Source organism: Gossypium hirsutum, chromosome D08 (assembly GCF_007990345.1).
Source record: "Gossypium hirsutum isolate 1008001.06 chromosome D08, Gossypium_hirsutum_v2.1, whole genome shotgun sequence".
NCBI classification, from domain to species: domain Eukaryota; kingdom Viridiplantae; phylum Streptophyta; class Magnoliopsida; order Malvales; family Malvaceae; genus Gossypium; species Gossypium hirsutum.
In genome coordinates, this window is record NC_053444.1 from 55,362,688 (window position 1) to 55,434,776 (window position 72,089).

General features: G+C 32.0%; 6 protein-coding genes and 1 long non-coding RNA gene across 14 annotated transcripts in view; 2 read left to right on the forward strand and 5 right to left on the reverse strand.

The window, feature by feature from the left end:
• The first annotated feature begins 1,938 nt into the window (after window positions 1-1,938).
• On the forward strand, window positions 1,939-3,560 carry LOC121219867 (uncharacterized). The gene is made up of 3 exons (XR_005916875.1): window positions 1,939-2,805; window positions 2,885-2,965; window positions 3,053-3,560. It is a non-coding gene; the product is annotated as an uncharacterized lncRNA (long non-coding RNA).
• Window positions 3,561-14,265: 10,705 nt separating this feature from the next.
• LOC107900659 (isoflavone reductase homolog) lies at window positions 14,266-15,959 on the forward strand. The gene is made up of 4 exons (XM_016826330.2): window positions 14,266-14,713; window positions 15,136-15,376; window positions 15,449-15,652; window positions 15,721-15,959. The coding sequence occupies exons 1-4, from the start codon at window positions 14,384-14,386 to the stop codon at window positions 15,882-15,884; spliced, it is 939 nt and encodes a 312-aa protein (XP_016681819.1). The 5' UTR covers window positions 14,266-14,383; the 3' UTR covers window positions 15,885-15,959.
• Window positions 15,960-17,501: 1,542 nt separating this feature from the next.
• Window positions 17,502-22,585, reverse strand: LOC107900658 (myb family transcription factor PHL11). 2 transcript variants are annotated; one of them, XM_041098443.1, is made up of 9 exons: window positions 22,566-22,585; window positions 21,518-21,642; window positions 21,060-21,386; window positions 19,413-20,932; window positions 19,002-19,078; window positions 18,849-18,909; window positions 18,678-18,753; window positions 18,143-18,212; window positions 17,502-18,059 (listed from the first exon to the last, which is right to left on the reverse strand). In XM_041098443.1, exons 4-9 carry the CDS (start codon window positions 19,558-19,560, stop codon window positions 17,655-17,657), a joined length of 837 nt encoding a protein of 278 aa, XP_040954377.1. In that variant the 5' UTR covers window positions 19,561-20,932; window positions 21,060-21,386; window positions 21,518-21,642; window positions 22,566-22,585; the 3' UTR covers window positions 17,502-17,654. The 2 variants fall into 2 exon arrangements, with proteins under 2 accessions (XP_040954377.1, XP_040954376.1); XM_041098442.1 differs by having other exon boundaries at window positions 18,846-18,909.
• LOC107900657 (COBW domain-containing protein 1) lies at window positions 22,418-25,740 on the reverse strand. Of its 4 annotated transcripts, none has more exons than XM_016826323.2 (10): window positions 25,468-25,740; window positions 25,311-25,376; window positions 24,995-25,178; window positions 24,607-24,818; window positions 24,398-24,448; window positions 24,092-24,183; window positions 23,878-23,942; window positions 23,526-23,617; window positions 22,847-22,951; window positions 22,418-22,747 (listed from the first exon to the last, which is right to left on the reverse strand). In XM_016826323.2, the coding sequence occupies exons 1-10, from the start codon at window positions 25,663-25,665 to the stop codon at window positions 22,610-22,612; spliced, it is 1,203 nt and encodes a 400-aa protein (XP_016681812.1). In that variant the 5' UTR covers window positions 25,666-25,740; the 3' UTR covers window positions 22,418-22,609. The 4 variants fall into 4 exon arrangements, with proteins under 4 accessions (XP_016681812.1, XP_016681816.1, XP_016681815.1 ...); XM_016826327.2 differs by having other exon boundaries at window positions 23,881-23,942; window positions 24,607-24,803; window positions 25,468-25,739; XM_016826326.2 differs by having other exon boundaries at window positions 24,607-24,803; window positions 25,468-25,739.
• A 24,042-nt stretch (window positions 25,741-49,782) lies between these two features.
• On the reverse strand, window positions 49,783-57,603 carry LOC121203351 (DNA (cytosine-5)-methyltransferase CMT2-like). Its single transcript, XM_041098444.1, is given in 20 exon segments — window positions 49,783-49,964; window positions 49,966-50,080; window positions 50,322-50,425; window positions 50,510-50,579; window positions 50,719-50,762; window positions 51,134-51,238; window positions 51,313-51,431; window positions 52,802-52,889; window positions 52,978-53,064; window positions 53,137-53,205; window positions 53,396-53,725; window positions 53,833-53,899; window positions 53,967-54,025; window positions 54,202-54,447; window positions 54,535-54,590; window positions 54,672-55,450; window positions 55,538-55,642; window positions 55,839-55,947; window positions 56,056-56,090; window positions 56,279-57,603. Coding segments are annotated over 16 exon segments (1,701 nt in total). The 5' UTR covers window positions 54,745-55,450; window positions 55,538-55,642; window positions 55,839-55,947; window positions 56,056-56,090; window positions 56,279-57,603; the 3' UTR covers window positions 49,783-49,895.
• Window positions 57,604-60,316: 2,713 nt separating this feature from the next.
• Window positions 60,317-61,496, reverse strand: LOC121219868 (uncharacterized). Its single transcript, XM_041098445.1, has 2 exons — window positions 61,129-61,496; window positions 60,317-61,019 (listed from the first exon to the last, which is right to left on the reverse strand). Exons 1-2 carry the CDS (start codon window positions 61,334-61,336, stop codon window positions 60,868-60,870), a joined length of 360 nt encoding a protein of 119 aa, XP_040954379.1. The 5' UTR covers window positions 61,337-61,496; the 3' UTR covers window positions 60,317-60,867.
• A 4,378-nt stretch (window positions 61,497-65,874) lies between these two features.
• LOC107900654 (DNA (cytosine-5)-methyltransferase CMT2) overlaps window positions 65,875-72,089 on the reverse strand; it is a 9,974-nt gene continuing 3,759 nt past the window's right edge. For 2 of the 4 annotated variants that reach the window (XM_041098447.1, XM_041098446.1), the window contains 16 exons: window positions 72,061-72,089; window positions 71,682-71,878; window positions 71,525-71,590; window positions 71,187-71,435; window positions 70,956-71,014; window positions 70,818-70,884; window positions 70,383-70,712; window positions 70,127-70,195; window positions 69,955-70,041; window positions 69,780-69,867; window positions 68,139-68,257; window positions 67,933-68,037; window positions 66,704-66,747; window positions 66,534-66,603; window positions 66,348-66,451; window positions 65,875-66,233 (listed from right to left, as the gene is read on the reverse strand). The exon at window positions 72,061-72,089 is cut by the window's right edge and continues 65 nt beyond it. In XM_041098447.1, the coding sequence (XP_040954381.1) occupies window positions 66,056-66,233; window positions 66,348-66,451; window positions 66,534-66,603; window positions 66,704-66,747; window positions 67,933-68,037; window positions 68,139-68,257; window positions 69,780-69,867; window positions 69,955-70,041; window positions 70,127-70,195; window positions 70,383-70,712; window positions 70,818-70,884; window positions 70,956-71,014; window positions 71,187-71,435; window positions 71,525-71,590; window positions 71,682-71,878; window positions 72,061-72,089 (1,861 nt within the window). In that variant the 3' untranslated portion in view covers window positions 65,875-66,055. The other 2 variants (XM_041098449.1, XM_041098448.1) reach the window with 2 other exon arrangements.

Here is a 72,089-nt window from a genome sequence, read left to right on the forward strand (position 1 = left end):
CAACAAGATTGAGAACTCAAACCCAACTCAGGTAAGAAATCTCCCTTTCCCTTTAATTTTGCAATGATTAGTCTGCTTGAAAAACTGAAACTTTTTGTTTCTTATTCTTCGTCATCTACTTTTAACTTTAACATTTCCTTTCTTCTCTTGCAGTTTAAGTATGTTCTTATTCATTCTGTTTTCTGTTTCATTGTTCATAATTTTAGATGGATCTTGCAAATATATTTTCATTGGTTTTGATCATTTCGATGATTCTTTTTTCCTTTGCCTTTGGATTTTATGCCATTGTACCGCAACTTGGGTGGTGCCATATGACCTGGTTGTCAAGTTATGCAAGTTCTAATTGCATTTTCATTTTCATTTCCCAACATGTAATGTTGATCATATTAAATTTAGCATCTTCAGTTCACTTCCATTTTCATTCAATGAACACTAATTTGCGGCTGTAATTAAGATAGTCTTACTGACCAATTGCAGACAATTGAACACAAAACAATTTGGCAATCAGTTCATTTCCAGTTTATAACATTGACAATAATTGATCACAAAAAAATTTGACATAAATATGAGGCATACTCAACATCGTGGACATAGGCGGGTGTCTGATATTACTACAGTCCTGGGCGCTTTACAAGATGTCATTCTTGGCACCAATTACTCAACACACATATGTCTTTTCACTCGTGAATAGGAAATAAAATTTAACCATTACAATAAGAATTTTTTTTATGAAAATTTATTCTACCAAGTTTACTTTTTTCGTAGATGGAGTTCTTCTTTGAGTATTGGGAAGTCATATACGCTTTTGATTTACCGCCAAATGATTGAGACACATGTCAAGAGGGTAATTTTTACTAATATTCATTCCATGGAATTGCTTTATTTATGTTATTTGACTCGTGCTACTATAACGATGTTATTAATTGTGCAGTTCATCTACAAGTCATATTCCATCCTGGACATTACATCTATTATTCCCCAGTCTGCTTACATCAACACAAACTTATGGTGCACCTTTCTAAACAATTAATAGGATGGTCATAGGGGGTGTAAATATTTTGGTTGGGTGAAGGATTCAACTGACGATAATAACTTCCGTTGTGAATATGCTAATGTTAACTCAAGCAATGTTAGGTCTCTTAAAACAAATAGTCAGAATTGTGAAGATTTTCAAACCCTTATTGATGAAATTTTGGCCCTGAGAGATCAAAATAATCGTGTGGGAAAAAGAATTAAGAAGGCACGAGTTGAATTAGAAAAATTGAAAATAAGAAATTAGTTTCATACGCAAGATGTTACAAATTTGGCTTAATATTATCTTGGGTGGTTTTTGTTTTTATTTTCTTTTGTTCTATGGATGAGAAAAATATGAGAAACATGTTAGCCCTACCATAGATGTAATATATTATTTAACAATGAATGGAGATTCAATGTTCACATTTGCATTTGGGTAATTTGAATACAAAATTTTGTAAGTGGTTCCGTTTGTAATTAATTGATAATTTTGGATCAATTTTTTTTAAAAAAAAGTAAAAAAAAAAAAAGAAAGATAAGAAGTGCATTAAATGTGATGGCAGGACGTATTTTTCAAGCAACCCATCAGCAGCAGAATAAATATGCGAATTAATTGTTGATTTGAGGGAAAGTATAAAATAAAATTATGTAATACATCCACATGTATCGACCCTCCAAATTTCCCCATCCTAATCCCTGTCGCCTCACATATACTCCTCTATCGTTTTAAGACTGAGAACCCGAGGAGTTTTCCTTTCCCTATCATTTTCATTCATTTTTACGTGTTTAGTTGCTAAGAAAATTTGAACAAATCCATTGCCGAAAAAAATGAATTTGATTCATCTCTTTCAACACCTGTCGTTTGCTTCCACTATTGCGGCAAGATTGGGAACCCAAACCCAACTCAGGTAAGAAATCTCCCTTTCCCTCTCATTTTGCAATGATTAGTCTGCTTGAAAAAATTGAAACTTTTTGTTTCTTCTTCTTCGTCATCTACTTCTAGCTCTAACATTTCCTTTCTTCTCTTGCAGTTTAAGTATGTTCTTATTCATTCTCTTTTTTGTTTCATTGTTCATAGTTTCAGATGGATCATGTAAATCTATTTTCGTTGGTTTTCATCATTTTAATGTTTCTTTTCTCCTTTGCCTTGGCATTTTATGCCATTGTGATGTAACTAAGAAATGATGAATTTGTCAATCCAGTGAAGCTAATCAATTTTGACAATTTGATCTTGAGTCCCAAACTCATCCGAGAGTTATAACCCCTCTGCAACCAAAGGATATACCTAGAGTGTTTAATAAATTTTCCTTCGATTCAGAAGGCATAATGTGTGTCTATAGATGATGTGGCCCTTTGCTTTTAGGTTTATTTTGGTATTTAATATGATCTATAGTAAACTTGGGTGGCGCCATATGATCTGATTGTCAAGTTATGCAAGTTCGAATTGGATTTTCATTTTCATTTCCCAACATGTAATGTTGATTATATTAAATTTAATATCTTCAGTTCACCTCCACTTTCATTCAATGAACACCAATTTGTAGTTGTAATTAAGCTAGTCTTATTAACCAGTTGCAGACAATTGAGCACAAAATAATTTGGCAATCAGTTCATTTCTAGCTTATAACAATGACAACAATTAAACACAAAATAAATTTGACTGAAATATGAGATATACTCAACATCGCGGAATAGGTGAGTGCCGGTATTGCTGCCGTCCTGGGCACTTTACAGGATGTCATTCTTGGCACCAGTTACTCAACGAACATATGTCTTTCCACTCGTGAATAGGTGATAAAATTTAACCATTACAACAAGAATTTTGTTTTTTTTATGAAAATTTGTTCTAACAAGTTTACTTTTTTTGTAGATGGAGTTCTTCTCCGGGTATCGAGAGGTTATATACAATTTTGATTTATCGCAAGATGATTGAGACACACGCCGAGAAAGGGTAATTTTTACTAATATTCATTACATGCAATTACTTTATTTGTCTTATTTGACTCGTGCTACTATAACGATGTTATTAATTGTGCAGTTCATCTAGATGTCATATTTCTTCCCGGACATTACGACTGTTATACCCTAGTCTACTTACATCCACTCACACTTGTGATGCACCTTTCAAAACAATTAATAGGATGATCGTAAGGGGTGTAAATATTTTGACTGGGTGAAGGATTCAACTGACGATAATAGCTTCCTTTGTGAAGATGCTAATGTTAACTCGAGCAATGTTAGGTCCCTTAAAACAGATAGTCAGAGCTGTGAAGATTTTCAAACCCTTAGTGATGAAATTGTGGCCCTGAGAGATGAAAATGATTGTGTGGGAAAAATATTGAAGAAGGCATGAGCTGAATTAGAAAAATTGAAAACTGAAAAAAAGAAATTAGTTTCACAAGCAAGATGTTACAAATTTGGCTTAATATTATTTTAGACAGTTTTTTTTATTTTCTATTGTTCTATGGATGAGGAAAAATTGAGAAATATGTTAGTCCTACCATAAACATAATATATTGTTTCACAATGAATGAAGATTCAATGTTCATATTTGCATTTGGGTAATTTGAATCCAAACTTTTGTAAGTAGGTCCTTTTGTAATTAATTAATAACTTTGGATCAATTTCTAAAAACAACAAAAATAAAAAAAATAGGGTGGACCTTAAATACGACGGCAAGACGTATTTTTCAAGCAACCCATACTGCAACAGAACAAGTATGTGAGTTGATTGTTGATTTAAGGGAAAAAATAAAATAAAATTATATAATGCATCTGCATGTATAGTCCATCCAAATTTCGTTATCCTAATCCATGTCACTTCACCTTCTTCCTCTATCGCTTCAAGATTCAGAACCCGATGAGTCTCCCTTTCCCTCTCATTTTCATTCATTTTTACATGCTTGGTTGTTGAGAAAATTTGAACAAATCCATTGCCGAAAATAATCATTATGCTTCATCTCTTTCAATACTTGTCATCTGCTTCCACTGTTGTAGCAAGATTGAGAACCCAAACCTAACTCAGGTAAGAAATCTCACTTTCTCTCTCATTTTGCAATGGTTAGTTTGCTTGAAAAACTGAATTCTTCTTCTTCTTATTCTTCTTCTTCTTCTTCTTCTACTTCTTCTTCTTCTTATTCGTCTACATCTAGCTCTATCCTTTCCTTTCTCTTATGGAAGTTTAAGTATGTTCTTATTTGTTCTATTTTTTTATTTCTTTGTTCATAATTTCAGATGGATCTTGCAAATATGTTTTCGTTGGTTATCATCATTTTTATGTTTCTTTTTTCTTTTCCTTGGCATTTTATGCCATGGTGCTGCAACTAAGAAATGATGAATTTGTCAATTTGGTGAAGCCAATCAATTTTGACAGTTTGATCTTGAGTCTCAAACACATCCGAGAGTTATAGCCCCTCTGCAACCAAAAGATATACCTAGAGTGTTTCATAAATTTTCCTCCGATTCAGAAGGCATAATTTATGTTTATAAATGATGTGGCTTTTTTGCTTTTAGGTTTATTTTTGGTATTTAATATGATCTACAGTAAACTTGGGTGGTGCTATATGATATGATTGTCAAGTTATGCAAGTTCTAATTGCATTTTCATTTTCATTTCCCAACATGTAATGTTGATTATATTAAATTTAGTATCTTCAGTTCACTTCCATTTTCATTCAATGAACACCAATTTGCAGTTGTAATTAAGTTAGTCTTATTGACCAGTTGCAGAAAATTGAACACAAAACAATTTTGCAATTAGTTCATTTCTAGTTTATAACAATTACAACAATTGAACACAAAATAAATTTGACTGAAATAGGAGGCATACTCAACATCGTGGACATAGACGAGTGCCTAGTATTGCTGCAGCCCTGGACGCTTTACAAGAAGCCATTCTTGGCACCAATTACTCAACGAACATATGTCTTTCCACTTGTGAATAGGTGATAAAATTTAACCATTACAACAAGAATTTTGTTTTTTTATGAAAATTTGTTCTAACAAGTTTACTTTTTTTGTAGATGGAGCTATTTTCCGGGTATCGGGAAGTTATATACAATTTCGATTTACTGCCAAATGATTGAGACACACGCCGAGAAGGGGCTAATTTTTACTAATATTCATTACATGCCATTACTTTATTTATGTTATTTGACTTATGCTACTGATAACTCTTGAAAAGAGTTATATTTTATGCCTTTAGACCTAGTTAATTACTTGTACTTAAGTACATTTTGTTGCATTTTAGGACATTTTAGTTAGCATTTTTTAATATTGCATTAGGACTTGGTCTGTGTTGAAATTATGTGTTTTTAATCACTTGAGGTGGAGTTTTTTTTCATTTGGCAAAAATAGGTTTTGGAATGGGAAAATAAATGAGGGAAGTTTTGACAGGGGAAAGTGCAGATAATTTGCCAGCACGAATGTCGGAAAGACCAAGTCAACATTTTTCGCGCAGCACTCCTAGTTCAAATTCAAACTTGTACCAGATAAATCCCTCTAAAAGAGGAGAAGATAATCACGAGCTATTAGCCAACCCTAGCCTAATCTATCTATAAAATCGATGAAGAGGACCTCACAAACGGTGTAAAAAAAAGTGAGAGAGATCCTTAGGCGTGAATAAGGGTTCAGTTGTGCAAAGGAAAAGAAGTCAAAGACAGTTCTTCTTAGCCATCACAGGAAGTTGTGCTGCCAAAGTGTGGACTGGGAAAATGAAAGTTGTTTCCCGAAGTTCTTCTGTTATTTCCATTAGTATTCATTCAAAAGATTTTATTTAAGTAGTTAAACACAATATCAGATAATATTTTGGTTTGGAATTTTATTTCTGAGCCCATGAGCTAAATCTCATAGGGTTGGGATTACTTTTGATGAAACCTTAACTGTTTTTATGGATGTAGTATATATCTAATTTACTTTATTGTTTCATTTTATTTTTCTTATTTCTTAATTAAAATGCAAACAATCTTTAGACATAGAAGATTGTTCGTATACTTATAAACTAATTTTAATTTCGAAGGGGTTGGATTGGTTGGATTAAAATTAAATGGAATAAGCAAGTATTCAATAGACACTTGTAGTCGACTCTAGACATAGAGTTACGATCATAAAGAAAGAACCTAAGCAAGATTTCTAAAAAGCCTATAGACATGGGCAAGGTAAAACTTAAGGTTTTGCTCTCACGAGAGGTAGGCCATTTTAAAACTCGTCTATGCAGTAAAGTGTATACAATTTTGCCAAGGCATTATTAACAGTAATGGTTGATTTTGGGTAATCCTGACCTTCCGAATCAACATCACTTTATCCTTATTCTTTGTCGTAGAATCTTTGCCACAACATATTTAATTGTTTATTTCTTTATTTACATTTTATTCGGATAAACACTATTGTTATTGTCATTACATTTCTGCTTTCACTTTTACCATAGAATTTCCAATTATTCATCAATTCCATCTATCACATACATCATCATTCCTTTGAATTATCGCTACCTACTTACCTTAGTTTACCATAGCATCTTATTTGTTGGTCTTGCCATAACCATGTTACAATAACTTGACCACTTTTGTGCCTCAATATGATCCTCGTAAGAACGATACTCACTCATCACTTTATTACTTGAACCAACATCTGTACTTGTACAAAATTGCACATCATTTTACATACAACAGCTACAGTAACAATGTTATTAATTGTGTAGATCATCTAGATGTCATAATCCTTCTCGAACATTGTGTCTATTATTCCCCAATCTGCTTATATGTGATAGCTACTGTAACGATAATAGCTCCAGTTGTGAAGATGCTAATGTTAACTCGAGCAATGTTAGGTCCCTTAAAACAGATAGTCAGAGCTATCAAGATTTTCAAACCCTTAGTGATGAAATTGTGGCCCTTAGAAATCAAAATGATCGTGTAGGATAAAGATTGAAGAAGGCACGAGCTAAATTAGAAAAATTGAAAACTGAAAATAAGAAATTAAATTCACAGGCAAGATGTTACAAATTTGGCTTAATATTATCTTTGACAGTTTTTGTTTTTATTTTCTTTTGTTTTATGGATTAGGAAAATATGAGAAATATGTTAGCCTTACCATAAACATAAAATATTGTTGCACAATAAATGAAAATTCAATGTTCATATTTGCATTTAGGTAATTTGGATACAAAATTTTGTAAGTGGATCATTTTGTAATTAATTAATAATTTTGGATCAATTTTTTTTAAAAAAAGCAAAAAAAAAAGAAGAGAAATGAAGTGTATTAAATGTGAAGGCAAGACATATTTTTTCAAGCAACCCATACTACAGCAGAAAAAGTACGTGAGGTGATTGTTGATTTGAGGGAAAATATAAAATAAAATTATACAATACATCCACATGTACCGACCCTCTAAATTTCTTCATCCTAATCCTTGTCACTTAACATATCCTCCTCTATCGCTTCAAGACTAAGAACCTGAGGAGTCTCCATTTCCCTCTCATTTTTATTCATTTTTACATGTTTGGTTACTGAGAAATTTTGAACAAATCCATTGCCAAAAACAATCATTATGCTTCATCTCTTTCAACACTTGTCATCTGCTTCCATTGTTGCAGCAAGATTAAAAACCCAACCCCAGCTCAAGTAAGAAATCTCCCTTTCCCTCTCATTTTGCAATGGTAAGTCTGCTTGAAAAACTGAATTTTTTTTGTTTTTTTTGCTTCGTCGTTTACTTCTAGCTCTAACACTTCTTTTCTTCTTTTGCAGTTTTAGGTTTGTTCTTATTAATTCTATTTTCTATTTCTTTGTTCATAATTTCAAATGGATCTTGCAAATTTATTTTTGTTGGTTTTCATCATTTTGATGTTTCTTTTTTTTTTCTTTGCCTTGGCATTTTATGTCATTGTGCCAAACTAAGAAATGAAGAATTTGTCAATTCGGTGCATCCAATCAACTTTGAACAATTTGATCTTGAGTCTCAAACACAGTCGCGAGTTATAGCTCCTTTGCAACTAAAGGATGTACCTATAGTGTTTCATAAATTTGCCTTCGATTTAGAAGGCATAGTGTGTCTCTATAGATGATGTGGCTTTTGGGTTTATTTTGATATTTACTATGATCTACAGTAAACTTGGGTGGTGTCATATGGTCTGATTGTCAAGTTATGCAAGTTCGAATTGCATTTTCATTTTCATTTCCCAACATGTAATGTTGATCATATTAAATTTAACATCTTCAATTCACTTCCATTTTCATTCAATGAACACAAATTTGTAGTTACAATTAAGCTAGTCTTACAGACCAATTGCAGACAATTGAACACAAAACAATTTGGCAGTCAATTCATTTCCAATTTATAACATTGACAACAATTGAACACAGAACAAATTTGACATAAATATAAGGCATACTCAACACCGTGGACATAGGCAGGTGCCTGGTATTGCTGCAGTCCTGGGTGCTTTACAGGATGCCATTCTTGGCATCAATTACTCGCCAAACATATGTCTTTCCACTCGTGAATAGGTGATAAAATTTAACCATTACAACAAGAATTTTGTTTTTTTAATGAAATTTTGTTCTAACAAGTTTACTTTTTTCGTAGATGGAGTTCTTCTCCAGGTATTGAGAGGTTATATACGCTTTCAATTTATCGCCTGATGATTGAGACATGCCGAGAAGGGGTAATTTTTACTAATATTCATTACATGCAATTACTTTATTTATATTATTTGACTCATGCTACTATAACGATGCTATTAATTGTGCAGTTCATCTATAAGTCATATTCCTTCCCAAACATTGCGGCTATTATTCCCCAATCTCCTTACATCCACTCACACTTGTGGTGCACCTTTATAAACAATTAATAGGATAATTGTAGGAGGTGTAAATATTTTGAATGGGTGAAGGATTCAACTGACGATAATAGCTTCAGTTGTGAAGATGCTAATGTTAACTTGAGCAATGTTAGCTCCCTTAAAATAGGTAGTCAGAGCTGTGACTTTTTTCAAACATTTAGTGATGAAATTGTGGCCCTGAGAGATGAAAATGATCATGTGGGAAAAAGATTAAAGAAGGCATAAGCTGAATTGGAAAAATTAAAAGTTGAAAATAAGAAATTAGTTTCACAAGCAAGATGTTACAAATTTGGCTTAATAAGAAATTAGTTGTTTTTATTTTCTTCTTTTCTATGGATGAGGAAAATATGATAAATATGTAAGTTGTTCCATAAATGTAATATATTATTTCACAATGACTGGAAATTAATGTTCATATTTGCATTTTGGTAATTTGAATACAAAAATTTGTAAGTGTGTCATTTTTATTTAATTAATAATTTTGGATCAATTTTTTTAAAGAAAGAAAAAAAACAATGAGGAAGTGCATTAAATGTGACGGCATGACGTATTTTTCAAGCAACCCATACTGTAGTAGAACAAGTATGCGAGTTGATTGGTTATTTGAGGGAAAATATAAAATAAAATTATATAATACATCAACATGTACTGACCCTCCAAATTTTCTCATCCTAATCCTTGTCGCTTCACCTTCTTCCTCTATCGCTTCAAGACTGAGAACTCGAGGAGTTTCCCTTTTCCTCTTATTTTGATTCATTTTTACATGTTTGATTGCTGAGAAAATTTGAACAACTCATTTTCCGAAAACAATCATTATACTTCATCTCTTTCAACACCTGTCACATTTTTCCACTATTGTAACAAAATTAAGAACCCAAACCCAACTTATGTAAGAAATCTCCCATTCCCTTTCATTTTTCAATGGTTAGTCTACTTGAAAAATTAAAATTTATTATTTATTCTTTGTCGTCGTCTACTTCTAACTCTAACCTTTCCTTTATTCTCTTACAGTTTAAGTATGATCTTGTTTATTTTATTTTATGTTTCTTTATTCATAATTTCATATGGATCTTGCAAATCTATTTTCGTTTGTTTTCATCATTTTAATGTTTATTTTTTTCTTTGCCTTGCCATTTTATGCCACTGTGCCTTTATCAATCTGGTGCAGCCAATTAAATTTGAAAATTTTAATTTTTAGTCTCAAAGACAGCCGAGAGTTATAGCTCATCTGCAACCAAAAGATGTATCTAGAGTGTTTCATAAATTTGCCTTTGATTCAGAAGGCATAGTGTGTGTTTATAGATGATATGGCTTTTGCCTTTTAGGTTTATTTTAATATTTAATATGATCCACAATAAACTTGGGTGGTGCCATATGATCTGATTTTCAAGTTATGCAAGTTCCAATTGCATTTCATTTTTATTTCCCAAAATGTAATATTGGTCATATTAAATTTAGTATCTTCATTTCACTTCTATTTTCACATATTTATACATTCATCGACCTCGATCTCCGACGGTTCACATCCATTACCTTCCTAACCTCTTCGACAAATATGTGTTTCACCTCCATCTAGTTAACTTGTTTCAACCCCATTCATGGTGTCAAGGTTGCCAACCTGTAGAACGTAGTTGAGAAAATAGATGAAATTGGAAGATGTCGTGTTCGCCTTAACACGAAGTTAACTACCTCTACTAGGTTGGTGGTCATATAACCATATCGAGCCCCGTCACCAAAACTTTGAGCTTGTTGTCATAGCTCCATCGTACCCAACCACTCTCGGAAAGAAGTATTCATTTCACCTTGGATGTTACCCTCAAGTCTGGTCATCATTTGCCTGAAATGGTATGGCTCTAGCTCATACGCTATGTATGTATTAAGAAAAGACAAGTTATAGTCTCAAATTAATTTGTTGAAGTATTAAGAACATCTAAAACATATGTTGAAACTAAATTATACCCATTTTCACAACTTGTTTCCGCCAGTTTACATTATTGTAGTCTCGATGAAAGTTAGTCGCGATGTGTCGAATGCAGTAAACAGATTTCCACGGAACACTGGAACGCCTAATTGCGATAATTATTCCCTTCAATCTATTGAATATGATGCAAATATTGTTGTCCCTAATAATATACGTCTGCAAGTTCTGGTTCCCGTCTTGCGCAACCACAATAAGTAAGATCTGTGTATATTTTTCATATAGCTAAGTCTCATCAACCTGTATAAACGACTTACAGTGGGGAAAGGCCCGCACGCATAGATTCAATGTCTAGAACATCTATAAGAAAATTATTCATCCCGGTTGTAGTTTATCATCTGGGTTGTAATAAGTTCGCATCTGTAACTCAATGACAATCCCTAACACGTACTCCCTCATAACAACTATCCACCCCTGTAACTCATTGTACGACCCATCTCAATCTCCGTACAATGCTTTATGGCCATCTGTTTAGCTATCTATGTTTTTCGGTATGACACACTGGAACCGTTCTTGCATTTCGACAATCAGTATCGAAACAGGAACGATGGGCATGTCCTTCACCATTGACATGATGCAGTTGTAGATAGTTTTGGCATCAAGTTTGCGGTGATCTCGCGTTATACGTGTTGAAGTGCATGTGTGAAGCCTAACAAATTTTCGGAGCTCCCACATTTGCAACCTCTGGATAAATGCAGCTCGTACCCGCCAATTGCAGCATCCTATTGACCTCTAACACTCCCCAATATATAATGTTGATTTAGATACGATGACTTTGTAGTCAACCGACATATTCATGCTTTACCGTTTAATGGAAAATACGCAGTCTTCCTTGGTTTCAAATTTTTGTCCCACAAACAACTCCTTACATTTAGGATCTATGACCAACCAGTAAGTAGGTAGTATATTGGGGTACTTCGAGAACTCGAATGCATGCGTCACATCAGAATCTATAATGACTTGTGTGCCCTAGGATCATTATGTATCACAACACCTCAACTCAGGTTCCCTACTGAAGACGCGTTAACATTTAACATTTCTATCGTCATTCACGCCTTCGTCATCGATATCATTCGGGACCTCGTTTAGATCGGGATCACTATAATCTTTAACCACGTGATCAGAAAGACCATTATTATCATATCCATTATCACCATCCACATCGGTCTCAATTACCACTAAATATATTTGTAAACTGGAACTCATGTTAAGGTTCTCAGATGCAGGTGGAGCATTAAAATCGACATCAATATCGCGTACATTCGATCGCCTATTAACGTACTTTCTCGGAACCACCGAACATGGATCTTAAACTCCATGTTTTTCACCTATTGGAATGAAATCTTCAGTTGGCTCCAAATCAGCTAACTCAGCAAACAACTGAATTGGATCAGTTTGGCAACTTAGGTTCTGGCAATAAAGTGCAATCTTGTCTCCACGTCTTCATCGTCTACAAGTTCCATCTCGGTGAATTTGATGGGATTTGTCGAAACTGGAAATTTGTAGAATAGTCTCAAGATCCTCCTCCCACAACATCTAAGAATTTTTGTATTGATCTTTTCTTTCATATCATTAACCAAGACATTTCTATTAAATCTTATTGCTACTTGTTGGCGACATTCAAATATACATCCAACTGTTGTCAAAATTACTCCATCAAAATAAACACATACGAAAAATTGATTATTCATCTTCAATACTAGATCTATAAAAATAATTAAATTTCTTAATATTTTATTTCAAAAAAATATACTGAAAATTTTTTTTATATATACCAACCTTAAGAATTCTTCTATGTTTTCTCTTATTCTGCAACCAATTTTTTTCCTTTTCTCGTCTTCAAAATTGCTCAAGAAAACACAGCTTAAATAGGGGTTCAGCATTGGGTGTCGCCTGTCAGGTACCCTCCATTGGGTGCTGCCTGTTAGGAACCTTCCACTGGTGCCGCCTCTCAATCATCCTCCACCTCTTTAACTCGTATTTTTACCCGATTTTACCAGTGTATAGGCACAAAATAAAGGTGCCACCTCTCTTACTCCCTCCATCCTTAAAATATATATATTTAATACATATCATTTAATGATGATGGTTCCATGACTAAATCAGAAAAAATAAATAAAAAAAAGTAGTGCCGCCTCCTCTATGCCCTCCAACCCCAACTCTGTTGCAAATATACTATTTTGCTAAATAATAGTATTGCATACCATTTAAATATTTATTTTGTATTATCTATATAAAAGGCCTAATTTTTTTTATATTATTTTAATAAAAAAAGCCCAAATATGTGGTTATAAAAAAAAGTGTTTGTAAATTTGCGGTCCTCCTCTCATCTAATACTCAAGCACAAACTATATATAATTGATACGGTATGCTTAGAGTCAAAGATAAGACTTTTCCATTATTTGAGGCAAAATGAGAAAATATTATTATCTATGTGACGCAATGTTCCATGATACCAAAGACTTTTTATCAATCCTCCACCGCCTTTCAAATAAATTCTGATTTACATGGGATGAGTTCTCAAAGTAGGCTTCAAGACTTCTCACCAACCTATTATTGCTTTAATTATTAATAAATTTCCTTTTTTTTTTAAATCCAATGTTTTATGGTATCAAATTGAAATTATTATTTGGGTACATATTTAAGATTAGAATTTTTACTATCAAATAAATAATTTAAGATAATTAAATATAAGACGTAATAGTAAAATATATTATACTTTTAAAGAGATAATACAGTTTAAACTTTAGAGACGATATTATTAAAAAAAATAATTATAAATCTCAAACATAAATCACAAAATAAAAATAAATAATTTATCTAAATTTTATTGGATGTGCTGTTAGAGGTAAAGATGAATATTAGTTATAATATAAAATGAGAAGTTGTAACTTAAAAGTATGATTGATAGATATTTTAAAAAATTGTAAAACAAAATGAAGCAGCGCGGCTAAGGTTGAAAGGGATTTGGTGGTTGACTAAATGTTTTTCAAAGCATGTGTTGATTGCTTTGAAAGGATTAATGAGTGAAAACTTAAACCCTAATTAAGGGTGAATTAAGATCTCAACAGAAATTGCAATCCAAGTGGTCAGCACTCAGCACCTAACACACCAACCCACTGTTGTCTATCCAAGATTTTAAAAATAAAACTCACCCTCAACATTAATAAACAAAAACATAATTAAATCTAAATTATAGTTTAGTGGTAAAAGCAACTTTTGATATAAATTAAGATATGTGATATTTTTTTATATAAGAAAAATTAAGATATATAATATGTGGAAGGAATATGCTTAAAACATTTGCTGTCGCAATCAATCATTGGTAAAACTTTGATAAGAGTCCATAGGGTGTGATATATCACAAGCCAAATCAAACTTCAGACGTAAGGCATGGATAATAAATCCATGAAGCTGACCTCATTTTTCCCATATTTGTTTTATAGAAGTGAGAAACAAGAATGAAAGGAGGGTAGACTCCCAATTCATTATATATAAAACAGCCCTTTGCAGAAAGCAAGAGAAACAAAAGAGTGAGCATATATAAATACAAAATGGGGAAGAGCAAGGTTCTAGTGGTGGGGGGAACAGGGTATATTGGGCGGAGGATCGTGAAGGCAAGCTTGGCAGAGGGGCATGAAACCTATGTCCTTCAACGCCCAGAGATTGGACTGGACATTGATAAGCTGCAGATCTTACTCTCCTTCAAGAAACAAGGGGCTCACCTAATCGAGGGCTCTTTTAATGATCATAAAAGCTTGGTCGACGCTGTTAAGCAAGTTGATGTTGTTATTTGCACCATGTCTGGTGTGCATTTTCGCAGCCACAATATTTTGTTGCAACTCAAGCTTGTGGAAGCCATCAAAGAAGCTGGGAATGTTAAGGTATTTAATTTTCTCGCTACCTGCACTAATGAAAAGATCTCGTTTCACTTTTTTTTACAGTTTAGCTTTTTTCATGAAATAGCTTTAAATGTCACGAACTTGTGAATCAAAAATTTTAATAAATTTCTTCTTCGACATGCGACATTGATTGTTAGATCGACTTGGATCAAATGTATATTCTTCTATTTGTCGATGAGTATTGATTTACCACACTAATCATCGAATCACGACTTGAAGCTTAATAATTCAAAGACTTAAATAAAAAATTTTAAATAGTTATTTTATTTGAATAATTTAATGATTATTTTATAATTTTTTAAAATTAAGTAATCAAAACATAAATTTACTGACAGTTTAGCAACATTAAGAATAATTTATTTAATAAAATAGTAAATTAATTAGAATATAATACGTAAATGCAGCGATTTTTGCCATCGGAGTTTGGTATGGATCCAGCACGGATGGGACATGCACTTGAACCAGGAAGAGTAACATTTGATGAAAAAATGGTAGTGAGAAAAGCAATTGAAGAGGCCAACATCCCCTTCACCTACGTTATCGCCAACTGCTTTGCCGGTTACTTTGTGGGCAACCTTTCTCAGCTTGGAAGGCTCACTCCTCCTAAAGACAAGGTTTATCTTTACGGTGACGGAAATGTTAAAGGTACTTTTATTTATTTATTGAATGCAACAAACACTTGCATTAATTAATCAATCAATCAACATATAAATACAGTGGCTTTTACGGACGAAGAGGATGTTGCCACATACACGATAAAAGCAATAGATGATCCCACAACATTGAACAAAACATTGTACATAAGGCCCCCACATAACATCCTCACACAATCCGAGCTAATCCAGAAATGGGAGACCCTCACTGGGAACAAACTAGACAAAATCAGCATTACTGCAGATGATTTCTTAGCCTCCATGAAAGGTACGGAATGAATGTGTGTATGCATGTATGAGATAATAGTACTGACATGATGTGTGTAATGAATGCAGGGTTTGACTTGGCAGGGCAGGTAGGAGTAGGGCATTTCTACCACATATTCTACGAAGGCTGCTTAACCAACTTTGAAATAGGAGAAGGAAGTGAAGAAGCTTCAAAGCTTTATCCCCAAGTGGAGTACACTCGCATGGATGATTACATGAAAATTTATGTTTAAATCAAATTAATGTAAGAATCGGTGACTTTCACCTCAACCAAACAAAATAAGGGATATCTACCCAAATCTTTCTCACGTCTTCCCTCGTCTAGGAATTCATGACTTGAGTCATGTATTCCTTTTTTCTCCTTTTTGATATACTCTCGTATCCATTTTCTTAAAAGTAAAACTAGGACCTTAAAATTCTTTATTAAATTATTTAAGACATAGTAATAAATTTAGCCATTCACGTTTATCTATTATGCTACTTTGATCCCTTCTTTTTGGATCATTTTGGCTCTTAATTTTAAAATTTTAGTCAAATTATTTTTTTTAAAAAATTGATTAAACTATTAGAATTTTAATGGAATTGATGTGATCAATCTTGTGATAATCCATGTATAATTTATAAAAATTTTAAAAAGTAATTAAAGAAATTAAAATTTAAAAAGTTCATAAAAGCTTTTATGAAAATTGTCCATGCTAAAATTAAAGTATACCTAAATTGCTTTCATGTCTATTATATTAAAATTTTAATAATTCATTCTATATATATATATAAAGCAATTTTAGTTACCACAGATATCTATTTTTTTTATTACACCATAAATATAATATGTATATATATATCACTCTTAAAATTTTGTATTAAACAATTTTCTATTTAATTTAAGAGAGAGGAATTTATTTACAATGGTGTAAAACTAAAGTGATTTTACATCCTTCCTTAATCTTTTATACGATTAATATTTCAACGAACTAACCGTTATATTTTATGATTTATGTAAAAAGCTTTTAATCATTCAATAAATATTAATATATAATATTTTATATTAATATGATAGAGATATTAAATCGGTTTGAAAATTAACGTGCATGACAAAATAAATTCAATGGTTGAATTATGAAGGTGAAATTAATAGATGGTAATTTGGATGTTTGTTTCCACTAGAAACCTTTAGGTAGACGTATGCATGATTATAAATAATCCAATAATACCCCTATTTTATTTTAAGGAAAAAAATAGGATGTAGTTTCAAGCATAGATTCTCAACTAACCTAGGAAGAAAATAAGTGTTGAAAGTAATCCTCTTCTTTGACAACGATGGGTTGTTTTTTCCCCTTAGAAATAGAATATAATCAATTTCCTTAAGAAAATATGGTTGAAATTTCAATGTTGTTGAATGACGGGGTAAGTAATTACCTAAAATCTAGGTTCAACACCCTATTTAAGTAAATATTTTTTTGCCCCAATTATATTCTTAATTTTGATATTTGAATTATTATTTTTATCTTAATTTTATTCAAAAATTACCCATAAAAACATGACATCTAGCGTATTCTTATTGAATATTAAAAATATTTTTCTAGAGATTATCGAATCTTAGCTTAATTAGCATCGACATTATTACTAATATAAGAGCTCGTGAGTTTAAGAACATTAAAATGTGTTTTTCCTCTTTTTTAAGGATTGAAAGAGATTATAAATTATTCTTTTCATTGTATCAAAATATTTAGGCATATTTGGCCCAAAAATAAAATTTAAGTACCAATGAGAATATATAGTCCAAAAGCTTTATACCTTTTTTTGGTTTAAACCCAAAGGGCAAAGGCTAAACTTAAGAGTGAAACGAAAGAGAATTTAACGACTTAAAATATATTTGCTCAACAAATGGATGCCCCTATTTTGTCTCTGTTTGAGTTGTAGATAACAACAATAGATAAAAATGAATTCAAGGAAATGTTGAAATAAAATTCATAAACTACAATGGGTTTTTGAAATTTCATCTCTTATGAAAAAACAAAGTGTGATTGAAGCTGGTTTCCATTTACAGCACCATACTCATTGCTATCTTTGGTGTTTAGGTCAAAATTAATGGAATCTCCCTCAACTTTACGCTTAACATGTTTGTTTTCTTCTCTATCTCCCACTCCATGACCATGGAAACTAGCAGAAAAGTTGGCCTTGGTGGGAATTACGTCATTCATTTGTGCCATGTTTGATTTCCTGTCAGCTTCATTTGTACTGTCCATGAGACTGGACAGAGGCAAGTTGAAATTTGTTAGTTGTGCTCTTTTTTCTTCTACGTTCTCTTCGCTGTGGATATCAAATGAGAGGCTCTTTTGGGCTTTTTCTAATATTGCCTGCAAGTACTTCCCTTGAGCCTCTATCCTCATCTGCAATTTCTTCTGTACCTGCAAAGTTAAATCGAAATTACAAGCCAAATCGCAACGACTATTAATGTAAATCGATATGTACTTAAAAGGTATAAATTAACCTCAAGTTGCTCTTGTAAGGTCTTTTGTACTTCCATCTGAGACTTGAGTACCTCTGTCATTTGGATTTGTCTGTTTCATTGTACATCCATTTATCACTTCTGCATTAGGATGGACAAAACAGAAATTGCAAATTGTGCTAAGATATAATTTGGTAAAAGTACTATAGAAGCCCTTATACTAGGAGTCAGATTGCATTTTACCTCCTCTATTAAAAAACTGGACAAATTAGTCCCTATACGTTAGAGTAAAGAGCAAACTAGTCATTTTGTTATAAATTTAATCCATTTTTACTGTTACATCAGCATGAAATACACGTGATACATCACGTGTAACTGTTTAATTATTCTGTTAGCTACACCAATTGTTACCAATAGAAGTCAATGAATTTTTTAACAGAAATGACCAATTTGGTATTTAATCTAACATATAGGGACTAATTTGCCTAGTTTTTAAGTAAAGGGGGCAAAATATAATCTGACTCCTAGTATAGGGGCTCCATGATACTTCCACAGATATAATTTGCATTTTATTTACCTTTTATCATCGTCAGCCCTTGGTGAATTGGTGACTGTCCCTGAAGAATGATTGCTAAATTGTACATACGAACTCCCTAGATAAAGATCAAGGAATGGCATTGATTTTAATCAAATGTATGCAAAAATGATTGTGAATTGTAAGTACTGTAATGATCAACAAACTTACGACCATTCTCTTTGTTCTGGTCTGCAGCATTTTGCTTCCTGGATTGCTGTCCTAATCTGTATTTCTACAGAAGAACAAAATAATTAATGAAAAGCAAACTGAAAGACGAACCCTTAAAAGCATTAAGCCATTAGTGTCCATGTCTTATATATATACCTGTAAATGGCTCTTCAAATGGTATAGTGTCAAGCCTTTCAACCCCATCAGTCTTAGGACAGACTTTGGAGTTGCTTCTGCAAGCAGAATTTTCTCATTGATATTAGGCTTATACTGTTGCAATATGTTTCTAGCATTACAATAAGAATGTAGTAAAAAAAACATAAATTACTAATACAATTCCACAATCATTTAAAAACAAAAAATTCAGAGAATTAGCCTTGAACTTGTTGATGTGCATACAGAAACCAATTGCAGACATAAAAAGCTGCACCAATGTACTAAAATTATGTTGGTAATTAAATTTAATTCATATCACATCGTTACAACCTGTTCTTGCTATAACCTCAATATTAATTTATCGTAAAAAAAAAAGAGTAGGAAAAGAAGAAACAGGAGAGAAAGACTAACTGTTAGGGCCACCGAGTTTAGTTACGGCGTCAACGAATCGGTCGTGAAGATCAGCCGTCCATCTCAGCCTGGGTTTGGGGTCTCTGGTCATCACCACCCCATTTTCGTAACCATAGTTCCCATTCCCTCCATAGCTTAATCTCTCCATCTTAACACACTTCAATTCTATCTTTAAACTGAATAATATCCAGTTCCTCCTTAAATCCAAAAAAATGTCAAACAGAATTGGATAGAATTATAAGAACATGAACACCAAAAAATGTCAACCTCTTTTTGTTGTTTTAACTTCATATATAAAATATTTTATTAAGTGAGAAGTGGGCGGTGATTTTTTTTTATATATATATTTAAAGGAAGAACATGCAGAGGAAAGCTCGGCGACGAATCTTAAAGCAAACAAACATGATTGCAATCAAAACCAAACAAAACACAACCCCATAGTTTTATACTGCTCCAGTGTACGTCCTCATCCTGCATCAGGGGTCCAACCGTTTAGATTTTTTGATACGATGATGATCTAACGGTGATTTGAGAGAAGTAAGGAGGTGCAGAAAGGGATGACACGTAAGTGCCAGCATGGAATATTCGGGGAAAGGGGCCAACGAGGAGAGGAAGTAAGTGTCATTTAAGGTGGTCGGCCCCACATGAGTGGGCCCGGCAGGATGGGACACGTGTTGAGATTTTCGTAAGGAACGGGGAGCTGGAGATGACTGTAGAATATTCGCTTCATCCCGTGAAATAAGCTGTCCAATGAATCTATCCCCTTTTGGCCGTTTCCTTTTTTTACCTTTTCTTTTCCATCCTTTCTTAATTCTATCTACAGAATTAAAATAATAAAATTGTCGGTTTTTCTCTTTAAAAAAATATTATAACAAGTAGAATATAATTACTTGCAGAAGATATGGAAACTCAGTCTGCATTAATACTTAAAATTGAGTTGTAATTCGAACTTAAGTCATACTTAATCATCAAACAAACACAGAATTTTATTTCTCAAAATTTGTAATAAATGAGGCAGAAATTATAACCTTACAAGTTCCAATAATTATACAAACTTAAAATAAATTATTTAGTTGATTATTCAATTTGTTAGGCATCAATCTAAATAAAAATATTTGTAATTTGATCACCATCATGAGAGGAATTTTTCATTTTAGTCAGTCTTAAGTTAAATCCCTAATTATAGCCGATTGTAAACAGCATTTTTTTTCCATTTTTTTACCCTCACTACTGTTCATCATCTTCTTTCCCTCCATCCCACCCCCTGCGTCCACCATTCTTCTTCTTCCTGTGCTCCCTGCTTCCAGCCACCGCGCCATTCTGCTTCCATCAACTCTCCTCCTTAGAATTTGATTGAAATGCTCTGCTACTACAGAAATCCATTGTAGCGTTTCAATCAAACCAGTAAACCAGAATTACTGCTTTTACCTTGGCTACCTTGCTCATGAGAAGGGAGACACGAACTGCCTTCAGAAATCTAGCTAAAAAGTTGGGTCCCGGCGTAATTGCTTCATCAAGTTCTTTATTTGAGATAAAGACCCAGTTTCCCAGGAAAAAATGAAATCGATATAATTAAGCAAACATTAACATGGTCCTTGACTTGAGAAGCAGAAATTTTTATGATACTAGAAGGTTAATAATACCTACCTCATCAGAATACAAGGAATCTTTACTCTGAAGATGATTGTTAGTATCATGGATGGATTGATGTGAGTCACTGAAATTGCACAAGCAAGCTCATCATCTTCTGGCTGAAGTTGCCTTTGTTGAAGCCCCATGCTAGATGAAGCCCGCATTAAAAACACATTGTTAGACCAACTGAGTGAAGTTGTTGTAAAACCCCCTCCATTATATGATGGCTATCCTGGCGAATCCATAGTGGCAGGTCTCACCCCTGAATGCAGAGGAGACTCATTTCCACTGTTAGAGCCTACAAAACTATACTGAGAAGAAGAAGCAGTTGTCGAATCCATACTGAACATAAAAAGAAAGACCAAACAAAACAAACAAATGGATGTAAATAAATGTAGTTTAGGAGGGAACAAACAAATGCCCCTTAAATTAATTGCAAATGAAAATAATACGAAAGGAGGGTAATGCCATACATGTTCACTTCCAATTCCAAAAGCTGTGCAAGGTGATTGAAATTAAAATCAACAAGCTCGTTTAGCAAATTACTCCTGTACTCTAAGTCAAGAAATAATGAAGGGCCAAATCTTCGCAATTTCACCTGTTTGAAATCCACTTAACATTAAAAAAACACACAAAGAAAGAAATACATCTTAAAATCCTTCATTTATAAAATTAATTACAAATGTAATTAATTAAAATAACAATACGAATAGAGTGCCGTACATGATTATTTCCTAATGACTGAAATTGGGAAAACAAATCTGGTTTAATAAATTCATCCTATACTCGGGGTCAAATAATAATGAAGTCACAAATCTGATTTAGTAAATTCATCCTATACTCGAGGTGAGAAATCCATTGTAGCAGATCAATAAAATTTTTATGGAGGAGATTTGATGGAAGCAGGGAGCAAAGGAAGAAAAAGAAGAATGGTGGAAGCAAGGGGTGGCATGAAGGGGAAGAAGGTGATGAACAGTAGTGAGGGTTAAAGAAATGGTCAAAAATACTAGTTCCATCATTAAGGATTTAATGTTTGGATCACCAAAATAAAAATTTTCTGACCAAATTGCAAATACTTTTATTTGAATAAGCACCCAAAAAATTGTGACGAATTAGGTAATTTACCTTAGAAATAATTAGATAAAATGAAATAATTTTTTTAATTAATACAATTGAGTAAAAATAAAATAAATAAATATATATACAATTGAATGAAAATTAAAATTTTATTTACCTAACAAAATTCAAACATTATATCAAATTTTCTTATATTCCCACCGCATATTAAAATAGAATTTATGTTTAATTTTAATTTTGAAAAATTCAATCTTATTTTACAGATTCTGCACTTGGAAAATAAAGAAAATCAGAAGTTTTACAAAGACGAAATCAACAAACTCTCCAATCAAAAAGCTTATTGATTCCGTGTTTTTGTAAGAGCGATGCATCCTTAAAAGGTAGAAAAAGGAGATTAATTAATTACAATTTTAAACGAAACAAAACTAATACTAGGGGACCTACCAGGGTTTGTAGTTGATTTTGTCCCCCAATTTTTGGTTTATATATCAAATTAGACAACCTTTGAAACCTTTTCTAAGTGCAGTTTCATCCAAATTTCTTCCAATGAAAACCAGCTTGTTTGTTCTCTTCTCATCAGGTTCCCATGTTTTCCCCGGGCAGCCATCTAATGTGGAATGCACTCCCTGCCATCGTGCTCACAATTTTAGAGGACAATAAAGTTACTTCATTGGTTGACCCCCCAAAAAAAAAGGTAATTGGAAACGTGGGGTGAATAACAGGACCTGAAAAACATAACGCTGATCAGAGCCATTCACAGACAACACTCCTTTCATTCTATATAGGTCCACCCCTTTCTCTTCCATCAATCTTTCAAGCCAATCATCAACCTGCTTCATCCACAACCATGTAACAACTACACCAATTAACGATATGAAATATATAACTGAAAGAATGTTGGTTATGAAGGAACAAAATTAATTGATTGATAAGAGGTTTAATTTTTCAGCACAAAATTGATGGTTATATTTTTGTTTGTATTTTCTCATATTTTCAACTTTTCAGCCACAAAATCGACAAGCACAGACCACCTAATGCTTCTTTGACATTGAACCATTTCCATGCCAAACCTTACACTCAGGGGGAAGCTAGAAAACTTTAACTAGGGGCTGAGATTAAATTATAATGTTTTTTGAGGGAGGGACTGCAGTTTTACTATTTTATTAACTGATAACTTTACAATTTTGGGGGATCAAATAACAATTTTACCAAACCAGGTGGGCAAGGCCCCTGCCTCCCCCTGCTTACACTTAACCAATCAGACCCTAAATTTACAAATCCAATTTTATCAAGCATGTCGTTTCCTCCCTCCAAATCCTAATTCACTTATAAAGTGTATGGCATTATATGTAGTTTCACCCATTCTTGCCGGGAAAAGCTACACTTTTATAAAGTATTTCTTACCTCATCAAGATCAAGGGTTCCCTCAGAAACAATACTAACACTAGATACAGCAGAATCATGCAAGTGGTCATGATGATGATCCTTGTGGTGTCCTATAATGTCCAAAAGTAAAATAAGATAAAATACATTAAAATAAAGATAAGAAGAATGAATTTTAAGCTACAATAGGTACAACTTCCTATGGAAGAAGAGCCAATAATTTGACAGTGGACAAAGCTATCCACAAAAATGCAATTCCACAATATCATCTATGTTCCTGTCCATTGTTCTTAAAATTATCATTTATTATAGACAAAAAAAGGTTTAAAACACAAGAACTAACAAAGGAAAGAAATACGAAAAGATAACATACTACCATGTGTGTCATGGTGATGGTTTCCACCGTGAGAATCATCTACTTTAACTGCAGAATCAATTCTGCAAAACAAATGAGTTAGAACTTTTAAAAAAGATATCAGATACACAAGTGAAGTGAACAGATAATTCAGATGCTTTTGAATAATCCTGGAAAAGTAATTGCAAAAAACAGTTGTTTTCAAATAGTCAACTAGTGAAGCATAACTGACCTGTCAAGATCATATCCTCCAACTCCCAAAACAAAGTCCATGTCAACGACTCCAAATTTCGCTCTCTTGATTTGAGCAATGCTATTAATATGCTGGAAAGCACCAAACCAGAAGTTGTTACTTAAAGCTACTTCTACGGATACAATTGACATTAGACCTCGATTTTTAGAATAGTGTTCATGAAATAGAAAACTCAGAGAGACAACAAAAAAATGGTTCTAATCGTTTCCTTATTTTATTGTTTCTCTTCATTAAATTTACAAACCTAAAATAGAATTCAGGGTACTGGAAATTGGAAATGTGTACCTTGATTTTATCAGTCAGTTTCTCCAAGTCACCCTCAGTGACCAAATCTATCTGCACAACAATTGAAACAAGCAAACAACATTGCAAATAGTAGATCTACAAGCATTTTAAATGTTTTATCCTGTACTTTCAATATGACCACTGTAGAAAACGATCAAGATGCACATATAAGGCCATATAAATTGAAAAAAATAGAAATAAAAGTTCACCTTGTTCATGATTATACGGTCAGCATAAGCAACCTGTTCAACTGCCTCATTCACAACAAATCTTGGTTTAACTTCATTCAAATGCTTCATAGCATGCTTCGAGTCAACTAAAGTTACAACTCCATCCAGTTTCACATACCGTGAAACCAGTTCATCAGAACAAAAGGTTTCTATAACAGGAGCTGGCTTAGCAAGGCCTGCAAAAACAGTTTCTCAAAAAAAAAAGTGGGGAAGCTTTGAGCAAGTTATTGGATGCATGTAACCAGGTAACTCAGGCAGACCACTTAGGCAGACAGCATTTATCTACAACAAAACTTAGTAATTTGCACCATATATCATAAACTAAGTAACTCAACTCTCCAAAACCCAAGTAAAAACCAGGTTTTACCTGTGGTTTCTATAACAATATGGTCAAATTTGTCTTTTTTCTTCTTAACCAGGTCCAACAGCATTTTAACTAGATCTCCTCGCACGGTACAACAAAGGCAACCATTGTTGACCATGACAATGTCTTCTTCAGATGCAGATGAATGACTAGCAACCAATGATCCATCAATATCAACCTCACCAAACTGCGTCCCAATTAACCAAAGTCATAATTGAAATTACCTTCCAAAAATCAGCAACAATGATTTCTATTACATTCATCCACAAAATGAAAGCCTAACCTAGCAGCATTCAAAATCTAAAATAATTGCGTGTACCTCGTTTTCGATAACAGCAATCCGTTTGCCATGTTGAGCAGTTAAGATATGATTTAAGAGAGTAGTCTGCAATTAAAAACAAAAATCAACATTGAATATATATTAAACTGGAGATGAAACTAAGCTAAGCAAACAATTCGTCAAACTGGTTAGAGACCTTTCCAGAACCGAGAAAACCAGTGATGACGGTGGCCGGAACACGGTTATCGGAGGCAAAGCCGGGAGGCTCAGAGGAAAAGCCTCTTGAGTTTCGGGGAAGAGTGGTAGCGAGGTAGTGAGATTGGTGGAGACATGGTAGAAGAAGTTGACTGAGGGTTTTGGATGAACTTCTTGAAATGAAGAATCTAGCTGCCATTGTTTGAATCTCGAAAGCTCCAGACAAAATGGGAACTAAAGTTAACAGTTAAAACCCTAGCAAGGATTTTGTGTTTTGAATTCGAGGGGTTTATATATCATTGGTTTGCATGGAAACTAATTACCCGTATAAAGAAAGAAATTTTATCAAATAAATTCAATTTTTAAAATTATTTAATTTCACAAAGTTAAATTATTTAAAAATTACCATTTAAGCTATTGAATTGTTAAATTATTAATAGATAAAACTATATCCAACATCGCTCAAATATTAATAAAATTACACTTTGATCACTCAATTTCAACTCATTAAACTATTCAAAAGCTTCTTTACCATCCAACCTCTTCCCCCGACAAAAAAACACATCAAACAAAAGTTTTTTCCCTCTTCTGTTAACTTTGTGATTTAATTTCCCTTAAAATTGTCTAAAATTTCAAATTTTTAAACTTAAAACCCTAATAGAGAAACGATTTAATCTACGTGTAAATGATCACATCACTTCAATGGTTTTTTTTCTTACAAATAAAAAAAAACATTAGATATTCTAAATAAAATTTAGCTGATGTTAGTATACTAAACGAAATGTTCGAAAAATAAAATAAAATGGATGATAGATAGAAATGGTTGTAAGACAATCAATTTAATCTATTCAACCAAGTTCTAATTAGTTTAGCGATTTAACTATATATAAAAAAAGGAAAAGATTAAGTCATAGGCTTCGTTTGATGTGATGCAAAGGAAAGAATGTGATGCATTCATTTATATTTCTCTAATTATACCCTTTCTAAATAAAATTAAAATTTTTAGGTACCATGAATAAATTGAAAATTAAAGAAAACTTTTTAGTTAAAAATATTTTTTACTATTAATTCATAAATTTCAGAAATAATAAGTATTTTTATTTTCCTATAGTTTACGTGTTTACTCATTTTCTTCATTTAGAAAATTATTTGTAAATTCAAAATAAAAAATTAAATAATTTGTATAAATTTTGAAAAATGATATATATTGGTTTATTAATAAATAAAATATTTTTACTTATTTTTATAAATTTAAAAGCAAATTTGAGAATTAAGTTAAATATTAAAATAAGTCTTTAAAAATATCTATGATATTTATATATATATATAAGCACAAAAGAAAAAATTTTAAATCAATGAGAACAGAGACAAATTTAGGGAGTTGGCAGGCCCCGGCTCCTCTAAAATGGAACATTACTATTTAGGCCTTTTAGAAATTTTTAAAATTTTAAAATAGTAAAAATAAAATTATACTTTGACCCCTCTAAAATTAAAAAAGTTATAAAGATATAGACTATAAAAAATTAAAATTTCATTTCGACCTCCCTAAAAAAAAATTTCTGGCTTCACCCTGAATGAGAATATTGTTTTTCTTAAAATAATTAATTAAGATTTAAATATTCTCCCTTTCACGTTAATCATAATTTTATTAAAATATAATTATAATTTCTTTTTTTTATTATAGATAATTATGTTAATCTAATTTAAATAATAATTTAGTAAAAACAAAATTTATGTCTCTTTGTAATTAATATACGTAATTACGTGAATCGTGATTTTTTTAATAATATAATATATTTATAATATTTAAATTTCTTTATTTTCTTATTATAGAGAGTCACTTTAACCTAATTTAAATAATAATTTTAGTAAAAACAAAATTTATGTTTCTTTATTAATTTATATACGCAATTCATATTTTTTATAATAATATAATATTTCAAGTTCTCGATAAAGGAAAAACAAATATAATATTGTTTTTATATCAAACAAAACTTCACCTTTTGATTTGAGTTTTAATTTAAATTGAAGTTAAAGCATAATATTGAAGAAAATGTTAGAGTTATATATCAATTAAAATTTAAGTTTAGTTTATTTGGAGAGTTCTGGTATAATGCTTCAAAGGAAAATACATTACGGGAAGTAAACTAGAGGGCTTCGGTGATGGTTACAAATGCAAAGAAGAGGAAATGTGTCTAGAAACACAAAAGGGTTAGTGGTTTAGTTTTTAGGTTTCTTTAATTTTCTTAGGAATTAAGACTATTTCATTTTGTCTTTTTTAGGAAAGCTCAAGGCACCGCCTCAGTTACCAATGAGTTTGTGACAGTTGTTAGGACAGTTGCTGCTAACCGTTCATTTTGTGTGTATCACGTTTCCTCTTTTAATGCATATTGGTTTTGTTTCAAAAAAAGTTTTAAGTTTAGCTCTATAAATAACATCTAATAGTTAGGTATATTATCAAGTTGCATCTTAAAAATTGTTAGTAATATTATTGGAGATTGTTAGCATTAATAAGTTAAAATTATCTTAAAAAAGAATGGAGCATTTGTAACACCCCAAACCCATATCCATCACCGGATTAGGGTTACAAGGCATTACCGGACATAGCACAGATCAGGACAGACATTTACTACATTTCTTGTTTTGTAATTCAATCACATCAATACACATGCATTTTATATGTAATAGCAATATAAAACAACATATAAATCAAAACACATTCAAATAAATTGTTATACATATAATTCACTTAAACAACTAAAACCAAATCATGCTTTACTACTTAAAGTATATAAACAAGTCATGCTTTAAAAATTTAACTATATCAATAATAATTTAATCACTTATTCAACCCAACTAATTTACATCAGATCATAATACAAATACCATATAATTTCAATAGCCGAACCATATGACCAAAGTTCATGGAATTCAGACTTCTACTTAATCATCAAACCTATTTTATTTCACATATATTGGATACATATATCCATCTGTTTATAAACGTCCATTTCATTAGTAATTACCAAACATAACAATCTATATACTTTTGTAAATTCACTCATTAAAGGTGGGTTTGGATGGGCGATTGGGTGCGGTGCGATGCGATGCGTTTAGCTTACTTTTTGTCTCACGCTACAGTATCACTACAGTATCTAATCTCACCGCCACAGCTGTTTTTACACTAACCGCAGGTAAACACACCGCCCATCCAAACTCACCCTAAGTCAAAACAAAACGTATCATTTATCCTATTTAAAAACCATGCATGCAACATTAGCAAACATTACAAATAGTTGAATAGTATCTAGTTCCTTACCAATTCATATGCATTTTTTAATAATAAAATTAATCATATTCGATCATAAATAGGCAAATAATATTACACTCAACTCACATGCTTATCAAAATGAACTATTTACTAAGGCTTAATTTTACTACCATATTTTTATCACATTTCAAGTCTATCCATAAATCAAATTATACATTATAAATGAATCCATAAATAACCATAATCGAATCATATTCATTACATATATCTTCTTACTGAAATACATCATACTTATATAAATACATACTAGTACTTCCAGAATGAACTTAAACCATATTCAATTTCAATAATTAACCGGACATATCAATTTACTCCACGTATATGCTATAACCGAACCTATATATGTACATATGTATATATCAAAACATTTACCACATTATTAACTAAACATAGCAACCATACTTCACATACAATTGAGCCATAGCCGAATTGCTAAAACCAACACATCAAGCATTAAATCAAAAACACATAAAACCGAACTTAAACAACTTAGTATTATAGTCGAATATATATAATGTGCTTATCATTACCCCTTTATCGAATCATATATATATATCAAACATCACAAACATTTATATATTTGGTATTAAGCTTGCTAATTTAAACTATAAGCATATACTAAGCACACCACACATATATGACATACATAATACTTAATTCAATCGATCATTAACAAAACATATTAAACAAGTCACACATAATCATACCATGATCGAATCTAAATAACTCAAGCATCAAATAAATCAATTATATTCAAAGGTATAGATACTAAGCTTAACCAAAAGAAATAAGCCATTTTCGCATGGCTCAATATTACATAACCCAAAATCAAGCATTTCAGCTATGCTATACATGCTATAAAATTGAATTCAATTTCAACAAAATATCGAAAGGAGTTGATAGTGTGATAGCATTCTCTAACGATCCCCGATCTCATAACCAACTTCCAAAATCTATAAAACGAAGAGTAAACATACACACAATAAGCTTTCGCAGCTTAGTAAGTCATAAGCAAACATTAATCATGTGAACATTAACACTAAATCAAATAGCCAAGTCAATCCAAACCTTAATTAAATATACATATACCACACTCACAAGTTTATATGTTACCAAAAATAAATTAACATTTATAATCATATAGCTAAATGCACAAATAGTCATAAACATATATAATTATCACTTTTAAGTATTACAACTATATCATTATGTCGAATCACTTATAATATTACAAATACACCAATAGGCTGAAACACTTATATGTTCAATCGTGCTAACACATAATTTATATCTCACATAGCTTTAAATCATCAATTCAAGTGTACAACTTACCTTAATTTCATAACATAGTATGAATACATACCTGAACCTTTTAATTTGATTTCAAATTCTGTCTTTACTTCACATTTCCCCTTGAACCGTTCGAAATTATAAAGGATACTAGGATAGTCGGAAGGCTCGTACAATGCCAATGCCCAAAACGTGGTCTTACATGTAATCACATATCGATGCCACTGTCCCAGACAGGGTCTTACACGTAAACACAAGTCGATGCCAACATCCCAAACGTGGTCTTACACGAAAACACATATCGGAATCCTATGTCATGACATATATATATCCTAATTATTCCTAAGGTTCATACGAGGTTTCGAACATTGAATCTCGGTCGAATCAAACACGAAATAAAGTTTCCTGGCATAATATACATTCGGCCAATACACATATAATCCACAAAATTTAATTCAACAAATAACATTTATATATTTGCAAATTTAACATTATTTATATGCTTATAGGCTTACCTCGGATGTTGTCGGATGATATAATTGACTATTTGATAACTTTCAATTTCCCTGATCTAATTCCATTTTCTTTCGTTCTTGATCTAAATAAATTCAAATTTAATTACTTTGATCACACATTCATTCAATTTAATCCAAAAACACATAAATGAGAAAATTACCATTTTGCCCCTGACATTTTACACTTTTTACAATTTAGTATTCCAATACAAAACATATTAATCTAAAACATATCTTTCATTATTCATCATCAAACATCACAAAACACAATTATTCATCAATGGCATAACTCAAAATATTCATCAAAATCAAAAATTCAAGCATGGGTCAGATAGTATTCAAAGCAATGATTACAAAAACGTAAAAATTATCATAAACCGAACAAAAACTAACCTAGAATCAAGCTTCAAAGATGGTCGAACCTAGCTTAGGTTTCTTTCTTTTTCTTTTCTTTAGTTTCGGTCAAAGAAGATGAGAACATGGCTTTTTAAATTTTGTGATATATATTAAACATATATTAACCTTTACTAATATATATATATATATAAAACATATATTATAAGGTTACTTTAGTTCATTTCCGTCCACTACCTTTATTAATGGCTAAATTACAACATAAAGCCTTCATATTAAAAGAACAACCACTATTCGGCCCTTTTAAAAATAACCACTAAATTTTCATTTTACGCGATTAAGCCATTTTATTTTATCGGACACTTAAACGACGAAATTAAAACACGAAAATTTCACACAAACAAATTCACACATAATAAATACAAAAAATAATATTAAAATATTTTTTTTACTTGGATTTGTGGTCCCGAAACCACTATTTTGATTAGGGTCAAAATCAGGCTGTTACAGCATTAATGCAAAGGTTCTTCGAAAAGGCAATATCAAATCATATTCAAATAACACTGGCACCGAAAACAAGATTCAAATAACACTTGCACCAGAGAGAGATGAAAATTTATTTTAATTGATAAGGTAATATAATAGTATGCCTATTTTTTTATTGATTTTACATTTGTTAACTTTTTATTGATTTCAATTATTTCAAAGAACTAAAATTCAAGTAATGATATTCAACGAAGCTATGACAAAATTCAAAGATGTTTTTCACAAGGAAAAAAACTTATATAATTATAAATGACCTAGTAAAAAACTCCTTATGATGAGAATAATAGTGCTCATAATAAATATGAATTGTCATTGAATTTTTTTACTATTGTTAAATATGCAACTTCTCTCATTCACAAAAAGTGTTTTATTTTATGATTTTGTTTCTTTTAATAATCTAAATTTAATAATCTAAAAGAGCACATGGGTAAGCCTATCAGTAAAAAATTTATTTTTCACTTAGTATTAAATATATTTTTCACTTTGTATAATCTATAATATTTTATTATTTACTTTTTTTGTTAGATATTATTGTGTGGTTATTAATGTCAAACTATGTAACACTTGATTATCATTATTAACCCAAAAGTTAGGAAAATATGGGATTAAATTGAAATGACTAGTAAATTATCGAACCCAGTTGGGACATTTGAAAGCTTTAGGGGTTGAATTATGATTAATTAGATCACAATTCTAGTTTAGTTAGATTGAAATTGTCTAGTTCCAAAATGTGAGACAAAATGATTTAGAATGAATGGTAGAAATGACCGATGAGAACTATGCCCAAAAAGTATATATAGGAGTGAGTGGAGACAGAATTTTCTCAATTCTGTTTATAGATCTTCTCCTTTCCATAGCATCATCTTCTTCGATCATTTTGAAGAATAAGGGATGTAGATGAAGAAAGCTCTGCATGTTGCAACAGAAGTGTGAATTTAAGTTTGGGGGTGGAGAAATTGAGGAACTGGTAAGCCTCCTTATCTCTTTGTGCTTATGGATTTAAGAAAGGAGTAGAGTAAGACTCTCAAAGCTTCTGTATGATTTAAGGTTCTAGGTTTCTAAGAGCTGACCACTATTAGATTAATCGATAAATGGTTGTCATATTTATCTACCAGAACAAAGGAGACTCTGGCAATTCGGATAAGCTAAATTGACAAGGATAATGAAGTGAGGTGAGTTCCCACACCCTACCTTCTGATTGATAGACGTTGTTGTGTGATTTTGTCAGTTATGTGTTGATTGTTTAACGGTAGATAGTTATTGAACGTTATCTGGCGTGTTGTACTTATAACAATACGTTGTATAGTATGCATGATATGAGAGGGAGTCATCGATGGGATAGACGAAGTTAGGATTGAGAATAAGGAGTGATTTTTGTAGATATCACCATACAATATTGTTGTGTGAAAATTGTGTCATGCAAAGCTCCGGGCCTTTCAAAGTGGACACTGTGGTGTTCGAGCATTAAGGTTAGGAATGGCAAAATAGAAGAATGGGAGGAGGAATCGGGAAATTAGAATTTTGTTAAGATTCTGCCAATGGAGTCCGTTAGGACATTAAACATGGAACCTAACGAGTAAGGTTATAGCTTGGTCACGATGTCTAATGCAGTCTATCAGGATAGTAAAAATGGGTTAGTCCATCGGGATGGTAAACGTGAGAAATCTTCTAGAATATTAAAAATGGGGATTATAATTAGAAAATCCACGGTTCATGAATAATGTCAATGATGAAAATAGAGTTCGCAGTGTGACTGGAGCGCTAAGTTACAAGAAGAAATGAGTTGGTGTGTCTATGGAACATAGACCACCGGGATAATGAGTTGTAACACCCCAAAAGTTACTACAGTAAGAAATTGATATATTGTCCTTGATACAATAAAATAAGGAAATAAAGTGACAAAAAGGGGAAATTTTGAGTTATGTCAACAAAAATCTGTTTAGGAAGTATATTATGATGTATTAATTCAAAAAAGGACCAAATCGCAAAAGTGAGAAAATTTTTGTGGTCCAAGAGTAAATACTCAAAATTTGAGAGGTTGAAGTGTAAATATAAAAAAGTTGAAGGATCAATAGTGAAAATATTTTAAGGGTGGAAGGATCTAGAAACTAAGGAAAATGGATGAATTAGGACCAATTTACATAACTGGAAAAGTATGTAACGCCCCTAACCCGAATCTATCGCTAGAATAGGGTTACGGAGTATTATCGAAGTTTACAAATTAATTATCAGACATTTCATTTCATCTAGTATTCATATTTAAAACCAATCAAAAATCATACATATTGTCCCTTAAACGAGCCATCGAGGCCCAAATTTACACATTAGAAACACATAGGGACTAAGTCGAAAACTCAGAAAATTTTTCAAAAATATTTAAAGTTTCCAACATTGTAGAGGTTACACGGCCGTGTGGTCATGCCATGTGACTCACACGGTTTGGAGGCACGCTTGTGTCTCAAGTCGTGTGGGTATTCAAAATAGGGACACACGGTCGTGTTTCAACCCATATCCATGCTCGTGTAAGTATACTGACTTGGGTCACACGGCCAAGTCACATGCTCGTGTGCTAGGCCGTGTGAGCATTCTCTTTTGTGCAAATTTAAGATATAAGGGACACACGGTCATGTCACCTAGCCGTGTGTCACACATGGTTGAGACACACGCCCGTGTCTCTGCCCGTATGGATGAAAATAGGTCATTTTACAAGCCATATTTCTCACCCAATTTTGTGTCTATCTACAATCAACATTACACATATCAACAAGTCATAATCAGATAGTCAAAACAAGCCAAAATAAATGGCTAAACTCAACACACTACATATAAGCCACCGTTAAACAAAATACCTATACATGCCATTATAACCAAAATCAAAACATTCGAAAATACCGATAGAACCGATAGATAGTGTGATATATGTCCGACAAGCTTCCAACCCAATCAAGCTTCCGATAATTTGAAAAGTAGAAGAAAACAAATTCATAAGCAATGAATACTTAGTAAACTCGTATATATTTTAATCATAATACTTCCTTTTCAAATATAAAATTTATACTTATCAAGAATAATCTAATATTGGTACCACAATACTCATGAAGTTATATTTAACAACTCACTAAGTGAGATCTACAATATCACTTATACATAATATTCCTAGCATAGTAGGATTTTAAACCAACTTTAACTCTTCCAAAATTTCTTTATTTTTCATTTGTGTTTCTTTACTTTCCACACTCATTCCATATGCATAACACACCAGTCATAAGCATATCATTCAACCATAGATACAAGCTAGTGTATTTAAACATGGACCTTTTTCGAATTAATCACACAATAACTAATTTTATAAGAAATTGCATAACTTAAAACTTACCACTCTTTCATGAGCACAAGTATATTTTCATTTGAGCACTTACCCTTTCAACGCATCATATAATAAACATATTACCATTTAACCAATAACTTGGCACTTGTCTAAGTGTCAACAACAGCACTTGTTAGCATACTTGAATATATTTTATATAAATTCAACATTGATAAACTTATTTTATCAACATATCACACTTGAGTTTATTACTCATCACAACTTACATAATTTCCATGTATCAACATATCAAGATATTGATATATATACATATCATGACACATATCATTCTCTTACTATTTTTTCATATACATATATCATCCAAAAACAGCTCTTATTATTTTACCATTCAAAGAACAACTTACAGATGGGTACATTATTTTCAGAAGCCCAAAGGTTGAACAGAAACTCATGAGAGCTAAACAGAAAGTAAACACGAAAGTTCGCAACAAATGTTGAACCTCAGTTTACTTAGGTAATATGCTGTCAATTCATCCTTTACTTTTTCCGTCAATTCATCCTTTACATTCGTAGTGCCATAACCCAGTTATGGCTTTATCATTAGAATGCCATAGCTCAGCTATGGTCTTACATATAAACACTACCATGGTCCAACCATGGTCTTACGTTTATAGTGCCATAACCCAATTATAGTCTTATCATCAGAATGCCATAGCCCAACTATGGTCTTACATATAAACACTGCTATGGTCCAACCATGGTCTTGCGTTCATAGTGCCATAAACCAGCTATGGTCTTATCCATCAATTCATCTTTTGCCACAGAACGATTGTACTCAATCCCGCGTTCTACTTGTTTTGAACATTTAATTCAATTCCATAATTTAACAATAAATTTGTTTTCAGTAATAGATATGAATAAATACATAATATCATTCATAATTTTAATAAATAAACATTAAATTTTAACCATACAAACTTACCTAAATTGAATTGTAATAATTGCAGGAGTTCAAGGACTATTCTGCTATTTTTTCTTTTTCACGAGTATCTACAAAATCTTGATCTAAAATATAAAATTACTTATTCATTAGCATATATTTCAGTTCCAATTCATTTCACTATTTATACCCTTCAATTTTTTTCTAATTTACATAATTACACTAACTTTTACAACTTTTACAATTTAGTCCCTTAACTAATTAATCTATCAAATCAACTAATTTTCCTCAATTAATAATTTATCCAAATATTCTAGGCTATCAAAAAGCCCTTAATAAAATAGAAATTTAATACCAAACCCTAATATTTTAACCATTTTCACAATTTGATCCTAACATCAATATTTAACAAAATCACTTTATAATATCATCATACAACAAAATTAAAGTTATAAACTCACTTGATATTAATAATTTATTTAAATATATTAATTTATACAATAAAAAAATTCATTTCATGCAATTTGGTCATTTTTGACATTTTTACTAAATTTCCCTTAAAATTTTACTTTTATTCAATTTAGTCCCTGAGCCTAAAACATGCAAATTAGTCATTTTTAATGAAAACCCATGCTAGTTGAATATTCATATACATTTTCCTCCTCCTCTCCATTCCACATCCTTAATGTATATAACATGCATATATGTAATATTATTTATAATTCCACTATTTACTTATATGTTCATATCAAAGTTGTCCACTTGAGTTATAATCACTAAATTATTTATATCTTGAGCTACAGAATTCTAAATTAAGATCCGCTTGATGTTTTTGAAACTAGACTCAAATATCTTTCTACAATAAAATTTTTAGAATTTATAGTTTAGCCAATAAGTACAGTAAAATCTTCAAATTTATCCCTGTTCTGCTATTTGATAGCTTCGACCTTTCCTTACTAAAAATTAATTATATTTTAGTAAGGCTTTTGGATGATGTTTCCATTTGTTTCTTTTGAAAATAGACTCATTAATAATTTAAAAATATAAATTTAAACCCCTAATTATTTTTTTAAAATTTTTGATGATTTCCCAAAGTCAGAACAAGGGATACTATCTTACTTTCTTACTGTAGTAATTTTTGAGGTATTACAAAGTATGAGGGATTAAATCATAATTTTACTAAAATGAGTGATGATTCAATGGAGGAATTTTGAAGGATCATAAGGGTTAAAATGGTCATTTAGTAAGAAAGATATTTTGAAGACTAATGATGATGTTGGTGATATTTTAGATTAATTAAATAAATATTAGTTTATTAATATTTTGATTGACATTTATTTATATTTCATTAATTTTTACTTAGTATATAATTAAAGAAAGATAAAGAATTCTCTTCATCTTTCCATGCTTCAAACGTGAGAAGAAGAAAAGAACGAAAGAAAAATTATTTTCTTTACAATTTGGTCCTTTCACCAAAAATCCACCATTTTCACTTAGAAATCAAAAGAATTTTCATAGCCACCAAGAGAGAAAATTAATAAGGAGAGTATTGGGAGCTAGAATATCAAGTTAGATTCAAGAAAATAAAAGTTGGAGGAGAGAGAAAGTCAGTTAAAGTTTGGTTTCAAGAGAATAAGGTATGTATGTTAAGGTTTTATGTTATTTTTAAGTTTAGTAGTGATAGAAAAGCATAAAAATGGTGTTAAAGTAAAGATTTCTCATGAGAAAATATTGTGTTTTTGACATGTTGATGAAGAGAGAAGTTGAGTAAGTGAATCAAGTGGTAGGAGAAGAGCAAAACAAGAGATTTTGATAGAAAGGAGGTAAGTACCCATGAAATTCCTTGTTATTTAAGGATTAAAATGTGATCTTTGTAAATTAAGTGGTAATTAAGTAAAAAAATAACAAATATTAAATAATTTATTGCGTGAAGTATGAATTTATAATAAATTATAATAGTTGGGTTATATGCTAGCGAAAAATATACAAAATATTAGATAAGTGAAATTATGGGAAAATGTGAAATTTTATGGAAACAATGACTAAATTGAAAGACTTGAGAAATACATGTGGTGGAAACAATACAAGTGAAATACATAGAAATTTGATGTTGAAAATAAGATAGTGGAATTAATTATGTGAATTAAGTGAGATGTTAAATGAATAGAGAAATTTTATGAAAAAAGGTGATTAAATTGGAAAGTTATAAAAGTTTACAATGAAATATTAATAATAAATCACATAGTGAAAAATAAAAGAATATATGAATTTTGTGATCCAAACTACAATTATTTCCTAAGTTGTGAAAATTAAGGGTTAAATCGTAAATTTAGGAAAATTTATATTAGAAATAGAAAAGTGAAGTGCATAACACTTAGAATGAAAAAAAAATTGATGTTGTAGTGAATTTTGGAATATTAATAAGTATTGAATTACGTTATATGTGTTATTAAAAGTAAAATATATTGCTACATGAAATATTGTGCTAATGAATAAATTACAAAATATATAAAAGTGATGTGAAATACATGATAAGGATTATTAGTGAATTATAGATGAGTATTGAATTTAGAGATATATTATATGTATTAAAGATAGTGGAAGATATAAGTATATGGATTGTAGTTACAAGGACTAAATTATAAAAAATATCAAAGTGTTATGTAAAAGTGATATGTGTGCATGATATAATTTGCCCAAGTAGACGAGATTAGAACTATTGGGATATAGATGGCATGCCATTAAGGAAATTTTAGTGTGCATATCGTCTTGCGCTTTAGCGTTTACCGTTTCACACTTCGGTGCTTATCGTTCCGCACTTCAGTGCCTACTGTTTTGCACTTCGATGCTTAATGATTTGCACTTCGGTGCCTACTGTTATATTAGTGCACTTTAGTGCACCTCTATATCAGTTCCTTATATCCTAAATGTTCTATTTAGTCTACTGGGCCTTTGCTAAAAAGGTAAACAATTTTCGTTACAAGGTAAAGGTTTATCTCCGATTAATATTAGAAATATTGAATCAGTAAAGTGAATACATAAGTAAATTGAATGTATTTGAGGGAGTATAAGAAGGACAATGACTAATAAGTTAAATATGTAAAGATAAAGTGTGAAAGAAATAGTGATGGGATTATGAAAATTTACACTAAATGGTGAAATATGATACATGTATTAAAAAGAGTAGTAATTTTTATAGGTTGATTTGAGGACTTAAGGACTAAATTGTGAAATAAGTAAAAAGTTACAAATGAATATGATAATAAGAAATTGAGATGTAATATGATAAATAAACAAAGGAATGAGATATTGGGAATTAAGGAATTTAATAGATTTTGAATATCATGGGTACTTACTAAGTCTTCACCAACTTAATGCATTTATTTTCAATGCGTAGGTACAATGATTTTGAAGAGTCGTAGTTGAGGTCATAGACATCCATCTCATCACATCTCCAAGTGCCAAGAGGGTATGTTTCATAATTTGGAATAGAATGGCATGTACTTAGGAAGATCAAGTGAGTTCCAAGTAGTAGGGACTAAAATATAAGTTACGAAAAATTTACTTATTTTAGAGTCTAAAGAAGAACTTTGTTGATATTTGCATTTGTCGAAACCATTTTTATTTTGAAAAACGGGGTCGACTTTTAAAATGAAAATGGAGTGGCCACCGATATTTTTTCGAGGTGTGATCGGATCACCTTGAGATTAATCATTTTAATAAAACATTTTGATGTATTAAAATAATGATTTTGGTCTACAAAATTTGAGAAAACAGGCTCGGGAGTCAGTTACGCACGAGGAAGGTTTAGAACCCTCGTAACGCCCAAAAATTGGTACTTAATTGATTAATTAACGTCCTAATGTTGAAAATTTGAAAAGATTTTAGAATACGATCCTCTTTAAAAACCTGAATAAATCGAATTTGATGTTAAGACCTCCTTGTCCCGAAGTAATAGGATGTCACATCCAGTAAGTTAGGATACGACATTTTAACCCTCGAAACTAAGCTTGTCTCATGCATTAAAGTTTAAAAAGGATATTCGGTTATTTGGATAAAAAAAATCGAAACCCAATAAGTTAGGACACGATTTTCTACCAAATATTGCCTTATTTTTAAAAGTTTTCTTTTTTAAAATTGTGGAAAATTGACGCAATATTAAAACGATGCGTAAAAACTTTGATAAAAAAACGGTAATATGAAAATACAAATAAACAATTTATAAAACACATAATGGCAATTATTTAAATACTAGCATCAATAATCAAAGACTATGAATTTTAAAAAAAAGTATAAAAAAATATAAGGCAAAATAAAATGTAAACAAATTTAAAAATAATGAATTTGAAAATGAATAATAAGGGAAAAATAAATTTGAAATCAACAATATACAAATCAATAAATAAATTATATATATAAAAAAGTAGGTAATATATGTATAAGTTTGGAATAAATAATATATAAAAAATGAAAATAAATAATATATAAAGTAATAATATATAAATGAGTTTAAAAATAAATATTGTGTAATAAGGAATTTAGAACAAGTTATACACAAAACATCTTAAAAATAAATGGTATATAAAATAGATAGTATAAAAAAATTTGCAATTGATAATATATGAAAAAAATTTAAAGAAAATAATCAAACAATTTAAAATGGACGATTTATAACACAAGTTTTTAAAAAATAAACCACATGTGTGACATAATATTAAAAACAAATAAAGTATATAATTAATGGAAGAAAATAAAATAAAATAATGATAAGAATGGTTAAATGAATGAACAATATGTAAATAAGAAAGTTGACGGATAAATAAACGAATAAAAGTAAAAGAATAATTAATGATTAAATAATTAAATGGATAAATAAAAAAGGTTAAAAAAACGCTTAAGTCAGCCTAGCTCTCACAATATGAAGATTCAACGAAATTCCTCCACCAAAATCCAACTCAAATGAAAGCAACTTAAAAAGAAACGAAGATGAACGAAGAACAAAATAAGAACAAGCCACAGAAAATAAGAACGCAATAGAGGGAGAAATTTGAGCGAATGCTCTTAAGAATTATTATTGCTCCAAACTCAAGTGTTTTACAGTGAAGGGAGAGGCCTCTATTTATAGTTGAGCCTCCCCAAATCCAACGATACAGATCAATTACATCAACGGTTAAGATTAAAGGGTATCTACAAATTAAATCTCTAAGATTACAAAATCATATCTTCTAAGATTGCATATCATATCTAAGATTGCATATCCTTGAAGATTATGTTTCCATATGCGTCAAGCTTGTAGATGGACCTTCAACCTTTTTAAGTAATGGGCCATTTTGATCGGGCCAAATGATATAATTTTGGACTGGACTTGGACTTTGTTTTTTTATTTTGGGTTTTTTTTGTGAGCCCGGGCTAAATTGGCCTATTACAGCAGTGATTATTAAAAATCTAAATGCATACATGTATAATTGACGGGATATATGTTAAATAAGGTTGATTTGGGATTGTTTTGAATTGGTTTTAAACTTTGAAATGGCTTTAAAACAATGTAAAGGGTCTTTAGCAATTTTTCCAAGTATTTTGTTCAAAAAATTTACCTAAGGTATCGATACCTAAGGGTAAGGTATCGATACTTAAGGGTAAGGTACCGATACCTAGAGCTTGGTTTTGAAAATTCCAAAACAGAATGCATTTTTGGTATCTATTTTTAGGTTGGTATCGATAATGAAGGAAAAGTATTGATACTTAGGCCAAAGGTATCGATACTTTGCCCCTGTTTTGTGCAAAAGTCATATTTTTTAATATTTCCAAGCATAGTAAAATATTTGATATTGTCCCTAAACTTTGAGAATGATAATATTGAATTAATTTAGTAAAAACTTTATTTTTTTATGTCCAAATTTATTAGTGATTAGCCAAAGTTACTTTGGCACCAAATGTAATATTCCTATATCAGGTTCCTTGGGTCGAATCAGGTATAAGAGTTTTACATGAGTGGTGTCAAGGTTATATCTCAACTCCAGAAAGAGTGAAAAGGGAAAAGATGCCCATTAAATAAGGAGGTATACGTAGTACACGCAAATACTAGTTCGCCAGGGAAGCTTTGGTGTTCATACGATCTAAACAGACACGGATTAGTCTGCGTGAAGATGTAGTTACATATTGTAAGTCGATAAAAAGTCAATCGAAGGATTTAATAGACATATCAGGGTCTTCATGGGAGGAAATGCACGTCTGTGGCTAAAAAGCCAGAAGGTCTGTTAGAGGATAGTAGAAAGTGGAGGTCAGACATAGTCATGTAGAGTGGCAGAGATCTTATTGAATTCCAAATATAGGGGTTGCATGTCCTAATAAGCCTCATTGGGAAATAGATCGATAGAGTAAGGGATTCGGTGTTGTTAATGAGCTCTAATACTCCAAGGTAGTGAGAACATTGGTATCTAAAAAAAACCGTAGATGTAGCAATTACTTAAGCAATCGCCAGGCGTCACTCGTCAAAAATAATGAAGATGATTATTAGGGAGTTTAATTCTGAGCTTAGATGTCTCACATTTTTCCTAAATCTTTATTTGCGGATCTCACCAAGTTCCCCCGAACCAGACTTCGCTAGGAGCTAAGTAAAATGCAACAGATGTGCATGTGTATAGAGGGGCACCTGAAGAGGCTCCGCATCAGGGTTTAGTTGTCATTTTATGTTTTCGAATCTGAAATTTTGTGATTGACTCATGAAAATAAAGCTTTAAATTTTTATTACTAGTTTAATACAAGTTGTTTAAATATGTAATTTAAACCAGATTAGAAATTTTGTTAAGTCATTCGGGTTAATGTGGCACCTAATACCCAAACCTGGCGGACGGTGTCACAAACCTTCTTTTTCAATGAAAAAAAAGGTAACAAAAGCATGATGGGTACAAAGCATACTGTGTTTTAGTTTATGATTTTATTTCTTTTGTTGATCTAAAAGAACACATGGGCAAGCAAATCAATAAAAATTTATTTTTCACTTAGTATTAAATATATATTTACTTTTTGTAATCTTTAAAATTTTATTGTTTACTTTTTTTTTTTTGTTTTGTTTTCTAGATATTATTAGTGTGGTTATTAACGCCAAACCAACTTTTTCAATAAAACATAAAAACAAAAGTAGAATGGGTAAAAAGATAAATTATTATTGTTAATGATAGGTGCTTAATCTTTTTACTTTATACGTTTAGATTTTTCCATTTTAATTTTATATAATTTTTTAATTCTTTTTATTTTTAGGTTTTATAATATTAATTTTTTTTATTTTTTTTTAAAATTAATATTTTTAGGATTAAAGGTGTAAAAAATGCTCAAATTTTTTCAAAAAAATCAATTAATCCCCTCCTTTTTTTTGCACTCAATTAAGCACTTAAACTTTCAAAATTCATTAAAAAGGCCCTCAAACTTCTTAATAAAAAGCACTTAAGCCCCTGCTTTGTTTTTTTCACTCAATTGGGTACTTGAACTTTCAAAATGCATTAAAAAGACCCTCAAAATTTTTCAAAAAAGCAATTAAGTCCCTGCTCTTATTAAAGATTATAAAAAAATAAATTTTAGAAAAATTATTAAAATTTAATAAAATTTTAATATTTATTAAAAATTATAATTTTTTTATAAAAAGCATAAAAAAATAAAAAAATGTAAAATTTTATAAAAATCATAAAAAAAATTGACCAACACCTAGTTTTTTTTAATTAAAGTCATTGTAATACCCAATTTTAGCCCGGGCTCACAAAAAAAAACCCAAAGTAATATCATTTGGCCCGATCGGAATTGTCTATTACTTGAAAAGGTTGAAGGTTCATCTACAAGCTTATGAAAACATAATCTTTAGGGATATGCAATCCTAGATATGATATGCAATCTTAGATATGATATATAATCTTAGATATGATATGCAATCTTAGAAGATATGATTTTGTAATCTTAGAGATTTAATTTGTAGATACCATTTAATCTCAGCCGTTGATGTAATTGATCTGTACCGTTGGATTTGGGGAGGCTCAACTATAAATAGAGGTCTCTCCCTTCATTGAAAAAAAAAGAGGAGGAATAAAAAAAGAAAACGATTGACAGTTTTTTAAAGGCGGTTTACTATTTTTTCTTTTGATTATTTTTTACTTATTTACGATTTTAAAAAAAGGGAGAAGGTGATACCACTGCGAATTTTATTTATTTTATTTAGCCCCTCCGCCTTTTAATGTTTTTGTAATTAAGTTTTTTTTTTATTTTTTTAATTTACCCTTTTATTTATTTTTATTTCAATTTGGTCTAATTTGAACGGCGTCGTTTAGAGGAGAAGGGAAAGTTTCCCTTCCAGCCCCTCTATGTAATTCGAGCATTCAATTAAGTCCTCCAGACTTTATTTATTTGCGAATTTACCCCGGATCTTTACTGGCGATCCAATTTAGTCCATTTTCATATTTCTTTAAAAATCAATATTTTTGATAATGCAATTGTATTCTTTTAATTTTTATTTTATAATTCTCATATGCAATTATTATTATTTTTTTATATGTATATTTAAGCATGTATCTATGTTTTTTTTATACTAAAATTTTCGCATACTTATATTTTATATACACATGTTTAATTTATTTAATTAATTTTAATATTATATTAATTGTTTAAAACTTATGTATTTTTTTTATGTGTACAGGTATTTTTTTTATTCGCTTATTAATTTATGTTTGCATATTTTATTATTATCTTGCCTATTTATTTGATATTTTGCACGTCATTATTTTGTTTATTTATTTGTTTATTCATATTATTTCTATGAAATTGTTGTATTTATTATTGATATTTGTTTAAGGGGGGCATTCATTCACATATTCAACATAACATTACCCTATCTCTTATTTAATTTTAAAATAAAACGCTTCAAAATAGAGGTAATACTCGTATTTAGGATTTCTCAAGGAAATTGAGCTCTAACGTATTGGGTTCCGATTTTTTTGAAAATCTAACAATCGAGGATTTCTCTTTAATAAAAAAAAATAAGAAATCATTATTGGGAATTCAACACGTTGTGTCCTAACGTATTGGATGTGACGCATTGATTTCTCGAAATGAATATTTTTTTAAAAAAAATAATAAAGGAAATATTCCGAGTTTGGGATTTTAGAGGAATTGTGCCCTAACGTATTGGGCCGCAATTTCTTAAATCTTGAATAAATGGATATTTTTTACATTTTTTATTGCACTAGTATTTTGCCCTAATTCATTTTTGGGGAAAATTAGAATGTCGTGCCCTAACGTATTGGGTGTGGTATTTTATTTCTCTGAAATGATAAGGGTCTTAATACGTAACGTTTTAAGTTTTTGCTAAGGATTATGATTTTCAAATTTTCGACATTAAGACATTAATTAATTAACTAGGTACAAATTTTTGGGCGTAATGAGGTTGCTAATTCTTCCTCATACGTAACCGACTCCCGGACCCGTTTTTCTAAAATTTGTAGACCAAAGTCATTTTTAGGTGACCCAATCACACCTTAATAAAAGATTGGTGGCGACTCCCAATTTTCATTTTTTAAAGTCGACAACCTAAAGTTTTTATTTTTCAAAAAAATGGTTTCGACAGTCATCACGTGTCACAACACAGTGGGAAAATGATTAAAAAATAAAAAATCAATACAAATTATAGAAAAATTATAAAATACTTCTTTTGATACGATAATTTTTATAATTTTTTTACAAAATTTATATTTCTTTACATTTTATATAATTTTCTTACAACTTCATAAAATTTTATATTTCTATATATTTTATATTTTTTTTACGATTTTTAGAAAATTTTACAATTTTTTATATTTTTATATTTTTTTACGATTTTTATATTTTTTTAAATTTTTAATAAAATTTTAATATTTGAATTTTTTTATTAAAATCTAATAAATTTTATTGCTTTTATTGCTTTTAATTTTTTTATAATTTTAAATAAAAGCAGGGGCTTAATTGCTTTTTTTTTTTTAAATTTTAAGGGTCTTTTTGATGCATTTTGAAAGTTCAAGTACCTAATTGAGTGCAAAAAAAAAAGTAGGGACTTAATTATTTTTTTAAAAGGTTTGAGGGCCTTTTTGTAGCATTTTGAAAGTTTAAGTGTCAAAATGAGTGCAAAAGAAAAAGCAAGAGCTTAATTGTTTTTTTAATAAAAAATTGAGAGCTTTTTGCACCCTTAAGTCATATTTTTATTATAAATTGGACTAATTTCATGTAATTGGAAAATAAAATAATTATAAAAATTATAAATATATTATTTAATAAATTTAAAGAATAAACACGTAGATTCAATTAGAAGTCATTAGTTTATTATTGGTACATTATCAAAGTGGAAGATTTTTGTTGAGATGGAAAATCACTTTTTTGTTATTTAATCAAATCGAAATTCCAAGTGGCAAAAATATATACACAATTGCACCTTTTTACACTTTATGCCATGGACTATGTGACTAGTGGTGTTTTCCCTTGTCGAGGTAAATATCTTGTGCTTTCTTGTGATGAGACGACGGCTCTTATTTCAGTGGTTTTGGATGAGGTACGTAGAACAGTGTTTAGTATGGCTCCTTTAAATGCCCCCGGTGTGGATGGGTTTCAAGCTAGTTTTGTTCAGACTCAATGGGAAATTGTGGGATTGTCGGTGTGTTCTTTTGTTAGACACAGTTTGGGTGGGCTGCGGTTGGATCTGAAATTGAATAGAACATTACTAGTTCTTATCCCAAAAACACCAAATCCGGAGAGTTAATAAGCTTGTGTTTAGTGTTGTATAAGATTCTTACAAAGACGATTGTTAACAGACTGCGACCTTTGATGGTGAATTGATAAGTCAGAACCAATCAAGCTTTATTCCAAGCAAAGATATTGTCGATAATATTATAGTGGCGCAAGAAGTGGTACACTCTTTGAGGAACTTTCGAGGAAACAAATATGGTATGATCATGAAGATAGACCTCGAAAAGGCTTATGATAGAATCAACTGGGAATTCCTACGAGATACTTTGTTAATGGCAGGAATTCTTGAGCAGTTAATTAGTATCATATTGCATTGCGTTTCTTCTACTTCACTCCAGGTTTATAGAACGGAACTTTTACTGACGCTTTCCAACCGTCACGTGGTATAAGGTAAGGTGACCCTTTATCGCCCAATTTTTTTGTCCTTTGTGTGGAGAGGCTTGGGCATCTTATTGAGGAGGCGGCCGTGAACGGGAGTTGGAAGCCTTTGTTCCTCTCAAGAAGAGGGTCCGCCTTGTCTCATATTTTTTTTGCTGATGACCTTATGTTGTTTTGTGAAGCTAGTAGGGATCAAGCTATTATAGTGAGCAGTATACTGGAAACTTTCTGTTACTTTTCTGGGCAGAAGGTTAACAAGTCCAAGTCGCAGGTGTTTTTCTCCCCTAATACTCCTAGTTCGGTTATTGAGGTGATTTGTGAGAGTGCAGGATTCAGCCGAGTGGATGATCTTGGATGTTACCTTGGCATGCCATTATTTCATAACAAAGTTACTGTGCATGCTTTCGGCTTTACTGTAAGCAAAGTTAGGTAAAAACTATCTGAATGGGATGCGAGGAAACTTTCGCTAGCAGGACGAATAACTTTGGTTCGGTCAGTTCTTCTTATTCCTAACTACTTTATGTTTACTGTTCGGGTGCCTCTTTCTGTATGCAATGAAATTGAGAGACTTGCTCGTAATTTCATTTGGGGAGCAAGTAATAATACAAGGAAAATTGCGCTTCTTTCTTGGGAAGATTGTTGTCGACTTTTGGATAGTGGTGGACTGGGTTTGCGGAAGTTATGTGATCAAAACAAGATTTTCTTAATGAAGCTTGGTTACCGTCTGCTTGTGAATACTGAGTCTCTATGGGTTCGTGTGTTAAGGAAGAAATATAATGTACATGGGACACTTCCAAACTCTATCTCTCGACGCAATTGTTCATTCATATGGAAGTCATTAACACTAGTTTGGCCAAAAGTTGTGGGTAATATTTTTGGTCAATTGGTGATGGCCGTATGATGAATTTTCGGAATGATGTATGGGTTAGGCAGATGGGTCCCTTGCGAGATATTCTTAGAGGACCGGATTAACTTGATAACACATTGCCCGTTTGTGACTTAGTGACTGAGAATGGTCTTTGGGATTGGGATCGTCTTACTAATCTCGTTCCACGCCCTATTATTCAATAGATCGCAGCAATCATACCCCCATTTGATGTTGAAAGTCAAGATTGCTTGGCTTGGAAATGGATGGAAAAGGATGGTTTCTCATCATCTGTGACTTCTAAGAATCTCTTTAGTTGAGTTTCTGATGATGCTGCTATTTGGAAGATGATTTGAAGAGTTTTGGCACCTCAAAGGGTACGTGTTTTCTTATGGCTTTTATGTCATGATAGATTATTGACAAATAATGAGAGAAGACGTAGGCATATGACAGATGATGGTCTTTGTCCTTTGTGTACTAATAGTTTAGAGACAAGGATTCATGCTTTTCGAGATTACGCTTTTGCTAAAACTGTATGGCGAATAGTGGTTCCTTGGCGAGCCCATAATATTTTCTTTTCTTTGTCAATGAAGGAATGGTTAGTTTGGAACTTGCAAGATAAAGGTAATTTCACTGTGAAGGAATGGAGTGGCAAACACTGTTTGTAATCTTGTGTTGGCTACTTTGGAAGAGTAGAAATAAATGTGTTCTCTAATAATCACAAGAATATCGGGGCTATTGTGGATACCGGCTACATGTGGGCTAGGAGTTATCGAGATTTGGATGTGCAAATGAAATCCTTAGGGACTATGAGGAGTCTTTCGAGTTAGACTCCTCTTGTAACGGGTTGGATAAAACTCAATTCAGATAGAGCTATGTCGAATTTGGAACGAAGGACTTTTATTGGGGGTGTTCTTAGATATTCAAATACAAATTGGTTATGGGGCTATGTGATGAGTTTCGATAACAAGTCAGTCTTTAAAGTTGAAACAAGAGCGATGTTGGAAGGATTATTCTTAGCTTGGGATAAAGGGTTTCGGAAAGTTGAAGTTGAGTGTGATAATACTTTGTTGGTTGAATTACTTTTGTCTGGTGGAGGAGCTAGTAGTAGTTTAATGGAACTGCAGTTGTTACATCAAGTTCTGAGTCAAAAATGAGAGATTCGTGTCCGACATATCCCGAGAACTCTTAATGGTGTTGCTGATCACATGATTAAATGTGCTGATATAGGTAGTTCTTTGATACATTTATTTAGATCTCCACCAGCTTCGGTCATGAACTTGTTGGGAAGAGATCACAACATGTCTATTTACTCTTGATTATGGTTTTATCTAATGTAATCGCTTAATGTTATCCTTTTCTACAAAAAAAAAGTATGGCTGTAAAATAATAATAATAATATAATTCTTTAACCAAACAACTAAATATACTATTTTAACTTAATGAAATTTTAAAACAAAAAAATAAAATATCTTTTAATTTTTTATAAACAAATGAAAGTTAATCAGTTTGATTTAAAATAAAAATATTTTTAAAAAAAATTAATAATAAATAAGCATTTGTGTATATTTTTATCAAAAACTAGAGTTGTGACCCCTTTATATTAAAATTTTATTTAATTAATATTTAAAATTAATTTTAAAATAAATTATAGTTACTCGGTACCGGTCCCTTTATTACGCCCAAATTTGGGATCAGGCCTCTATATTTTAATTTCCCCTATATTAATTGCATCGGTCGATTTTTATTTCAAAAAAAGAAATATTAAAAAATTTGAAGGAAAGGGAGTTTACAATCATCCCTTTAATTGCCTTCAATCCAAAGATAGAAATTTCAATTTATCAAATAAAATTTTAGTAAGTTAAATATATTTGTAAAGCCCAGCGGGGAACCCACGTCTTAAGTTATTATGTTCTCCACAGAAGCATTTTTGACGAGCCTGCAACTTATCTCATTTCTACAGTTGTCAAATTTCCAACATTTTACCAAATAACCACTTTTTTGGAACCTAAAATACTCGGATGCATAGCATTTGTTCATATTAAATGTGCCTTCTTTTGGGTATTTTTCCAACCAAAATACACAACTACATGAATGTTACATTTTTTGAACATATAAAGTAAGAATTCAATTCAATCTATCAGTGTTTTGGGACAATGATTTTGCTAACTGGATATTGGTGGAAAGAGAAAACTTAAGGAGGGAGGATCATCAGTGGTTCATTCCCGCTCCCTTTCTGAAATGCCATCCCCATTGTGTATCCTAAGGCTCGACCAACTGGAACAGCAACAGCATTCCCAATTTGACAATACCTATCAATATAGAAACATAGAAACAAAGATTATATTTGTATAACTTGCTAAATCAAAATGTTCATAAAGTTCCCTTGCTTTTTTAAGGCCGAATTTCTCTGTTCAATACGCAGCTATAAGAGCTTATTCTCTTCTTTTCAAATAGCTGTATAATCTTAAAAGATCATTACAGTTAATTTTTTCCGATTTCAGCAAAAGTAAAAAGCTTACCAAAATAATATTTAGAACAAAGCTATCATACCTCTCTTTAATTGTCCCGCGGAATCTATAATAGTCAGGAAAACCTTGCAGTCTTGCCCATTCCCGGACTGTGAGAAGCCAGTCTTGCTCTGGATGTAATATTGCCTACACAACTCCTAAAACTCACAAGCAACTCCAAAGGACTAGTAAATGTGTAATCTTACATACTAAACTAGTGCAAAGTGAAACCTGGCTGTGACAAAAAGGTGCAGTTAGAACAGCCGGCATTGTCTCATCCCACCATAATCTTGCAAATGGTCTGCACATATATCAACAACATTAGTTCCTCTATTTTCCTCTCTCTCTCTCTCTCTCTCTATATATATATATATATGTATGTATCTATTTTGGAGGATGAGGGGTTGTTGAAATGAGACAGGCTGCCAAAAAAGCCTAACCTTTTAGATTTTCCTTGTTTCAAGGTAAAGACATAATCAGGTACCTACACAAATGAAAGAGAACAAACATCAGCAATCTGTTTTTCCATTTAGGCATAGTATATTACAGTGTTGGGAAAATGAATTCTTGTTTTATTCCCTTTCTGCACTAGATTCATTTTTGTGCTTTCCTAGTAAAGAGAGAACCTAGAATAAATAGCTGTTTCATCAAGTTTGCAAAGAGACAATGAAAGATGATAAAGAAACGACACTAAAGAAAATGTCCCACGCGTTGAGATGCATTCACAAAGAACAAAGATAAAAAAGCCATCCAGGCAAAACCCAAAGAAGCATGTGCTTACATATGAATATCCAGTACATAGATGAACAAAGAAGTGGAAGCTCTGTTGCTCGGATGGGAAAAGAAGACACTCACCAATGGCTTTCCAGATGGTAAAAACTGCTGTTCCTGTGTTCGACCCCTCCAAGCCACATTGTCTGTTCCAACAATTACACCAGGGAGGTCTCGAAAATTTGCCCCCTATAAACACATCTAAATTAGGGGAAAAAGATCAGAAGGGAAAAAAGTGGCAATGTCAATTGGAGTTACAAAACCTTTCTCTTTGGAATCAGACAAACTCTAATATAATCATCCTCAGATAACGGAGAAGGCCGATGGTCATACAACAGGTTCATTATTCTTTTGGCACCATTTAATTCAGAACCAGTCATCTCTGCAAAGCCAGGAAAAAAGGAAAAATGTAAATGAATGACAATTAGAGGTAACAATAAAGAGGATCTGTGCTGGGCTCTGTCCTCCCTCTCTTCTGTGATATACAACAAATGGGTGATGTGACTAATATTCTTTGGTTCACAACAGGAAGAACAGGAGCAACATTTAAACAGAAACAAATACCGGTTTACTAGATATGCTGCATATGTCCAACTCTATGGCCATGCTTACTTGAATTAGCATTTGAGATGCTGACCAAAATGCTACATCATGAATTTGCATATGTTCGAAGCATTCCAAATTCTAGACCCAAGATCCATGATGCATGATTGTACATAATTTTTCATCCTGAGACTTCAGTGCAAAATTTTTCACTCCCACCAACAAATATTGTACAGGTTGTCAAGAAATTAACTAACCAGCATACCTACTAAAACCTATAGATTACCAGACATGAGACTGCACATAAGTAGCAAAATTTACTTGCTTTTAGTTCTAGGCTCCAATAAAGTTTTCCTCTCTACTTTTGCAACTTCCTTGTGTCTTACAATTACAGACACTTGTTTTGGGATGGTTATTGGTGAAAATTATACCTAACCTAGTTCCACATCCCAATGACTTTTCCTATGCTTGTTCTGTTAGTTCTTCATGCCAAAATTGAGTTTTGGTCAGAAAGCAGTTTGATTACAGCCCACTGACAGTAAAAGGTCCTTGTTTCACATTGAAATTATGAGCTGCTATTTTCAACTTAACTGGCAAAGAATGCAACTTAATGGCCACCAGTTGTTGATCCTACAACATCCAACCACTTCGCCTACTAGTTGATGCAAGCTTACATCTCCATATACAGAAAAAGGAACACTTAAGAACCTAAGTACCTATTCTCAGATTTTTCCACAATATAAGCAACTATACCATAATTATTTCATTTCGTTCTGATAGACATGGATCAGAATTATTCCAATAAACAAGCAAAAACCTGTAACACACTGGATTTCCTACATATTATACCACATTTCTTGGCAACTTCATATTAGGCACCACATTCAGAAGCAGACATTAAGGCCCAAATCAGTTATATTACCAATAAAAATTTCCATCAAAAGACCCTTCACTTTTACCAAAAGAAAGAAAAAGAAAAAGAAAGAAAGTACACATTTATTAATCTAGAACTGACATATAAGAGAGATCATCGGGCATAAAATCTTTTAAGACTCCATCAAATGGCCAATTATTTTGGCCTTAGAGAACTGCCACAAAATACTCAGATATACATACGAGGAAAAAAAAGCCAGTTATACAACAAGAAATTTAGTCATTGAAATATGAGATGATCCCAAGGGTAAATGAAATTTAAAAAAAAACAATTACTATATTCACTTGATCTTATATATCTTTGAAAGTCAGTTTCAGGAGGCTTTTCATATGTCATTTTTTCGCGGGCTTCATTATTTGCAACCTGCAAAGCAGTTAACTTATTAAGTAGAACAGAATACTGCTAAATCTAAGAAGAGGTTGAATCAGTAAAACAAAAATATGATAACTACAGGTGGAAGATCAGAATAGGAATCACGAAGAACAAGAGCATCTTCCAGCTGACGTGGTTGGCCTTCATCATATGCAACTGTATTACGCTGCACAAGACAAACAGAATTATATGGATGGAACATTACTGGTTCAAGCATTCTAAGGGAGAAAACAGCAACCTCAAACTCAGCAGGATACCCATATCTGATAATAACATCATGAGTAGGAAGTGGAAACTGTGGAAGTTTCTGCAGACACCAAATTACCACAAACACCCCCCCACCCAAATAGGGGGAAAAAAGAGTAAACCAGGGGCAGTTAGATCACCAGCAAGACCAAAATCATTAAATCTACAGGTGATAATAGCACTACTCCAAAGTCAGGGACAGTCAAGGAGTGCTGTAATTCAATTTTATGCAAAAACTTGAGAGTAGTAACCTCTCTAGAATGTGCTCCAAACAAAAAAACACGCAACCGAAATTGAGGAAGACCATAACAACCAGCTGCAACTATTCCAAGCCTTGCTTGGTATTTCATAAGTACCAACCGACTTAAAGCATATCTTCCAAGTGAAGCCTTGACAAGTCTCATAATATCAACCACATTTTCCATTAAAACAAACTTAGGTTTTAAGTATTCCACTATGTCCACAAAGACCACAATTTGACGATTTTTTTCATCATCCAGTGGAGAATCAACATTTCTATGGCGATTATAACCACTTATCCCTTGGCATGGAGGGCCACCACAAATAACATCAACATCCCCCTGATTAAATTAATTCATTAAAGAGGAATCATTCATAACAAATATTCCAACTATTACAATACTCTAGATTAAGCATCCACCAGCACATCTGATTAAAGAAAACTTACACGGAGGGGCAAGATTTTGGACCTGAATCCATTTGTTACAAATTCCTGAATACATTCTTGGCAATTCCTGAGAGATTTGAATAAGTAAATAATAGCCTAATTCAAGAATGGAATGATGGCAGCAATTACTATACCTTAAGCCTTCAATTGGTTCCCATGTATCATCACTTGCAGAATAACCCTTCCAGCAGACCTAACAAAAGAGATATTAGCACGAGCCAATCTCCACTAAACTATGACATGAAACAAAAAATGACTGAATAACAGTAGAATAGATTGACACAAACAAAAATCAATTAGATTACAAACAAAAACTCACAAAAGGAATGAAAGGAACTACCATCACATCATATAGATCAAATAGACCACCTTAAACTTTAGACCACGGTTGCCTGTGTCGCAGGGATCTCCATAACAAATATCAACGAGACTGGAAACTTCATGTTCATCAGGAGTATCAGAATCTTTTGCAGAACTGGCATTTTTCCAGACAGTTTCGGAGATTCTCGATCTTGATGGATATGTTCTTTCTAAATTTTTAACTCTATATTGTTTGCAAAGCTTTTCCCATTCCTTCAGTAGTTGAAGAAAATCATCAGCAGCTTCATTCCTGACCTATATAACGAAAGCAAAAAGATAGTATTATCTGCCACTAAAGATTTGGGGGCATGCCAAATGAAGTTGTAAGGCAACGATGCTCACATGTGTCTCTGGATGATTTAATTTCAAGCTTTCACATGGAGACCTATCGCTGTCAACTGCCCATTTCTAAAATGCAGAATGTAAGGTACATGATAAAATAATTTTATTGCTGAATGAATCATCAAATACGAGGTTACCAGTGACTGGATGAAATACCGCCACTAGATCATTGCACGAAGCTTTTGCACCAAGGCATAAACCGGTTGACATTCCACCACAACCAGAGTAAAGATCTAGTAGTGTGAGTTGTGCCTTGTAAGTTCCAAAACTAGGAATATTTGCTGAAAAGGCAGGAGTCGTAGGGAAAACCTCCTCGTAGCACTTTGAGGAACTGTGGCTCTTGAAAGAATTATCTGAAAATATATCTATATATATATAAAGAGAGAGTTACTGGCATTATGATTATCATTTATCAGAATATTTAACCTTTCTCTAACCAGATTATGTTTCCACGATCACCACCCTTTCCTCTCTCAAGAAACACAAACAGAGTTAATCCGGAAGTTAAACTCCATTACCATCACAAAAAGAAGCTTATCAGTTGGCAAGGTGCAGAATGTTGAAACTCCATGTCAAAATAGAAATCAGATTGGGGAAGAGAATTTGACTTTGAACCAAACTTCAACGAATTATAGAATAACAATAAATAAATCCAAAATTTCCAACAACATAGTTCTGATAAAGATCAAATGAACCGGACAAAATATAAAGAAAATTTATAAACGCTATTCATAAACAGTTAGAATAGTAAAAAGGAAAAAAAAACAGGAGTAAATTAAGATTGCAAGAAGCATACCTTAGGTGATATTTGAGTAACACTAACTTTTGAAATAATGCAATATATGAGATTATCATTCACTATGGTTGAATAAAATAGACGACTTTCGCCATGAAGAGTAGCCTCTTGTTTCATAACCTTTGCATGATGCGCAGAACAGAAGCAACAAAGGTCAGGATAAGAAATATTGGATGGCCTAAAATAAATATTACTTTCCGTACTTACTGTATCTTCAGCTCTATAAAACCACTGGACTCTAAAATAATTTTCTCCATCTGTTGTTCTAAAAAATTCTAATATCCTGCCAATGTGGTGTTTTGCTTCTTCACCCTGCAAAAAATCCTTATCCCATGAGAATTTGCTTGCTTCAATTGCCATATTATTGAAATGTAGAAGTGCCATAGGCAGACAAGAAGAAAAGGATTAGAAGAGAGACCACGTAAACTTGATTTGCTCAACATTAATTAAGAGAACCTAAATGTATATATACAAATTTTAAAACACACCATGTGTTGATCACATTTACCTTAATATAAACACAATCCCCAAGATTTATGGTACATCCATCAATTTCAGCTTGAGCATAATGGCATTCCACATTCCAAACTATCTTGTCTTCATCATCATCATCATCACTATCACAATAGGAACTGGGGTTAGAAGCCCAAGAAAGAATTTGAGATCAATGCTAAATCAAGATAACAAAAACCACTAAACAGAGGGATCTCATAAAGGTTACTTACCCCAATGATATGTCTTTTCTGTTAGATTTTATATTCTGCAAAAGTACAAGATATTCGCAATCAGCATTGAAAAATATAAAGTGGGTGCCATTTACTATTATTTCCAGTTCATTCCCCAACCATTCTCAGTAAAACTAACTGCTTACGAACATTATAACAGAAAATTACATGCACTAATAGTCCAGACTCCAAAGGAGCAAAACTTAAATGTGTAGTTACTAACCATTGTATCAATGTTGAAAACTAAAAGATGTCATAATGCTTGCCAGTTAAAGTTCAAGCAAAATAAAGGGATATCAATCAACATTGGAAACGATTGGTAGAAGAATGGTCATTGGTCACTGTTTCAATCAGCCTAATCAATCAAAGAAATAGCATTTGCCAGTTTAGCTCATATCAATCAACTTCATTTCATATCGCCATCGCCACCTTTCTTGAGCTTTACCATCAGGGATTGGATTGCCTATCAATATGGCATCAGTCTTGGATTGACTCTTCTTCTTTCCTGAAAGAGACGAGCCCTTGGCTTTCTTTGAGAATGTTTCATCTGAGGTTCACATATCTGATTCTGCTGATGAGATCTTAAATTTCTTGGAAGGCTGTTCATCACATGAATTGGATAATCTATTAGAAGAAGAGTTTACTTCAGCACTATCACCTTCAGCCAATAATGTAGAAAGTGAGGAAGGTGTTTTCAACTGCTTTTCAACAGACATTTCCCTCCTATGTTCTCTAAAAGATGCATTACTGTCGCCATTTTCTGTTGCGTGCAGGAACTGGGAGATATTCCCAACCGCTTCTCTCCATAAGAGCCCCTTTCATCCATATCCAATCTTGTAATAGAGACATCAGGGCAACCATTTTTAGTAGCCTGGCTAATTTTCAGAGATCTTCTTAACTGCTTCAATGGAAAGCCCTGAGTTAAGATCTTGAAATTTTCTCAAAGACCCATTACCGCCACAATGTTCAGTCCCTGCAACAAATCTAGGAGACTTTCTCCTCTGTTTTTCATCAGAAAAGTTTGGGTCATTGCGCTTTGAAAGAACAGCTTCTTTATCCGTTCCAGAAGGTCTTGTTTCAGAGTAGGAACTAGGAACCAGGGATTTAAATTGCGGTCGCGGTCGCGTTTTCGGTCGCGTCGCGTTTGTCGCGGTCGCGGACATAACGGACGCTATTGCGGTCACTGCGGGTATCGCGGTCGTGAATTTTTTTCAAATTCGCACAACTTACTGTAAAACATAGTAATTATAATTATAATTATAAAAAGTCACTTTTAATGATTTTTAGAGTGTTTTCTAACACTTATGAACCTTTATTAATATGACATGATAACACAACTTTTATAATCATTAATTATTCTTATATTTATTTACGAATTTTCTAAGAATGTTATATTAACTAATAACAAAGTAAAAAAAAAAGAAATATTAAACATTTATCATATTTAATAAGTTTGAAAGTTTTTATAAATAAAAGAATTGAGAATTCATACATGAGAGATGTCTTCAATATTTCTTGACAGCTTTGAAGATAGTGAAGATATAAATACGCTGCAAAAGGAAAAAAGGAATAGATAAATTAATGAATAGATTCTCATTAATTATTCCTATTTCCTACCACTTATTCTCATCTCATTCTACTTTCATATATAATTTAACATGCTTCGATTCTTCATTATCTTTTCATAAAATATACTTCATTCATTTATCTAAAGATATATATTATTTTAAATGTTTTAATATCATCAAAATTAAGAACAATAACAAAGGATTTCTTTAAAAAAAACATACCTTACAAATAATGATAGTGGCACGATTTAGTTTTCACCAATTAGTGGAATGACGAGGAAGATCAAATCCTTCACCTTCACTTTGGGAGCGTTCTTGACTTGATTCTCTTGGCCTTTGTCCAAAAATATATCCAAAAAAAGTAACATTTTCACCTTGGTTTTCATTCAATTGATATGGAGGATATATTTGAGGAGGAGGATACATGAAAGGTGGAGGTGGGTGATACATTGGTGGAGGAGGATACATTTGAGGCTGGTATGGCACACCATAATTAGGAAATGGTGGATAATAACCATATGGTTGTGGATAACCATGTGAAGGTTGTTCTGGTGGATAAAAACCTTGAGTGCTAGTAGATGAATCACTATACCCAAGGTTACTAGAACTCGATCTCCTACCACTACTAGATGAAGAGCCTATAGAAGTTTGCTTCTTGCCTTTTCCCTTTGATGGAGCTCTAGGTTCACTTCTATCTCTCCTAGGTTCAGGAAACATATTTCCATCAAACTCTGATCTGTCACGAAAATGTCCACCAGTGGTACCACCCCCATATTCTCCTCCATACTGACTAGAAGACCTAATTTCACCTCTATCACCACTATATCCGTCATCCTCATCAATTGGACTTAAACCACCACCATCGGGTCCATCGCCACTCTGACTTGGAGTTGAACTAGAACTTGAATGAGACAAAATTTGTTGTTGCGATTGATCAACATCCATTTCATCATCAGAGGTATCCACAGGCAACACACCGGCATTTTCACCATCTAACAATGGATTCTCTTTCTCATGAAGCCATTCTGATAGTGGATCAACATCTTCAAAGATATAATCAAGGCTGATAGGATTAAAACTAGCATTTATATCATCAGTGCTCATTCTTTGTTGATGCCTCATCTTAAGCCTCATATTATAATAGGTAAACACTAGTTTTTCAAGTTTTTTATACTTTAACCTATTTCTTGCCTTGGTGTGAATATAACTAAATGTGCTCCAATTTCGTTCGCAATTTGATGCTGAAGTTGTTTGACTAAGCACTTTAATTGCTAATTTTTGTAATTCGGGAACACATGTGCCATATATCATCCACCACTCAGCTGCATAATATTATTTAAATTTCAAAATAACTTTAAAATGTACAATATAATTAAATAATATAAATTAAATTAAATAATTCAATTAACTGTTTACCCGGATTCATTTGCTTCCAAGCTCTTTGTGCTTGTGGAGTACCGAATGTCTCATGTTTATCTCTAAATAATAACAACTGCATAAATAAAAGATAGAGTAAAAATAAAAATAAAAATTCTATTTCAAATTATTTAACTAAGTTACAAATAATAGTAGTTGAATCTAACCTGATTAACCATTCTGACTTGAGTATCCATAGAAGGTTCTAATCTTTCAATTACTGATCGTGTACCTTCTAATGTTTCTATTAATACATTCTCAGAATGCTCCACCCCAAATTGAAATTGAGGGTTGAGAAAATAACCTAAGTATAATTTATAAGAATATCATCAAATAATAATAATCTAAAGCTTAAAATAATAAAATATAAAAATAGTTCTTAATTATATGAAATATTTTATCTTACCAGCTGAATGCAAGTCGGAATGCATAAAATTCCATCTATTGTCAATAATCTTTTCATACTCTGTGAAATATCGACAATTTTGTTGAATTGCTCGTTTAGCCCTATCAACAGCCTCATAAATAAAGCCCATCGTTGGTTTTTCATCGCTATCCACAAGTCTCAATACTCTTACTAAGGGCTCATAAACTTTTATGAGGTCATTGGCTTTTTTCCAAAAATCTTTTCCCAAAACAATTTTTTTGGCTTCATAAGCAGGCCCTGACTTTTGCTTTCCCCATTTTGATTCTTTAAATTCCTATATATTCATAAGAAAAATTTTAAAATAATATAATTTAAATTATTTGGAACTAATAAAATCACTAAAGGTTACTATATTTAAGTAATTATATTAACTAATTATAAAATACTGACCTTTGAATTAAACATTTCTCTCAAACCTTGCTTTTGTCTTGTTATCTCTTCAAGTTGAATGAAATGAGTTGCAAATCGAGTAAGAGCGGGTCGAAGTATTTGTTTCCCTTGTGTATACTTCTTCATCAAATCAACAGTCCAAATGTGATTGTATATAAAGCAAGTCACTTTCTTTGCCTCATCTAACACTTTTGCTACACTGGGCTTTTTCCCAATATCTTCAAGGCATAAATCTAAACAGTGAGCTGCACATGAGGTCCAATATAGATGTTGTCTTTTCAACATTAACTTTTTTCCAGCAGCTTTCATTGCTGCCTCATTATCAGTCACTATTTGGACAATGTAATTTTCTCCAATTTCTTCTACAACTGAATCTAACAAACGGTAGTAGAATTCAGCATCTCTACTACGGACACTTGAGACATCTACCGATTTCCAAAAAATGGTTCCTTTACTGCAATAAACAAGGAAATTAATGATGTGCATTTGATTCAAACTGTTGGTCCAACCATCACACATTAGAGTTGCACCCAATTCTTTCCAATGAGTCTTTAGTACATTTACCCAATCATGAACTCGTTGATACTCTGACTCCAAATACACATCTGAAACCTCATAAGGTGTTGGGAGCTTTACACCTTGTCCAACTTCTGTTGCCACTTGAATTAAGTTATACAACCATGGAGAGCTTGCTAATTGAAAAGGAAGTCTTTCATATATTATAAATTTAGATACCGCTTCACCTATCTTCCTTCGAAAACTCTTTAAAAAAGAGTCATTGACCTTTGGTTGCTTTGAACTTTTGCTTCTAACCAATTCAGGTATAGCTCCCCTTAAGGTAAACTCAGACTCACCTAGAATAGATTTACTTGTTCTTTCTCTATTATGTTCTCTAGCTGATCCATGAGAAGATCGCCCTTCTTCATAAATGTTATCCCAACCACCAGTACTTCGTCTGAATTCTTCCCTTCTATGCCACTCGTGTTGTGATTGGATACTTTCTCGAGTTGCTTACCTTATAGCAGAAACCTCATCAATGAATCCCTCATGCTCATCCTCCTCTTCTATTAATTGAGATAAGAATTCATCTTTTCTCCTCTTTTTGTCTATTTTCTTTGTGTTGCTTTCTTTTAGTACATTCATCATACTTTCTCTAATGACACCTGTTAATAAAATAAAAATAATTCACACTTTATATTATTATCAATTATATATAATCTTTATTGATAAATTTACAATAACATTTAATAATAATAATAAAGTATCACATACCAGTAACATTAGGGCATGGTGCAACATTGCCGGTTTTATGAGCAATGTGCTCTTTCAGTCGTGTTATTCCTCCTTTCACAACTTTACCACAAAGTTTACATACGATACTTCCTCTCGCATTTGGCACTAGAGTTCCAAAGTGCCAACCTATATCATTACTTGGTGCACCCTCCAATCCTTTAGTCGGGAACTCTTCACGTGGTGGCATGCTTTATTTTTATTTATATAAGAAACATAAAATTATATTTAGAAATATAAGCAACTCATTACTTATATAGTTATATTATCAACAATATAATACCAAAAAAAGTAAACAAAATTTAAAGCTAAAGTAAAGACCTAATATTATAGAAATAAATAAATATTGTGTAAAAAAATTTAATAATAATAATACTGGTAATAAATAATAATAATAATAATAATAATAATAATCATGATGATGATGATGATGGTATTAATAATAATAATAACAATAATAAAAATCTTAAAATTAAAAATTATATGAAAGGATATACTATATAGATAAATAAAATGATATAATAAAATAAATGTATTTAAAATATTTAGGTAAATAAATATGAAAAGAAATATAATTGAAATAATAATGCAAAACTAATTAAATTTTAATAATATGGTAATAATAACAAGTAAATAAATAATAAAATAAAAAAGGAAAAATAATAATAGTAATAGTAATATTAAATTAATTAATTTAATAATAAAATAGCAAAAATAACAAAAAGGGACTAAATCGAACTTAAAACATAAATTTGCGGCAAATCCGAAATAAATAAAAAGAAAAAGGACCAAATTGAATGCACAAATAACAAAAATGGATCAAATGGGAAATAATCCCCATCCTTCAAAACGCACAGCTTCAAGGTGGACCAAATTGAAATACGAAATAAATTATAGGACAAAATTAAAAAAGAAATAAGCTTGATTGTAAATAATAAAAAATAGGAAGGGCTAAAAGCGCAATTAACCCTTCTGTTAAAAACACGCGGATCCTAGGAAACGGGTCGGGTAAGTGCGCGGGTTAGGCCGAAACGGCGTCGTTTTGGTGCCAGAGTGGCCTGCCCAAAACGGCGTCGTTTTGAAGGCCTATTTAAATGAAAAAATTTTCAGAATATTCATTTCTGCCATTCTTCAAAAACTTGCTTTTGCCTTTTTCTCTCAATTATTTTCTTCTCTGCCGTTGCCCAGAATCCGGCCATCGGCCACCGTGGCAGCCGCCGATCACCGGCGACGGCGCCGCCGTGCACGGTGGTCGGAAATCGCCGAAAACATTTTGACCCCCCCTTTTTTTGTGTAGAATATAGATCTAGGGATAAAAATATCAAAAAATCACTCTATGTTGCAGATTCAAGACATGCAAGTACTTTACTGGTTAGACGGTTAGTTTTCTCTACTTACTTGATCTATTGCTTTGCTTGCTGCCTGTGCCCTGTGGCTGTGTTTTTTGCCTTGCCGAAATATGGAGAATGAAGAAATATATTTTCCTTTGCTTGTGAATCTGTGAAATGTGAGTTTGTGAGTGAGTTTTGATTTTTTTAATCGACTTTCAGATTCAGTCTTTTACTTTACTTTGTTTTGATTGCAGGTTGGGAGGGAATATATTCCCTTGTCTTTTGTTTTATTATGAAGTACAATTATTCAGTCTTTCTTCTCAACTTGATTTTTTTTTTAATTTACGGAAACGGAAAATAACGGGAATAGCGGCCCGTTATTGCCGCAATTGTCCGTTATCCGTTAAATTGCGGCCGCTATCCACCGTTATCGGTGTGAATCCGCTTCCCTCCGTTATTTTCAGCAATAGCGGTTTCGGTCGGCGGCGCTACCGCTATATAACGGCCGTTATTCTAAAAACGTTCCGTTATTTGAATCCCTGCTAGGAACCATTCTCAGAGGATTTAAAGATAGTTTTTGAAGAACAACCTTTGGTTTCAGGCGGGGCTGAACTCAATCTTGGAGATCTCCTTAAGCCCATTCCATTGATTCTATCAATATTCATGATTTTAGCATCTTTATTTCCACTGCCGCAGAAGAAAGAAAAGCAATCAAAATTGCATTAACAATGACGCCAGAAGAAAAAAAATTTAAAATGTGAGGAACACACAATGTAGAGCAAGATTGAGCATGTGCGTAATATTAGTAAAATGCAGCTTCTCACTTTGACTTGAAGCTTTGGCTCTGCATAACCCATGAACAAGAATCCACACAAATGAAACTACCACTAAAAAAGCGTTCATCATTCACTTGTAAAACATTTGAAAAACCCACCCAGAAAGATAGCAGCTGATAATCAAAGCAATCTATAAGTAGAATAAAGAAGCAATGTATTTTGTCATTTACATTGACCAAAAACAACTACAATGGAAACCTCACTTACAAGTGTAACCGTCTTTCAAAAACAGGAAAATGGTAAAAGCGTGGAATCTGACATCACTGCGCGCTCCGGCTCGCGGAAGATAAAAAAAGTTAGTTGTATTTGTTAGGCTAAACTACTAAATAGTCATTTTTATTTGTATCAAGTTACATTTTAGTCACTTATGTTTGAAATGTTACGATTTAGTCATTTACGTTATTGTGGTGTAACATTTCAATCACTAAGCGTTAATTTTCATTAATAGTGTAACGGTAAGCTGACGTGGCATGTTAAATCATTATTTCAAATAAAAATTTTAGGTTAAATTATACAATTGGTCCCTATATTTTTTTTCGTTTTGAGCAATTTAACTTTTTCTTTTTATTTATTTATTTCCCTTTTCTTCTTCTCCTTTATTTTTCTCTCTTCTCATATTCTCCACTACAAAAATATAATCTTTGCCCACCAAATAAACCAAGTCCTTGTTTTTTTCACATGATTCTTAATTTGAATTTCACTCAAAATCGAATATCAATCATTCTTAATCAAATCTCAATTTGATTATAACCTAATTTTGAAAGTAAAACTGGATCTAACTAATTAATATAAAAAATTCATATCATTAATCAAATCTAAAGATAAATTGAAATCTTTATATCCAAAATATTTTTTTTCCATTTCAAACTTCTACGGAATTGTGTAGGTTATTCATTCTCTTTTATTTTATTTTCTAACAAGTAAAATTAAGAAACTATAAAATTGATCTAAACTTTTTTGGATATTCCCAAACAAGCTTGATTGAAAACTGAGCATGGATAAACTGAAGAAAGAAAGAGATTATGGATCCAAACTGGTTTGGATAAAGTTGAGGATAAGTTTCGAATGATGGTCGTTTTAGTCTTTGAGAATGTAGAGCTCATTTGAGGAATCCGTGAAACAACGTAGTTTTGAGAGGGCGAGAATGTTGTAGGTAACATAGTTATGGTGGTTGTAGGGGTTGGTTAGGAGGTTAAAGGAACGGGCTCGAGAAACTTTGTTGAGGGTGGACTACCAAAAGTCACGACTGGCGAGGTCTTCGAGTGAGGCAAGCTTGCAAACTAGGTCATTGAGAGATCCAAATTGGTTTGTTAAAGTGATGATAGACGATGAGGGTTTGTAATTGTGGGGTGAGAATATGCGAAGTTTTATTTTGGTTTCAGCTTTCTACTTCTCTTTTTTCATAAATATAAAAAAGTTTTAACAAAGGAAAAAAAGGGAGAATGAAAAAAAAAGTTAAAAGAACATAAAAGAAAAATTAAATTGTTCAAAACGAAAAAAATATGGGGACTAATTGTATAATTTAACCTAAAATTTTCATTTGAAATGATGATTGAACATGACACGTTAGTTTACCGTTATACCGTTAAGAACAATTATCGGCTAAATGACAAAAATGTTACAATACGTTAATGTAAATGACTAAAACATAATATTTCAAATATAAGTGACTAAAGTGTAACATGAAATAAAAAAAAATGAGTATTTTGATAGTTTACTTATTTGTCTTGCTTTTCTTGATATAATAAAATGATTGTATTGTATAATAATTAAATAAAGAACTAAAATGATGGTATTGTTATTCAATATGTGGTTATCGGTGTAATTGATGGGTGGAGCTTCGATTCTTTTAAATTTGAGATATAATTCTTTTATTATTTTTATATTTAAGTTCAAGTTTAGACTTGTAATATAGTTTAATAATATAAAAATATAAAATTTTAATAAAATTTACGAATTTTTATGTTAAATATTATTAAATGTGAATTTGATTTGATTTACAATTAAAGTTATTTGAGTTTGAGTTTAACTTAATAATTATCGAATTAAATTTAAATTATTTTTTTTTATTGTTAAACTCAAATAGCTTGAGAGCATATCTTATTTATGGTATTGTTGAGGTTGTGTGAGATGGGATTTATCAGATCCTACAATTATGAAAAGCATAGATGAGATAAAGCAAGCACTGTAAATATTATATGTATATATGTGTATAAGAAACGAATACGTTACATTTAAAACATATTATTATATGTTTAATAGAGAACCCTAGTAGCAGTGGCACGGGTGCCATTATCCCTTCGGCTTCTAGCATTCTTTGTAAATGCAAGGAAAAACTTAAGTCCTGCTTATTCTAATGAAAAAGATTGATCCTTTGGCTTATTTTTTCTCACTTAAATGTAACTCCTTAAGCCCTAAATTAAGATTTCTTTACATAATTGGAAAATGACAACAAATTTGGCTACCAATACAAAATTAACTTCAAACATAACATCAAAAATACCATAAACTCCATTTCATTCCTTTACCAGCAAAACATGAAACTATTAGAAAATAGGACCTGTGAGAAATGAAACCATTTCATTACATTTGAGAGACTACAGTAGAGGCTGCAAGCTTTGGCAGGTCAAGGATACAAAGATGCAAGCATAAGAGCTTTTGCATGAAAACTTTATGTCAGAGATACACATTATGAATGGTGCAGTGCAAGCATGCATATAAAGTTAAGAAATCAGTTTTGGTTCAATCATCAGTGCTTTGGGACAATGATTTTGCTAACTGGATATTGGTGGAAAGAGAAAACTTAGGAGGGAGGATCATCAGTGGTTCATTCCCGCTCCCTTTCTGAAATGCCATCCCCATTGTGTATCCCAAGGCTCGACCAACCGGAATTGCAACCGCATTCCCAATTTGACAATACCTATGAAACACAGAAAACATATAATCTTAAAAGGAGATCACTAGAGTTAATTTCTTCAGATCTCCACAATTTAAAAATCCTACCAAAATAATATTTAGAACCAAAGTATCATACCTATCTTTAATTGTCCCGCAGAATCTATAATAATCAGGAAAACCTTGTAATCTTGCACATTCCCGGACTGTGAGAACTCGGTCTTGCTCTGGATGTAATATTACCTATACAAGTCCAAAAACTCACATGCAATCCAAGAACTAGTAATTTTGTAATCTTCCAAACTAAACTAGTTTAAGGTGAAACCTGGCTATGACAATAAGGATAAGTTACAACAGTCGGCACAGTCTCATCCCACCATAATCTTGCAAATGGTCTGCACATATATTGATAACATTAGTTCCTTCTTTTCCCCTCTTTTTCTATTTTAGAGGATGAGGATGTTGAAATCAGAAAAGCTGCCAAAAATATCAAACCTTTTAGATTTTCCTTGTTCAAAGGTAAATACATATTCTGGAACCTAAGCAATTGAAAAAGAATTAACATCAGCAATCAATTTTTCCATTTAGATATACACTCAACCCTCTCTATAACAGCCCCATTTATCTACTTAGATTTTACCTATTATAGAGAGGTGGTAACAGCATGCTGTTATAGAGAAATAATCGTTGTAAGCTTACCATAGAAATTATCGTGAATTTTCATCAAATAAAGAAAGTGAGAATTATGTTCAAAAAATAAAAAAAGTGAGGATCAAATCAACAAAATTAAAAGGCATATATCAAGTACATGTATTATTGCTTTTATGCATCTTTTATTTTACATTCTTTCACATGATTAATTATAAAGTTTATAAATCTAACAAGTTCAATTAATCAATATGAGCTATCAAATTAAATTAGTTAATTTATCAGGAGTTACTAAATTCAAGCAGTCAATTTATAAGTTTATGATGTTCCAAATTCATAGTAGAATATTTAATTAGGGAACTTCTAGTTTCTTATATTGATATTTTTAGTTCCACCCATTAAATATTATTTTCATTTAATAAAATATGATTAATAGATTTCTTCATGTGAAATTTAATCATTTTATTGAAATAATATTATAATTAATATCATTTTCATTTAATATGTGATAATTAATAGGCTTGCTTATATGAAACAACTATAATTTTATTTCAAAATTTAGACCATATGCTGTTATAGAGAACTAATTTAATAAATAACGTACTTCATAACTATAGATGTTGTTGTTATAAGTGAAAAACTGTTATAGAGGGTTAAAATAAAACATAAAAAATCGGTTCTTCTAGAAACTTGGTTGTTATAGCAAAATCTTGTTATAGCAGATGGCTGTTATAGACAGAACCGACTGTAGCATTTCAGTGTAGAGACAATGCATTGTCGTTACATTCCCTTTCTGCACTAGATTTATTTACATGCTTTCCTATTAAAGAGATATAACTTAGAGACAGTAGTTGTTTCGTCAAGTTTGCAAAGGAAAATGAAGATGAAAAAGAAGCGCCATCAAAGAAAATGTCCTATATGTTGCGATGCAGTCATATGTAGCAGTTTCCAGCTCTACTTTTATCTACAATACTCATCAAGGTACAAACTCAAACAAGCATGCATTTACATATGAATATGCAGTATACAGAAGAAGATGATGTACTGTTGCTCTGGTGAGAAAGGAAGAAACTCACCAATGGTTTTCCAGAAGGTAAAAACTGCTTTTCCCGTGTTGGATCCCTCCGAGCCACATTGTCTGCTCCAACAATTACACCAGGGAGGTCTCGAAAATTTGCCCCCTACAAACACTTCTAAATTAGAAAGAAGTATCTGGCCAAAAAGAAAATTAGAAAGAAATCAGAAGGGCAAAACAGCGGCAATGTCAACTGAGTTATAGAACCTTTCTCTTTGGAATCAGACAGACTCTTGTATAATCATCCTCAGATAACGGAGCAGGCCGATGGTCATACAATAGGTTCTTTATTCTTGTGGCACCATCTAATGCAGAACCAGTCATCACTGCAAAGCCAGGAAAAAGGAAAAATATAAATGGAAGACAAAATTAGAGGAAACAATACAAAGGGTCTATGCTCCCTCTCTTTTGTGATACTCATACATGTGACTAAAATACATTGGTTCACTCAGAGGCAAAACAGGAAAAACATTTAAACAGAAACAGTGCTGGTTTACTAGATATACTGCATATGCCCAACTTTGTGACCATGTTTACTTGAATTAGTGGTACTAATTGTAATTGATTATTCTGCTTAGGGATTCAGATTTCTTTAGGTTTTTTTTATACAAATTCTGCTTAGGGTTTATTATTCTGCCCAATCCTTTAAATAAGGATCAGTCTTATTACATAAATAAGAAACTTAAGGAAAGGATATCCATTGTGCATTCTTAACCATAAAATCGTAATATAAGGCAATAAGTTAACTAAAATAAATCACAAGCAAGAAACCAAAAAAAAAAAGGAATAAAATTGTAATATAAACCTTAACTAGAGAATCAAAATTAATGATATTTCTCCTTTTTGGGTCTGGCACATAACATTGTTGCACTCCTAGAGAAAGAGCTTGTCCTTAAGCTCTAAGCCAAGTTAAACTTGGCAAAAGGCACCTTGCTCAAGAGTTATTGATCCGCTGATCATCATTATAATCAAACCAGGAGCAACTTTTTCAAGTAAACTGACCACTACCTCAGTATTATTCCTTCCCATTACTAACAGTGGAAATTGGAAAAGACCATGAATCTTCATAAACTTACTCTCATTTATAAATACCACTGAATAAAGCTTTATTCAGTAATAAAAAAAGGAACTAGTAATTGAGTCTTTATCATCTCCAATATCCCTTTCACTAGGTAACACAGATTAAACAATAGATGAGTTTACAAGGGATTAATGAACAATCAATAATTGGTATTATTCTTCTTGTACTATCTGTCAATGATTTTGTTATTATAGGAGATGATGGTGTAGGAATATCTTCTCTCAAGTCTTTTTAGCAGACTAGATTACATATGAAAGACTTAGATCAATTGAAATACTTCTTAGGGGCAGAAGAGAAGTTTTTATTAACAAGAAGTTTTATTAAAAGACTTAGATCAATATCATATCTATGCTATAGCTTCAGGGGGAATGTTAACAGTATGTAGTTTTATTTAGCTATAGGATATAGTTTTTATTAACAAGTATGTTAACAGTAGGTGATTAACGTAATTACCCATTATTAATGTAACAAACTTGTAGGATCAATTAGAATTCTATTTCTTTCTTTGTACATGGATCTTACGTCAATATAAATACCATGATAATCTGAAGTAATAGACACAACTTTGCTTAAATCTTCTCTATTTTTAACAATCTAGAAAGGTCATAAAGAGAGACCATTGAACAAATGATCCATTATTTTGGCATTAGAGAACTACCACTAAATACTCAAATATATAGATGAAAAAAGAAGGAAAAAGCCATATACCACAAGAAATTTAGTCATTAAATCAGAGATGATTCCAAGGGTAAATGAAAAAAAATTACCGTATTTACTAGATCTTATATATCTTTGAAAGTCCGTTTCAGGAGGCTTTTCATATGTCATTTCTTCGCGAACTTCATTATTTGAAACCTACAAAGCAATTAGCTAAATTAAAGGAGCAAAGTACCATAGAATCTAAGAAGTGGCTACAATAGTAACATCAAATATGATAACTACAGGTGGGAGATCAGAAATGGCATCACGGAGAAGAAGAGCGTCTTCAAGTTGACGAGGTTGGCCTTCTTCATAAGCAACTGTATTGCGCTGAACAAGACAAAGAAAATTATAAGAATGGAGCATTGCTGGTAAAAGCATTCTAATGGGAAAAACAAACAGCAACAATAGAAACCTCAAACTCAGGAGGAGGCCAATATCTGATAATAACATCATGAGAAGGAAGTGGAAACTGTGGAAGCTTCTGCAGACACCAAATTACCACACAACACCCCCACCAAAAACAAAACAAAAAAGAAAAACAGTAAAGGGGCAATTAGATCAACAGCAAGACCAAATCATTGAACAGATAGGTGATAGTACTACTTTATGGTCAGAGACAGCCAAGGAGTGTTATAATTCAATTTTATGCAAAAATCTAGAACACTAACCTCACTAGGATGTGCTCCCCACAAAAAAACACGCAACCGGAATTGAGGAAGACCATAACAACCAGCTGCAATTATTCCAAGCCTTGCTTGGTATTTCATATGTACCAACCGACTTAAAGCATATCTTCCAAGAGAACCCTTGTCAAGTCTCAAAATATCAACCACATTTTCCATCAAAACAAACTTAGGTTTTAAGTATTCAACTATGTCCATGAAGACCACTATTTGACGATTTCTTTCATCATCCAATGGAGAATCAACATTTCTAAAGCGATTATAGCCACTTATCCCTTGGCATGGAGGGCCACCACAAATAACATCAACATCCCCCTGATTACATTAATCATTGAAGAGAAGTCACTCATAACAAATCTCCAACAATTAAGATACCCCATATTAAGCATCCACCAATGCATTTGATTAAGGAAAACTTACACGAAGGGGTAAGATCTTGGACCTGAATCCTTTAATTACAAATTCCTGAATACATTCTTGACAATTGCTGACAGATTCAAATGAGTAAGTAAATAATAAGCAAAATGAAGAATAGAATAATGGCAGTAATTATTATACCTTAAGCCTTCAATTGGTTCCCACGTATCATCACTTGCGCTATATCCCTTCCAGCGAACCTAACAAAAGAGCTATGAGCATAAGACATCTCCCCCAAATTATGACATAAAGCAAAAAACGACTATGAATAACAGGAGAATAGATTGACACAAACAAAAATCAATTACAAACAAAAACTCACAAAAGGCATGAAAGGAACTACCATCACATCGTATAGATGAAATAGACCACCTTAAACTTTAGTCCACGGTTGCCTGTGTTGCAGGGATCACCATAACAAACATCAACAAGACAAGAGACCTCGAGTTCATCAGCAGAGGTATCAGCATCTTTTGCAGGGCTTGCATTCTTCATGACTGCTTCTGAGGCTCTGAATCTTGACGGATATGTTCTTTCTAAATTGTCAACTACATATCGTTTGCAAAGCTTTTCCCATTCCTTCAGTAGTCGAAGAAAATCATCAGCAGCTTCATTCCTGACCTATATAAGTGAAAGCAAAAACATCGCTTTATCTACCTCTATAGGTTTTGGGGCATGCCAAATGGAAGTTGTAAGGCAATGATACTCACATGTGCCTCTGGATGATTTAATTTCAAGCTTTTACTTGCTGACTTATCACTGTCAACTGCCCATTTCTAAAAGGCAGAATGTAAGATATAAAATTTGATAATCTTTTTGTTGAATGAGTCATGAAATATGAGGTTATCATTGATTGGATGAAAATACCGTCACTAGATCAATGGAAGATGCTTTTGCACCAAGGCATAAACCAGTTGACATTCCGCCACAACCAGAGTAAAGATCTAGTAGTGTGAGTTCTGCCTGGTAAGTTCCAAAACTAGGAATATTAGCTGAAAAGGCAGGAGTCGAAGGGAAAACTTCCTTGCAGCAATTTGAAGAACTGTAGCTCTTGAAAGAATTATCTGAATATATATTTATATGTATAAAGACAGATATATTAGCACTATTATTAATTTATCAGAATATTTAACCTTTCACTTACCAGGTTATGTTTCCATGATCACCATCCCTCTCCTCTCTTAGGGTACACAAATAGAGTTAATACAGCAGTTAAACTCCATTATCAGCACAAAAAGAAGCTTACCAGGTGGCAAGTTGCGGAATGTTGAATAA

Bases quoted from the DNA above. Each gene is read 5' to 3' on its own strand.
- LOC107900657 (XM_016826323.2), bottom strand. From the start codon at position 25,665: ATGGCAGCTAGATTCTTCATTTCAAGAAGTTCATCCAAAACCCTCAGT. The intron at 23,943-24,091 runs GTCAGTTATGCT...TTTGTTTTGCAG, and splicing joins GGAGGATATGATCTTGACAG to AATTGATTCTGCAGTTAAAG. The intron at 23,618-23,877 runs GTATGTTATCTT...TGGACATTATAG, and splicing joins TCACCATGACACACATGGTA to GACACCACAAGGATCATCAT.
- LOC107900659 (XM_016826330.2), top strand. From the start codon at position 14,384: ATGGGGAAGAGCAAGGTTCTAGTGGTGGGGGGAACAGGGTATATTGGG. The intron at 14,714-15,135 runs GTATTTAATTTT...ACGTAAATGCAG, and splicing joins AAGAAGCTGGGAATGTTAAG to CGATTTTTGCCATCGGAGTT. The intron at 15,377-15,448 runs GTACTTTTATTT...ATATAAATACAG, and splicing joins CGGTGACGGAAATGTTAAAG to TGGCTTTTACGGACGAAGAG.
- LOC107900658 (XM_041098442.1), bottom strand. From the start codon at position 19,560: ATGGAGAGATTAAGCTATGGAGGGAATGGGAACTATGGTTACGAAAAT. The intron at 18,910-19,001 runs GTATATATATAA...GTTCTTCTGTAG, and splicing joins ATTTGAAGAGCCATTTACAG to AAATACAGATTAGGACAGCA. The intron at 18,754-18,845 runs GTAAGTTTGTTG...ATCTTTATCTAG, and splicing joins CCAGAACAAAGAGAATGGTC to GGAGTTCGTATGTACAATTT.
- LOC121219868 (XM_041098445.1), bottom strand. From the start codon at position 61,336: ATGCCACCACGTGAAGAGTTCCCGACTAAAGGATTGGAGGGTGCACCA. The intron at 61,020-61,128 runs GTATGTGATACT...TTTTATTAACAG, and splicing joins ACCATGCCCTAATGTTACTG to GTGTCATTAGAGAAAGTATG.